Source organism: Mytilus trossulus, chromosome 10 (assembly GCF_036588685.1).
Source record: "Mytilus trossulus isolate FHL-02 chromosome 10, PNRI_Mtr1.1.1.hap1, whole genome shotgun sequence".
NCBI lineage: Eukaryota > Metazoa > Mollusca > Bivalvia > Mytilida > Mytilidae > Mytilus > Mytilus trossulus.
Genome location: NC_086382.1, coordinates 633,713 through 698,734, shown reverse-complemented (window position 1 = coordinate 698,734; position 65,022 = coordinate 633,713). Strand labels below are relative to the sequence as shown.

The window sequence follows — 65,022 nt, the reverse complement described above, 5'->3', positions numbered from 1 at the left end:
ATCGAGTTACAGGCTCCTGACTTTGGAAAGTCACATAAAGAATGTAGTAGAATTACACAATTTTTTTGTTTACCATTACCCGCCCCTTAACCCCGGACAGTAGCGTAATGACACAACAAATGAATAAACTCTTCATTTAGACGAAAACAAAATCGATAATAATACCAAATTAAACAATTTTATTTTAAAAAGATCTAACAATAGTGTAAACTTAGAAGTATATATCAAGGATCGATAAGTTAAAACGGATCATTTCTAAGTTTCCAGGTTCGGTTAACAATATCACCGTTAAATTAAGGATGTACTTTTCTGTTTAAAAAAAGTTTTCTGCATGAACAAACAAACTTCAAAGCCAAATCTTGATATTTACAGAAAAAATAAGTAAAGGTTTTTGAGTATTTTGTGGTAATGAAATCCTTTACTTTATAATTTACGAATAATACGTAGATTACATTGTCTTGTTTTACGTTTGTTTGATCTCATCTTTGCATCGACAATGTCTACTAAATATGTTATAGGGATTCAAAGAGTGATAACATATCGCTTATTTGAATGTTGGGATCAAGATGGTTTTTTGGAAAGAGGTGAATAGTATTGATTTTTTTTTCAAATTTGTGGATATCTCTTTATGAATAACAGGAGATTTTATGAGGTTAACGTAAAAGTGATACCAAGTATTGTTTTCACGTCACTGATACAAAACACACTTCTACTGTACAAAATTGTTCGGCTAGTATATATATTAATTCAGTGAAAAGGAACACACAAAAGTTCAGAACTTTTATTTGGAGTCATGAAACTATTTAAAGATATTTTTGTTTTACTTTTCTTCTTTCATCAATTCAAAGAATAATGAAACAGAAACAAAAATGCTGTTATTTTCAGCAATCGAGTTCTATATCTTTACCATAATATGAATTCATAAGAACAATTCCAAAAATGGAAACTTTATGACAGAAAAATCTTAAAAGATCTTTAAAGAGTTTCCAATGTGAAACTGTAATACCAACATAAATTGTTCCTTCTGTTATTTGAATTTGCAAGGACAAACTAATATTGCCTTTGACATGAAATCAAAGAACATAATATAACCTCATTTATTATTCTTATTTTTGAATAAACCCATGCTCTAAATCCAATAACATTTGTATGCGCATGCAGAGTAATGAACTTGATCAAATTGGCATGCATTTAATATATTTCATTAACTTTAAACACTTCCAAACTCTCCAATGATGCACGTAAGGGGGTTGTACGTAAAGTTTGAGGACAATCTCAATGAAATAGTATGTACTCGTCCGAAATAAATGAAACAAGTATGCAAAAAAATCCATGATTTATTGGTTCAGCTTATGAAAATGTATTTTACGTCGTAACTACAATTCCCTTCCCTTTCATGAAAGTGATCTACCGAATAAGACTATATACCGGATTTGTAATCACATAAGCAACACGACGGGTGCCACATGTGAAGCAGAATCTGCCTACCCTTCCGGAGCACCTGAGATCACCCCTAGTTTTTGGTGAGGTTCATGTTGTTTATTCTTTAGTTTTCTATGTTGTTTCATGTGTACTATTGTTTTTCTGTTTGTTTTTTTTTCATTTTTAGCCATGGCGTTGTCAGTTTGTTTTAGAATTATGAGTTTGACTGTCCCATTGGTATCTTTTGTCCCTCTTTTAGTACCTACTAGAATAATTAATTTCAAAATCTCATCCGGAGCACCAAAACAAATATTTCCGAAGTTCCGTCATTCCGACGTTAGACGACGTCAACATTTTAACTTTTGTCAAAGTAGTCTCCTTTCAAAGCAACACAATTTTTACATCTTTTTACCCAGTCATCAAATATTTTTTCAAACTGTTCTGGTTTCATTTTTAAGAATTTGCTCATACACAGCTACTTTTGCATAGGTACTATTTATAAACTTAAAGAAACCAGTACTGGAAATTTACTTTTAATATTTAGTACTATTTCTTTACTTTAAAACATTTGTAATATTTATGTTTTTGTATTTTACATTACTTGATTATTACTAAATATTTTGGTACAGAAATAAAACTGTGTTCAATGTTTGAAAATCATAACTTCAAGAGATTTGAAATAGAAAAAAAAACCAAAATGCTGAAACTGTAACGGTAGTAACAAAAAATCTGTAGTACATAAATTTCAAGTACAAATAAAGTACTGGAAAATACAGATACCTAAATATTACAGTAATTTAAGAGAAAAATAGTACTGAATATTAAAAGTAGATTTCCAGTAATACAAATTTTTAGTATAGAAATACTACCTGTGCAAAAGTAGCTGTGTAACTACCTGTCTTAGTTTAGGTAAATCGTCTAGCCTTTGTCCACGGAGTAAAGATTTGATATGAAGGGATCCTTCAAAATCCATTGAAGATAAGTCATGCAATTCAAAGAATGTTTCAGACATTCGAACCAAACTAAGGCCGTGTTCACACCAAACGCTGTATACAGTAAACATGTTTACAATTGGTTTAATGTAATGCTCACTAGTTTCACATTAAATTTGTTTACATCTATACACCTTGTTGAGCTACCTGTACATAACTTTTGTTCACACTTGTAAACTATATGTCATTTAAATGTTCATTACGTAGAACATAATTAAAATTTTCTAACAACTTTTCTAGCAGTTAGGGAACGACCATTTGACTTTTTAAAAAAGGGGTTGATTTTACCACAATTTGATATTAAAAAATCGGGTCATACAGATGATGAGAATGAACAAATATTCTGAATCCAAAGTTTGCTCATACATTATAGTGTCAAACATTTAATCGGTACCATAGATGAAATAAATAAATATAATTTTTCGCCCGAGAAAAAAATCTGACTCAAATGTCTTGATTACGCATTAAAAACGTAGGCTGCATCAGCTTGCATTGCTTACAGACCAGACGAAGAAATAGAATTGCGATGTTAAAGATCACTACATTTCTATCTTTTAACTGTATTTTAACTTATCGAAATTGACATATTTGACCTAAATACGACAACCGTTCATGCTGTTTGTTGAAAACTTCTCCTTCTGAAAAATCACATTGCCAGTCATTTCCTTGATTATAAACTAAAACGGGAGGTTCATGGAAGAGCATATATAGACGCGCTACCCTGTTATACATCGGACATAGAAATTACCCTAATTGTCATGATCAGAATCGAAATAATTTATGGAAGCTATACTTTATTGTAGTTTTAACATGGGTAGGCATTATATTCCTGTTATTTTTGCCCTCATTATCCCTCGGGCAAAACAAATCAAGAATTTAATGCCTACCCGTGTCAAAGCTACAATAAAGTATAGCTTGTATCAATTACTTCTTAAGATGAGTAAAAGAATACATCCAGAGGCTAAGCCAAAAACTGATTATCAAATCACAAGTAAAATCACAATGAATTTTGCACTTTTATGCTCTACATTAATTTTCGTAAAAACAATAAGTATTTACAGTTTAAGTATATATAGAGGTACATACTAAATGTAATAAAAATAATACAGATTACATGTGTAACTGCTTCAGCAAATAAAGAAAATTTCAACCAAATACTCTAAAGAAATTGAAAGGTTTTTTTCAAAGTACTTCATAATTGCATTTCTATTGATGACAGGCTCATTCACACTTTACATTGTTTTGTACTTTAAATCATTTTCAATTTCAAATTGTAAGAATAGACAGTGTAACGTTTTGTAGAAAATTCACGAAGTCATTATTTTTACATGTAGTCTAAACTGTAACTTATGATTGTCACGTGTTCTATGATTTACACCTAATTCTTCCTTATTGTTGAAATAACTAAATGTGAAGCTGGAAATCAGTGTAGATAGTATATAACATCGTCAAACCAGTGTTGAAATTCAATCAAAATGGCAGATTTAGAAATGCAGGAGTATGAACAACTCAGCCGGAACGAGGAGACTACTTATGATGAAATTAAAGTGGACAAGATGACAATCGAAATCAATCAACTTTTCAAAACTGGTTTTCTAGTACTTATAGTTTCTTTATTTTCAGCCGGCGTTGTATCGACAGTTGTTTATGTTACGGTTTATGGTAAGTATACACAAAAATATGACATGTTTATACATGTGCATGGACCTGAATAGTATGTACTGGAATATGATACAATGGAATTGTTATCAAAGGTACCAGGATTATAATTTAATACGCCAGACGCGCGTTTCGTCTACATAAGACTCATCAGTGACGCTCAGATCAAAACAGTAAAAATGCCAAACAAATACAAAGTTGAAGAGCATTGAGGACCCAAAAACTAGGTTTTATATTGTAATTTAAATCATTTGTATTTTATTAAAATACTGTGGATTCATTTATTTTCGTGGGTACCAAATTTCGTGGAAACTTGCATTTTCGAGGATATTTAATTTCGTGGCTTTTGTCAATTTCTACCTACAGTTAATTTGTAATTCGTAAAACATTTGAATTCGGTGTTCACTTGTATCCACGAAACCCACGAAAATTGGTATCCAACGAATAATAATAAATCCATGGTACGGTACTCTTCTTGTATGTTAATATTGTTATCGGAAATGTTTTCAGCAATACACTATCGGTTTTACAGAACATTCTACAGATTGAATTTCGTTAATGTGTATATTTCTCGAGTCTTTTTCATATACGTATAATGCAAATTTAGCAAATCCTTTTTTGTTTCTGTATTTTTAAAATTCTTTGAAAAGTTTTACCAATATAGACAGATTGGAAATTTCTAAACTTTCTCTGTTTGAAAGGTGTTCTTTTAAAATCTTTTAAAGGAATTTGCTCATTTAAAATCTTTTACAAATTGTTGAAGTAGTATATTTTTTCACCATACATTTTTTGTCTTGTCATACGTATTTGATAATAACCAATAATAAAATTGACAGACACCAATTATACATGGGAACTTGGAGTAGACATTAAATTGTATTTAATCTCATTTAACTTGCTGTTAAATCTGTTCACATTATGATAACATATTAATATTTCCATTGCTCAAATCCTTATGTTACACGATCATACACTTCTGTTTTCCTATCTATAAGAATGATGTCAATAACATATAAATATGGCAAGTATTTTATACAATATGTAAATATAAATATCAAAAAATATTGAATAATTAAAGAGGCATCAGGGATTTGTATTACAATATTATTTGAGTTAAACATAATAGCATGTGAAACTTGGGATAAAAAAAGTAGGATATGATCTGATAAATGCTTAGAGGTTGCCACATACAGACTTTAACAATATTTAAGTTCTTTTGCAATATGTTAACCTAATTTTTTTACCGATTCAAACAAGTTAAAGATCTATTATCTAAACCAAATAATTATTAAAGAACAATTTAGTTCGTTGTATAAACGGACATATTTATAATTTTCTATAAATTTGTGAGATTACCCAAACTGCACCTAATTTTACAGTTCTTTTCACCTACTTTTTCATGATCCGGACAAAAGTTACCATTCTGAAGTTTTCTCTATACACTTGGAAACTATATTTGAATGTCACTGGGGTAAATGTGATCTCCGTAACTGCAGTTACGTATATCCAAAGATGGCGGACGATGTTTCTGGACAATTTTTCTTTTGTCAATTTTGGAATAATAATGTATTATTATTTGGTATTTCATGTCTATTTTAACGTTATACTAAATTTGAAACTGAAATACTAAGTGTTCTATTCATAATTCAACCGCAAAATGGAGAAAACAGCCATTCAGAATATCATGATGATATGAGTAACTGAGTTAAATACATTGTCAATGGTATACGTAACTGAAAATATTGATATCCGTAACTGAATTTGTTTCTACAGAATTCAATCATGTTTGGAATAAAATAAATGTCTCCGGTTATTTACAGTCCATGCCCTTGAGTGTGTAGGCAAAGGTAATAACTTTGGTGAGCTTGTTTGCTAGCTGTCATTGTCAGACTTCAAGAGTAGACTAGTCCGATAGATAACTAATCTATCTGTCTGTAGGAATAAGCTTTATACAGCAAGCAAGCTTACCCAATATATTACCTTTGTCTACATACTCGATTGAATTGACTGTAAAGTATAATTGATATGAATCAGAATTGTTCTTCGTAGTCTTAAAATATTATGTGAAAAAATATTGATCAGGCTACCAACTCTGAATTTCTATATAGTACGCAATATGCATAGCGAGGTAGAGGATGGATTTTGAAGCTTATTTCAAATGAAATATTAAGTTAAATTTAGAACGGAAAGTCCTTTAGCAATAAAAAAAAATGTAAATCTCAAACACACTACACGAATTGAAAACAACTGTCGTAGTCTTGATTTGGAACAAGCATTTCCCTATGTAGAAACTAGCAGATTAAACCTGGCTTTATAGATAGCTCAGCCTCACACTTGTATGAGAGTCACATATAATTCCATTATCTTAAAAACACTGTTTGAGCAAAGCAAACAGACATGTTAGTCAAAATATCAAAATTTTGGATACAATGAATCACAGTCAACCTTATTTTAAAATCTTAATCGATGTAAAACAAAATTTTAAGCTATTTCAACAGAGAAACATAAAAATAGCAATTAAACACTTTAAAGATAAAGTTCATAAGCTAAATTTGAAAGCAAGCGTACACAATGACCATAGCACCGTAACAGAAAAGCGATATGTATGAATACTGGACACCCCAAACAATGTCCAAACAGTCACAAAGAGTTGGTTAACAATATACAAATACAAAACAAAATAGCACAATATCACGTACGTGAGATGATAAATATAAAGTACCTAAACACTATATTTCATTTTTTTGAAATGATGATTTTTCCATTTTGTAGTCGAACTGTGAAAAGTTTCAAACTTTTTAACACTTTTAATCAGACACGAAATACCGTAGAATAATACGTAATTTTTACAAAATTGACAAAAGAAATATTAACCATAATCATCGTTCGCCATCTTTGGATAAACGTAACTGCAGTTATGAAGATCACATTTACCTCAGTGAATGTTAAAAACCGTGTATCAATTTTGGTTCTGTTTATTTAACAGAATGATTTTCTTTACCTTTTCGTGGCAACCAAACTATTTGAAAATAAACCAATCTCACACTTAGACATCATAACCCTGAAACCTCCTAAACGAGTTTTGACGTTGAACAGAACTTTATTGTTTTTCTTCATTAATCATCTTACAATTTTATGTGATTTAAAAGAGTTTTGTTTATGAAGATATTCTTTGTTAGTTTCTTCGATATACATTCTTTTGATTTTTCATCACTTTGCTTTGAAATATGGGTTACTGTTTATACTAAAGACAATCTATCTTTGAAGATGGACATAAAACCGGATTTTTAAACCAGAATTATGAAAAACCACTTTATTATAAAAAGACTAAGATTTTGAAAGAGTAACTGCCGTTTCCAGCACTTATTACATGTATGTAAGGCAAGAAAGTGCATCGAAAGGAAAAGAAAGAAAGTACTATCGAAAGGGGTTACAAGAAAATCTTTCAAAGACCAATCGTTTAGTCTCTAAATAAAATTCTAAGATTTCTGCTGCTTTCTTTTTGCTTAATGGGTGCAATTTTGATTATTCGTTGTAATTTTGGTACTATGATGTTAGCAATGAAATTATTGTTATTTTTTTAACATCGATGGAATGAAACAATCACAGAATGTGAAAACAATACACAAAGTTCAGATGTTCCGGAAATATTGTTGTCGATTTTTTTCATACATTGTACCTACAAAATTTTACAACAATAGTATAAAATACTTAAACTTTGACATTTGTTTGGTTTAAATAAGTAAGAAATCCACTTGACAGAAAAAAAAATCAAATCGCAAAAAAAAAAAAAAGATAGTACCTACATAATAATATTTTCCAATAAATGACAAAAATAGAATTCAATAATGAAACACTGAAGTCAAGTATTGAGTTTATTGTATTAAATTTAACTATTGTCATAGCAGAAACCAAAGCTTACTTTTGCTGAACTAGTAAAGAGATAGACAATATTGTCATTATAAAATCTTCAGTGATGCTCGTGGCAAAAATGTTTGAAATCCAAAGCTTATATGAAAGATGAAGAGCTACAAACAAGGTATTAAATAAAACTGGAAATCAACATCAAGTTTAGAAAACCTCCATTTCTTCTTACCACTTAATTTCATGGTGTTAGTTCAATTATTTTTTAATTTGACGTAATTACCTTTTTTTTCTGTTTAGTTGATTTTTTTCATATTCAACCTATTAATTATGTTTTACATGCATATTGTGCATTATAACTTACCTTAGGAAATAAATTGCAAAACTTGATAGTATGGCTAAACCTTTTCATGATTTGTAATCATGAAAACTTAGAAACTAAGCTTACTCCATGCATGCATGGACGAAGGTAACTAACGTTAACTTAGTCCATGCATGCATGGACTTACACAACATACTTAGTCCATGCATGCATGCACTAAGGCAAATAACCCTAACTTAGTCCATGCTTGCATGGACTAACACAACAGACTTAGTCCATGCATGCATGGACGAAGGCAACCAAGGCTAACTTAGTCCATGCTTGCATGGACGAAGGCAACTAAAATTAACTTTTTTAAAGTTTAAAAAAATTATAAATGCAAAATATTTCAATAAAATCAAATTTTTCAAAAATTAAAAAAAAATAATTAAATATTTAAAAAAAAAATTCTTTTAAAATTTAATTTTTATAAAATAAATGAAAAAAACATGAAAAATTTACAAAATTATTTTTTTCCAAAATGCTGAAAAAAGTTTAAATTCCATTTTTTTTTCAAAATTACACAAAAAGAAGAAAAAATTGGTTAATTATCACTGTGTATCATCACCACCAGATATAGGTACCCTTGTATATAGGTATAAATGCCACATGAGAATATTCACATCTGCCAAAAGATTAGAATGTGTTCACATTTTATTTAAATAATAAAAACTCTTCACTGAACAGATCAGTTGGAGCTGAAAATTTGTTTAACATAACCTGGACAGTAGCTGCAATTAGTTCCTGAAAGTTCCTAATCATTTAATAGTGGTAAGTGTTATTTTAGTTTATTGTTATTATATCTGTAATAAACATGTTTAATCAGTTTAATTGAGGTCTGGAGCTGGCATGTCAGTTAACTGCTAGTAGTCTGTTGTTATTTATGTATTATTGTCATTTTATTCATTTTCTTTTGTTACATCTTTTGACATCGGACTCGGACTTTTCTTGAACTGAATTTTAATGTGCATATTGTTATTCTTTTACTTTTCTACATTGGCTAGAGGTATAGGGGGAGGGTTGAGATCTCATAAACATGTTTAACCCCGCCGCAATTTTGCGCCTGTCCCAAGTCAGGAGCCTCTGGCCTTTGTTAGTCTTGTATGATTTTAAATTTTAGTTTCTTGTGTATAATTCGGAGTTTAGTATGACATCCATTATCACTGTACTATTATGCATATTTTAGGGGCCAGCTGAAGGACACCTACGGGTGCGGGAATTCTCGCTACATTGAAGACCCATTGGTTGCTTTCGGCTGTTGTTTGCTCTATGGTTGGGTGGTTGTCGCTTTGACATATTCACCATTTCCTTTCTCAATTTTATTTGTTGCACTATGATTTTTGCCTTTGTCTCAATAGCAGCTAACTTTTTGTATATATTGTACATGTACATGCAAGTCGTCAAAACATCAACCCAAAAATGTAAGATCTGTAAGTTTGCTTTCGCAATTTTTTTGTTCTTCCCATGCCGGGATTCTAACCCATGTTACTGAGATATTGTGACACCAAATCTGTACAATTTTTAAACACCAGAGAAGAGCAGATGATTTAAACACTTTTGTGTAATCCAGCATTATATAAGATGTTTTTGTGTCTAATGTTATAGTGCAGTTTGAGCACTCAAAAACATGTTCATTATGTCAACTGGTTGTGTTTGGTTGCTGTCTGCCATATTAAATGGATTTCCTTTTTTTTGTTTTTGCTTAAATTTGTCTATTAGCTTTCTCTTTTGAAATTAAAAGAAAACAGTTCACAAATTCGGTGTGCTGGGCTTATTTTAATTAACCTTCATCAGAAACATACAAACAAAAATTTGACAGTAAATGATGTTGATACCATTATCTTGGGACTTAATAAGCCCATGTATAACGATCTTTAAATTAAGGCTTTTGCTTATTGTTGAAGACTTCAGGTTACCTGTACTTGTTTACATCAGTGCCCTATTATGCAGGGCTAGTAGTTGTCTCAATTGCAATCATTCCATGTATCCTTGCTTTTGTATCATTTAAAGACTTCAATTCTTAAATCATTTAAGTTAACACATTTTAATTTCAAAACATTCAACAGATATTTCCAAATAACAAATTTTGTAAACAACAGATATGATTGGTAACTGGTAATTATTTTACAGTCAATATGTTTTTATATTTATCAAGAGGCATCATAATCATGTTCATTAAATTCTTTCCTTGTCAGACTGTTACTGATCTCAAAACCAGTGAAAATTGCAAGTAGCTTTTAGTTTCTAGTAGTGCTATTTTGATAAGATGTGTAATTTTTCGTCATTTCTTTTGATGTTCTGTCATAATCAGTCAGACTTTTTCACCAAGATGTTTTCAAATTCTCCTAGTACTTCAAAGTGCTCTTTTTTCAATAATAATCTGAAATACACAAAATCAACAGGTTAGTAACTTCATAATGTACAAACTTTAACATGTCAGATTAATATGATTAAGAAAATGATGTGCAGCGCAGCCTTGTTATTTGACTGACCAGTTGGTGCATGTTTGGACACAATATTCAAGCATGATAAACTGTCTGTATTTGGATTTTGATCAGAATTATGAGGAAAAAAAATCCCCCTCCCCCAATTTTTTTCAACCCCCTTTCAGTAATTACCCCAAAACTTAATCCCAGCCTTTGTGGTATGGTACTTTGCAGTACAATTTTAAAGAAATCCATACACTTAAACACAAAATATTGTCTGGAAATTAGAAAAATTATTGTTTTTGACCCCCTATTTCCTGAACGTTTGAGGCAATTACCCCTTTATACAATTCCAGTCTACCCTTTGTGATATGGAACCTTGAAGAACAATTTCAGAGAGATTAGTACACTGGCACACAAGTTAATGTCTGGAAACTACAAAAATGCTTCTTTTTTGCCCCTAATTTCTAAACTGTTGGTACCATCACCCCAAAAATCAACCCAACCTTCCTTTTTGGTATTAAACCTTGTGTAAAATTCCCTTAAACTATATAATTATCCGGAAACCATATGTGTCGACATACATCGCTACCATAATATGACTCAATTTTATTCTTCGAACTTATAAAGATCAGGACGCTGTTAATTACTTTTTAATTGTTTAACATTTTACAATGGGGGGCTTTTATTTATAGCTTATTACAATATATATGGTAATTATTTTTGCTAAAGGCTGAAAGCAAACCACTGAACTGTCATTGTTCATAATTATAGTTTTCATGGGCAATCTTAGCACATCTCTTCATTTTTACATGATGATCATTTTGAAAATCAGTCATTGTTATTTGTGGAAACCCTTCTTGGAATTTAGTGAAACTTGAATATATAAGCATAACCATTTTTATGATAAAAAATTTCAAAATATTTTCATTTCCTGTATCTACATGATCTAATTAATAAAGGATTTTAGTATTTTTGCAGTTAACATAAATCTGTAGCTTCTTTCTAGGGTTTAATATAAAACCAAGAGTGCACACGCTGAAATGTCTCGCCTTCTTTTGTAGTCCTTAAAATAAAGCTTTATTACAATTGAAACATAACCTTAACATTAACCAAAAAAACTAAAAATTGACCACTAAACCATGAAAATGAGGCCAAGGACAGGCAAGGTGAGATGAACCATACAAGGCACACATCTATACAGCTAATAATTCTTCCATACAACTAATATATTTCCATACACCTAATATAGTTATTATAGCAGTAGACTTATTGCATATAGTATTAGATAAAAAGACAAAAACTCAAAAACTTAACTTTGACCACTGACCATGAAAATGAGGTCAAGGGCAGATGACAAATACCAGCTAGAAATGTACACCTAACAATCATTCTGTTATTATTTCCATACACCAAATATATTAGACCTATTGCAAATAGTATATGAAAAACAGAAAAAAACAACACAAAAACTCAACTATAATCACTGAACCATGGAAATGAGGTCAAGGTCAGATGACGCCTGCCAGTTGGACATGTACACCTTACAGTCCTCCATACACCAAATATACTAGACATATTGCTTTTAGTATCTGAGATATGGACTTGACGGTCAAGTTGACCACCAAAACTTAACCTTGTTCACTGATCCATGAAAAGAGGTCGAGGTCAAGTGAAAACTGTATGACAGCTATGAGGACCTTGCAAGGTACTCACATACCAAATATAGTTATCCTATTACTTATAATAAGAGAGAATTTCACTTTACAAACCAGATGCTCCGCAGGCCACAGCTTTATAGGACCACAGAGGTTGAACCCTGAACAGTTGGGGCAAGTATGGACACAACATTTAAGCTTGATACAGCTCTGAATTTGGATTGTGATTAAATAGTTGACACAAGATAGGTTTCTGACACAGAATGAATGTGGTCTAAGAACTTACACTTAATAAACTGTTATCACAGAGATATGTATCCCTTTTTTGTAATTTTAATTATGCAATGTTGAAATAAAATAGCAATATTTTAACATGTAAGTTATGCAAATATTCATGTAATTTTGATTATGCAAAGTTGAAATTAAATAGCAATATTTTAACATGTAAGTTATGCAAATATTCATGTAATTTTGATAATGCAATGTTGAAATTAAATAGCAATATTTTAACATGTAAGTTATGCAAATATTCAAAGTCTATGAACAATGACTGAAGGTACATGGCTAAACAATCTCCATGGAATGAGATGTGCCAATGATAAATATAATACAACTGCATACCAATTACCATTGACTCATAATAAGTAGCTCCCTTTAAACGAACCTAAACACAAACATTAACTTTTAAACTATGTAAAAGTTTCAAAGTCAATGAACCATGATCAGGGGTGGGGCTATATAATCTCCATGAAAACAACACTTTCAAATGACAATAAATTTGCATACCAAATATCATTGACTTAACATTAGCAGTTCATCTTAAACTGATATTATCACACACTAATACATGTAAACTAAGCAAAAGTTTTAAAGTCAATAGACCATGACTGAGGGGGCAGGGTCAAATATTCTCCATGGAAATGAGATGTGCTAATGTTTATAAAACTGAACACCAATTAACATTGGCCTACCACTAATGGTTCCCCTTGAACTGACCTATCACAAACTTATACATATGATTCTAATGATATCTAGTTTTATACAAGTATCTTCATTAACATTAACACCACTAAGGGTCAATTATAGATGGTCCCTCAAAATATGACGTCATAGAAAAAAACTGTTGATTGCACCCTAAATACACGGTTAGATTTGACATATATACAAGAACCCAAATAATTCATTTTTTGATGAAATCAAACAAAGTTTAATTTTGAACCCTTTGGCTTTGGACCCTCATTCCTTAACTGTTTGGGACCAAAACTCCCAAAATCAATAACAACCTTCCTTTTGTGGTCATAAACTTTGTGTTAAAATTTCATAGATTTCTATTCACTTATACTATTAAAGTTATTGTGCAAAAACCAAGAAAAATGCTTATTTGGGCCCTTTTTTTCATAGATTTCTATTTACTTCTACTAGTTATAGTGTGAAACCAAATGTCTTCGGATGACAACGACAACGACGACAACCTCATACCAATATACGACCAAAATTTTGAATTTTTTGCAGTCGTATAAAAATCTTAACTTTTTTTCAAGTAGACACTCAACCATGAAAATTAGGTCAAGGACATTAGACATGTGACGGAGAGAAACGTGGTAAACTGAGGCATTTTGGTATATATTCAAAGTATGAAGCATACAGGTCTTCATTCTTCTAAAATATAAAGCTTTTAAGAATTCAGCTAACTCCGCTGCTGGCCCCCAGAACATTATATATATGTCGAGCTTTCTGCAACAAAAGTTGCAGGCTCGACAATAAGATGATGTGGTATAATAGTCTATTTTCACATTATCAACTTTTGACTCGGATTCTATGTTTTTTCAACAGGTTTTAATACCTTCTCTGTGGTAAGACATCTTGGTACTCTGTCACTTCAAACACCCGAAAGAAATAAATTCAAAAATATAAATGGTGCAATTTTGGCGGAAGGTTTACTGTTTTCTGATGATTTAGTCATGTATAGAAAACATAATGGCATATGCATTAAACAGTTAACTTCCCTCAAATTTGTTCCGATTAAAGTGGGTACATGTAAATAGGAAATTTGTCTATTGCCAATGACACAATATCCACCTTGAATGACATGGACATCAAATAACTGATACCATGGATACTGTGTCATACTTTCACAGATTTCTATGAAACTTTGCAGATGCTTTTATGATTGCATTTTTAGTTGTGCTAATGTTGATGGTATGTTTTAATATACATGTACTGCCCACTTTAAACAAATTTTATTGTTTCACATACAGTTATTACCATCTTACCCAATACATCGTTGATGCATACTCGAGGTACATGTATTAATACATATATAAACATTACTTTAAATTTATGTTTACCTTCATTTGATATCCTTAATCTTCAGTCAAACTTTCCGACTCCTCAACCATTTTTTTGTCAACAGAGGAAATTTACCTCCTTTATCTACAATAAAATCCTAATTAAAACTAGACCGTACAAAAAACTCTGTGGCTAATTTATTAAATAATTAGGAGTTGACTGACAATTTCAACCATTCATGATACTTATTTGATGATCTTTTCTTGTTGATCAGTTTTGCGACTTAAACTAAAATTTCTCTCCATCTATATGTTATTTGTTTAGATGACATCAAGTGATGGCTATAATCATTCATTTATAGGTCTAGGTTAGCTTTTAAGGGCATACAATACAGTTACAGAGGAGGTAATGACGTTGCTAATGCAAAATGTAATTTTCGCGACATCAAACTTTAACATACCAGAAAAAAACACATTTTTCGACTGATTTTTATCATTCAAACTGAATTTATTTGAAAACGAGTTCATGGAACCCCATTTTTCAAAACAGCAATTTGTTTGACCTTCAATTTGCAGGGAGATTATGTGACCCAAATTTTATAAAACTGTAAATAAAGGATTTTTTTTAATTTTGATAAACATAAAGCCAAAATTGACATATTTTTCCTCAATTCATGAACATTTGACAAATACGAGTTATTTCGGAATAAAAAATGCATAATTTTTTAGGATACTTATAAAATACAGAAATTACCAATTATTTAAAGTCATAAGAAACCTCAATTAAAAAAAAATATGCATATTTTTTTTTATAACTAAATGGTTAGTTTTCATTAAACAACTTATGTACATATACTTTTTTCTGATGAAAATTCTTTAATTTGTCCACATTTAGAAGAAGAGTACTTTTTTTTAATTGCTTGCTGCCAGCAAGCAATTTGCCGACATATTTTCAGTATGCATAGTGACCCGAGCGTAACCCTCCTCGTAAAAATCTGGTGACCACAATACGCATGGATCTGTCATTGAAATAAACAAATATCTGATTATACATGTTAAACACGTGCTCAATACCCATGCTTTTTGTGATTTGTTTACTATAAGGTGACAATCGGTTAAACTCGGCTTCAAATCACGGCTTCAAATCACGGCATTTAATGAGCAGCCATATTTGTTCAATCATAACAAACAGGGAGAGAAAAAAATTGGCGATTCTATGATATATTTGCAAAAATAATGATAAAATCCTGCACATAGGACTAAGTTTATGAATGTATACATCCATTGGTTCAAGAATTGGACAAACATTATTTTTCACCACTCACTCGTTTCATATGACTTTAACAAAAAACAATTTGTGTTTATCTTTTATAACAAAAAAAATATGTCTTTTTTTAGAAAGAAGAAAATACGGCCACATATCTGAATTTTGAGCAAATATACAAAATTTCGACCTCATTTTTCTCAAAAAGTAGCACATGAAAGTATATTTTTTATTACATATTTGATTTAATCAGGTAAAAAATAGCCTATATGCAAATTTTCACGAACTTGTAAATACAGGATCAAAACTGTACGGTATGCCCTTAAGAGAAATTCAGGCCATTGTGTAAGGACAAGGATAAAATATTGATTATTAGAACATGCTTTCAGTAACTGCTATAAATCTCAGATGTGTATTTCATGTGTTTTTGTTTTAGGATTTTTTATTGTGCTTTGACTTTGTATTGATCTTAGAATTAAGCCCTTTTCAAATGATTTTTATAGTTTGCTAGTTGAAATGTTGCACCACTGTCATAGGTTAGAAGGAGGGTTTCATGCCAGCAACCATTTTTAATGTTTAACAAACTCCATGTGTCTGTCTCAATTCAGGAGCTTGTAATTCAGTAGTTTGTTGCTGTATATCATAACAGTTTATCGTTCAATGTTTTGTTAATAAATCAGGCCCTAAGTTGTTCATTGGTAATTTCAAGTCCTTGACGTTGTATAGCTCATTGTTGAAGGATGTACAGTTACCTATGGTTGTTAATTTTTGTCTCACTGGTCTCTCATGGAGAGTTGTTTCATTTACAATCATACCACATCTTCTTATTTTTACAAAACATTTAAATAAGTATACTTCACCTTAGAAGCTGCAAACAAACTGGTACAGTCCAAGTTCCTTTTCTCTTTGTTTCTTCAACATCATTTGTATGAATGTATCTGCAACATCTACAAGGAAAAATTGTTTCTGTAAAAATGATAAACGTACTTAAATCTTGTACTTAAGGTAGATTGATGGTATACCACCATCTTGGATTGTACAATCACAGTACAAAATCGGTCTAGTTATTTGCCTAAATCTGCAAATTTGAAGACAGGTTTGCAATTCACTGGTTAGACTGTTTTTTTCTATTTGAAGAAAACTTGTTAATTAATCGTATTATACAAAATATTTTAACATATATCATTTTGTTTGGTTTAAAAATATTTTTTTCCAAATGAGCCATTTAAGGGGAGATAACTCTTTTAGTACAAAATTTACACTGGGCTAATAGGGATTTTTTTTATTTTTACTTGTAGCTAGAAAACAAGTGCGGTGACGCCATGTTTTCTTCTTATTTTCTTAAAACATATTATGAAATCTTTCTTCTCACAATTTATTTCAAAATTCTATCTCATAGAATTTTTTTATGCACACTAGTGTGTTTTTTCATGAACAAAGTAACCAAATTTTGGCAATTTTCAACGACTCATAGCTTGAAAAATAGCACGGTGACCCATACTTTTTATTAAATTTTTGAAAAGAGCATAATAAATTCTTCATTTTGGCAAATAATAAAAAAATTCTGTCTCAAAAAATATATACTTGTGATCTACCTTAATAAAAAAAAATGGGGTCACCGTTCACAACCTGCCTTCGAAAGAAGCATACATTTTTGTAAAGGTACCTTTTTTCTGTTGAACTAATAGCAGAAATAGAGGTAATACCGAAATAAGAGAACTTAATTACAGAAATCGCTCAAATTTTACAATAGTTAAGTTTAAGAACAGCTTAATTGAAAATAATAATAAAAAATAAAGGTCACAGATGAGTTCCAAAAATGGCATTTTTATACCAAAGGGAGATAATTTTGAGCAATTTTAATGATGATCTACATTTTACAATTCATCTGAGGCCATAAAAAAATGATTTTTTTAAATTATTTTTGTACCATATGATAAAGTAACAACTAACCATATGATAAAGTAACAACTACTTAAGGTAACAAATAAAAGGAGTATAGGTAAGGTTCCGATTTTGGCCTCAAATTTCAAATTCATCTAACGAAAGATTTTGGACACTTTTTAAACTCTTAACTGTCTATTTCAATTGATTGAATTAGTTAATGTGAAAGATTTTGACTGACTTAGTCATTAAAAACGCTCAGATTCAAGCTTTCGTATGAAAAATCTATTGAATTTGCCAAAATATGTAACTTTTCTGATGGTTTTTGTCAAAAAATGAAAGTGGCCGCATCTGTGTTCATCCTCAACCTTTACATGTATATATATATTATGTATTATCATTAAATACAATTAAAAAACCTTAGTGAGCACACTCACATACCCCACGTCCCCACATTGTCATTGGAGAAATTAAATTAGTGTAAGAAAAAAAAATTGTATAAGAAAAATTAATTTCCTGCCAATATGCACATCTAAATAGTATGTCCTTATTATCTACAAAATTTCATGAAATTCTGTTGTGTGGTTTCAGAGGAGTTGAGATGACAAACTGTTGCAGAAGTACATTGAAGCAAATAAGTACAAAGGGGCGTAACTCCTAGAAAAAAAATTGAATCACAATTTCCCGTCGATATGCAGAACTACATTGTATGTCCTTATTATCTGAAAAGGTTTCGTGAAATTCTGTTGTGTGGTTTGAGAGGAGTTGCCATAACAAACTGTTGCAGTAGAACATTGAAGTATATAAGTTCAAAGGGGCGTAACTCCTAGGAAAAAAATTGAATCGCAATTTCCCGTTGATATGCACAACTACATAGTATGTCCTTATTTTCTGAAAAGGTTTCATGAAATTTTGTTGTGTGGTTTGAGAGTAGATGAGATGACAAACTGTTGCAGTAGTACATTAAAGTAAATAAGTTCAAAGGGGCGTAACTCCTAGAGAATAAATTGAATCGCAATTTCCCGTCGATATGCACAACTACATAGTATGTCCTTATTATCTGAAAAGGTTTCGTGAAATTCTGTTGTGTGGTTTGAGAGGAGTTGCGATGACAAACTGTTGCAGTAGTACATTAAAGTAAATAAGTTCAAAGGGGCGTAACTCCTAGATAAAAAATTGAATCGCAATTTCCCGTCAATATGCACAACTACATAGTATGTCCTTATTATCTGAAAAGGTTTCATGAAAAACTGATGCATGGTTTGAAAGGAGTTGTGATGACAAGAAACAGGACTGACGGACGGACGAACAGGTCAAAAACATTATACCCTCCGCAACTAGTTGCATGGGGTATAATTAACATTTTGAAGATTTCAGTAATTTAGCATAACTTAATGATGCTAGTACCTGATATATGCATTGTATTGTCAAAAACATCCTATATTTATTTAGCAGAAGCATGCTACTTTCCAATAAATAGCTTAAGGATTACATTTTCACAATTTTGTAAAACTGCTATATTTTGGGGCCAAATAGGGGTCTTACTGAATCTACTCCTTTGTAATGAAAAAATAAATGTTTATTTTTCTCTTAAATTTTTATACATGTACCCTCGAGCCTCCTTATTGTAACTTATAGTAGTTTCTGGTTTTATCATTGTTGAAGGCCATACAGTGACCTACAGTTGTTAATTTCTAATGTAATTGTGTCTATTGCAATGTATTGTGTGCATTTTAAATGCATAAATTGTTTTATATACGTATATTATTTTTAAACTTATCTGTAACCTTTGTACTTGCATGGTTTTATGAGAATAAACTATCTTATCTTATCTAGAGACTAGATTTGTCTCATTGGCAATCATACAGTATACCATATTTTCTTTTTAATTTGTTGACTTAATATTCTGAATATTTCAACACCTATTCACATATTTTTAAACTAGAAATCAATGGTGGATCTAGAAATTTTCATAAGAGGGGGCCCTTTTACTGCCTAAGAGGGAGTCCCTACTCGAGTCATCCCTATACAATCAACTAAATTTTTCTAACAAAAGGTGTTGTCAGACCGGGCCCCCTGATTCTGCCTATCTAGAAACATAATAGTGAGTTGTCTCATTGGCAATCATACAGTGTACCACATTTTCTTTTTAATTTGTTGACTTAATATATTTCTTAATATTTTCAACACCTATTCACATATTTTTAAACTAGAAAACAATGGCGGATCTAGAAATTTTCATAAGAGGGGGCCCAAAGACTGCCTAAGAGGGGGTCCCCACTTCAGTCTTTTCCCCTAACATTATGCATATTGTAAAGTCAATTGTAAAATACTGGTATAGATTTAAAAATCTTACAACTGAATTCAGTCTATTGAAAGATGCTTATAAATGCAGCCAAGAGCTTCACAAATCTAACATAACTTCTTCTGCCAGTTCTCATTTGCTAGTAGAAAAAGTTTTTGAAATTAAACAAGAAGTAAAACATTTCGGACAATATAAATTTTGAATTATCTAGCAAATTAATTCACACTAAATATATTAGAAATTGGTATGCTAGCCAAAATAAAGCTTCTGATAGAAAACTGTATAATAATGTGAAATTTAAGCTACAGTCATGCTTCAATGATTCCCTATATATTAACAGTGGCGGATCCAAAAATTTTCATAAGTGGGGCCCACTGACTGACCTAAGAGGGGGCCGCTCCAGTCACGCTTCAGTGATTTCCTGTATAAGCAACCAAATTTTTCCAAAAACTAGAGGCTCTAATATAAAGAGCCTGTGTCGCTCACCTTGGTCTATGTGAATATTAAACAAAGGACGCAGATTGATTCATGACAATTGTGTTTTGGTGATGCTGATGTGTTTGAACATCTTACTTTACTGAACATTCTAGCTGCTTACAATTATCTCTATCTATAATTAACTTGGCCCAGTAGTTTCAGAGGAGAAGATTTTTGTAAAACATTACTAAGTTTTACGAAAAAATGGTTAAAAATTGACTATAAAGGGCAATTACTCCTAAATCAGTAAATGGGTCAACTGACCATTTCAGTCATGTTGACTTATTTGTAAATCTTACTTTGCTGAACATTATTGCTGTTTACAGTTTATCTCTATCTATAATAATATTCAAGATAATAACCAACTAGAGGCTCTAAAGAGCCTGTGTCGCTCACCTTGGTCTATGTGCATATTAAACAAAGGACACAAATGGATTCATGACAAAATTGTATTTTGGTGATGGTGATGTGTTTGAAGTTCTTACTTTACTGAACGATTTTGCTTCTTACAATTATATCTATCATGAACTTTGCCCATTAGTAACAGAGAACTATATTTGGTAAAAATTTACATAAATTTACCAAATTAATGAAAATTGTTAAAAATTGACTATAAAGGGCAATAACTCCTTAAGGGGTCAATTGACCATTTAGGTCATGTTGACTTATTTGTAGATCTTACTTTGCTGAACATTATTGCTGTTTACAGTTTATCGCTATCTATAATAGTATTCAAGATAACCAAAAACGGCAAAATTTCTTTAAAAATTACCAATTGGAGGGCAGCAACCCAACAACCAGTTGTCCAATTCATCTGAAAAATTCAGGGCAGATAGATATTGACTTGATTAACAATTTAACTTCTTGTCAGATTTGCTCTAGATGCTTTGGTTTCATAGTTATAAGCAAAAAACTGCATTTTACCCCTATGTTCTATTTTTAGCCGTGGCGGCCATCTTGGTTGAATGGCCAGGTCATCGGACACATTTTTCAAACTAGATACCCCAAAGATGATTGTGGCCTAGTAGTTTCAGTGGAGATTTTGTAAAAGATTACTTAGATTTATGAAAAATGGTTAAAGATTGACTATAAAGGGCAATAACTCCTAAAGGGGTCAACTGACCATTTCGGTCATGTTGACTTATTTGTAAATCTAACTCTCCTGAACATTATTGATGTTTACAGTTTATCTCTGTCTATAATAATATTCAAGATAATAACCAAAAACAGCAAAATTTCCTCAAATTTACCAATTCAGGGGCAACAACCCAACAACTGATTGACCCATTCATCTGAAAATTTCAGGGCAGATAGTTCTTGACCTGATAAACACTTTTATCCCATGTCTGATTGCCTCAAAATGCTTTGGTTTTTGAGTTATAAGCCAAAAACTGCACTTTACCCCTTTGTTCTATTTTTAGCCGTGGCGGCCATCTTGGTTGGTTGACCAGGTCACGCCACACATTTTTAAAACTAGATACCCCAAAGATGATTGTGTTACTGTATTTACTGATGTCGGTCATCTTGGTTGGTAGGTGGGGTCATTAGACACTTTTTTTTAATAGATACCATAGTGATGATTGTGGCCACGTTTAGTTTAATATATATGGCCCATAGTTTTAGAAAAGAAGATTTTTGTACAAGTTACAAAAATGACGAAAATTTGTTCAAAATTGACTATAAAGGGCAATAACTCCTTAAGGGGTTGACTGACAATTTTGGTCATGTTGACTTATTTGTAGGTTTTACTTTGCTGAACATTATTGCTGTTTACAGTTTATCTCTATCTATAATAGTATTCAAGATAATAACCAAAAACTGCAAAATTTCCTTAAAATTACCAATTTTAGGGCAGCAACCCAATAACAAGTTGTCAGATTCATCTGAAAATTTGCGAGGGGATAGCTCTTATTCTGATGGACATTTAAATCTTGAAAGATTTGCCCTAAATGTCTTAGTTTTAAAGATATAAATCAAAAACTGCATTTGACCACTATGTTCTAATTTTAGCCATGTCGGCCATTTTGTTTGGAAGGCGGTGTCATCAGACAAATTTTTCAAACTATATATCACAATGATAATTATTGCCAAGTTTGGTTTAATTTGGCCATGTAGTTTCAGAGAAGAAGATTTTTGTACAAGTTACAAAAACTGACGAAAATTTGTTAAAAATTGACTATAAAGGGCAATAACTCCTAAAGGGGTTGACTGACAATTTTGGTCATGTTGACTTATTTGTAGGTTTTACTTTGCTGAACATTATTGCTGTTTACAGTTTATCTCTATCTATAATAATATTCAAGATAATAACCAACTAGAGGCTCTAAAGAGCCTGTGTCGCTCACCTGTGATGAGAAAAGCTCACTTGACCTTTCAGGTCAGGTGAGCTAATAATATTCAAGATAATAACCAAAAACAGCAAAATTTCTTCAAAATTACCAATTCAGGGGCAGCAACCCAACAACCGATTGACCGATTCATCTGAAAATTTCAGGGCAGATAGATCTTGACCTGATAAACATTTTTACCGCAGATTGATTCATGACAATTGTGTTTTGGTGATGCTGATGTGTTTGAACATCTTACTTTACTGAACATTCTAGCTGCTTACAATTATCTCTATCTATAATTAACTTGGCGCAGTAGTTTCAGAGGAGAAGATTTTTGTAAAACATTACTAAGTTTTACGAAAAAATGGTTAAAAATTGACTATAAAGGGCAATTACTCCTAAACGGGTCAACTGACCATTTCAGTCATGTTGACTTACTTGTAAATCTTACTTTGCTGAACATTATTGCTCTTTACAGTTTATCTCTATCTATAATAATATTCAAGATAATAACCAAAAAACAGCAAAATATCCTTAAAATTAATAATTCAGGGGCAGCAACCCAACAATGGGATGTCTGATTTATCTGAAAATTTCCAGGCAGATAGATCTTGACCTGATTAACAATTTTACCCGTGTCAGATTTGCTCTAAATGCTTTGGTTTTTGAGTTATAAGCCAAAAACTGCATTTTACCCCTATGTTCTATTATTAGCCATGGCGGCCATCTTGGTTGGTTGGGCGGGTCACCGGACACAATTTTTTAACTAGATACCCCAACGATGATTGTGGCCAAGTTTGGTTTAATTTGGCCCAGCAGTTTCAGAGGAGAAGATTTTTGTAAAAGTTAATGACGCCGGACGCCAAGTGATGAGAAAAAGGGGGGAACCCTGATAAACCAATTTTTCCCACGAAAAGGGGGGGGGGCAAGGATCCGACTATGCATTGGGAACATGTGTACATGTATTAAATATACTGTTCCCAGCTGACACCTTATATGTATAGGAAGTGCCCCCTCCCGAGATTCCTGTTTATTCAATTCAATTCAATATTTTATTGGAAAGAGCTCAATAGAGGAATGATCCAAATACAGATAATTAATAATATTAAAACAACACACAAATGAAATTAAGATTCATGGAACAAGTCAAGCCAATTCTATGTATACAAATACATTATAAACTGATATTGATACCATAGACTTATATTTCAGTATTATTCTAGATTTTCATATATTTACTTAATGAAACGGTATGGTGGTCTCTCAAATCAAGAGCTTCTTCACTATACATACAAATAGACTTTAATTCCTTTTCCGACATAGGATTTAACATTTTGGTAAAATTTTCATCCAAATTATTTAAATTTAGATCATTAATTTTATATTTAGATCTAATTTTGTTATATTGCAGACATTCAATCAAGAAATGAATCTCATTTTCAATTTTTCCTATGCAAAATTTACAAAATCTCTCATTAGATGGTATTTTTGGTCTTGCATACTTCCCAGTTTCTATTGCTAATGAGTGTGCATTATTCTTATTATTAATTAAGTGAGTTTTTTTCAATTAACCCTTTCCTCCATTGAATTTTTTTTTTTTGCATACTTGATTCGCATAGGATTTTTTTGATAAAATGCTGAACATATGCTTTAAAGTATTAAGGCATTGCGAAAAACAACTATTTCATCAAATAAATTTGAGTCGGATATATATATATTCCTATGATATTCCTTTTCATAATGGATACCAATTTTATTAAGTCAACTGCAGACACTTTGTAGTCAAAGTGTTTCAACTGAGGTACTACAAAGGTGTCAAAAGGCGTCATTATTGAGTAAGGGGGGTGGCGTCAAAAGGCGTCATTATGGAGGACAGGGTTAAAGGTATTTAGGAATATTAAAATTTAAATATTCTTGTTGTTTAAATTTTACTAAAAAATAAAAGTTTACCACAGTGTCCATCTTTTATTTTAGAAAGTTAAAATATAATTTTATTTTTGTAGAAATCTTCTAGTTTCTGTTTGAAATTACTATTACAATGTTTTTTAAAGGGTATTGCAATATATTTCATTAATTCAGATAGTTTATAAGACCATGAATTTTCTCTATTTGTGAGAGTTTTGTCCACTTCAAAAGGCTTAAGCAGCCTTGAAAATTTCATGCGGACCACCAGACTGTTCACCAATATTATTGAGACGCTCATAATATTTACACATAAGTTGATAACATTTAATGCGAATGGGTAAAGTGCCTAATTCACACCGCACTGCTAGATTGGAAGACTTTCCATGAACCACAAGTATGTTTTTAAATATGGAGTTTTGTGTTTTGTCTAATGTACTTTTGTCTATAAATGCTTCAAAATTTGGTTTGAATTCTGATTACCATACTTCTGATCCATAAGTTAAAATAGGAGTTATCATTGAATTAAAAAGCTGGAGCCAAGTCTTAACAGACAAATTTTCACTATATATGTATGGTAGTTTTGACTTCAATGCAAAATATGCTGTTTTAGCTTTATCTGAGAGGCTTGACACTACTTGTATAAATTTTCCAGAGCTATGAAAATCAACTCCTAAGTATTTATAACAATCAACAATTTCAATTGCATTAGAACTGTAATAAAAGTAAACGTTTTTTTAATTTACTTTTAGTTTTAGAGAAAATTATAATTTTTGTTTTCTTAAGGTTCAAGTCCAGTTTCCATTCAGTACTATGTTTTTGTAAAGAATCAAGAGAGTTCTGGAGACCATCTGCATATTCCGATATCAATAATAAATCATCAGCATACAATAAATGGTTCACTTTTTGACCATTTAAATTTACTGCACTAGTTAAGTTTGTAACTAAGTATTTTTCTATGTCATCAACAAATATATTACTGTAAATTCAGAAATTAATTATTGCGTGCATTTATTATTGCGATTTTGTCATTTTAGACTTAAATGCGATTTTAATTAAAATGATTTTGAGAAAAATCCTGTTTAATTCATATCAATGATTTTAAAATGTGAGTTAAAATTATTGCGTTTACAAGTCTGTCGCATTTTTCGCAATAATCAAAACCTCGCAATAATTTCTGAATTTACAGTAAATAAAGTTGGACTTAAACTGTCACCTTGTTTGACACCCTGATTATCAAGAAAAGGCTTGGTAAACATATTTTGATATTTACATGAATATAAGGTATTAGAGTACATGTCATGCAGTATATTATAAAATTTGCCTTGTATTTCTTTATTTTGTAATTTTAAGAACAGAGCTGATCTCCAGACACTGTCAAAAGCCCTTTTAAAATCTACAAAACACACATATAGTTTCTTTTTACATTTAAACAAATATTTGTTTATTATTGTTTTTAAAATAAAGACATGATCTACAGTTCTGTAATTTTTTTCTAAAACCACCTTGATTTGAAAAAAATAAATTATGTGTTTCAAGAAAATCACTAAGTCGTTTTTGTAAAATGGATGTAAAGACTTTACCAAGACAGCTTGTTATGCTTATTAGCATGATTAGATAGTAAGGAAAAACTCCTTAAAAAGTTTAGCAAAGATCCAATTGTTAGGACATCTTATTTTTCACTATTAAAATTGTACAGAAAAACTAGAAAACAGAAATTAAAGGAATTTAGACGAAGTATAATGGATGAACTTGACAACCTTCATGAAAATAACCCTAATAAATACTGGAGTTTACTAAAGGATTTATCAAAAGATACAAAGAAATCTACATCTCCAGACATTCCATGTAATACATGGTTTGACTATTTTAAAGAGCTAAATAAAAGCAAAATTAATGCAACAGATAACAATTTTATTAATCAATTTAAGCAATTGGAAAAGGAAAAAATATTCTCAGAACTTGACTTCCAAATTAGTGATAAAGAAATAATTACAGCTATATACACATTAAAAAATAAGAAGTCAAGTGGCTTTGACATGATCCTAAATGAAATGCTAAAATGTAGCCAGTCATTTCTATTAACAAGTTTTAAAAAATTATTTAATCATATTCTTTTAACTGGCTCCTTCCCTACTATGTGGGCAAAAGGATTTATAGTGCCAATATTCAAAAGTGGTTCTACTGATGACCCCTCAAATTATAGGGGTATAACCATTGGAAGTGCACTAGGAAAACTATTTGCAAAAATATTAAACATAAGGCTAGAGAATTTTTTATCAAAGAGAAATATAATATGTAAAGAACAGATTGGTTTTTGCAAGAAAAAAAGAACAAGTGACCATATGTTTGTTCTCAAAACATTAATAGAAAAATATACTCAAATGGGCCCTAAACTTCTCTTTTCTTGTTTTGTTGATTTCAAAAAGGCATTTGATACAGTTTGGCATATATGGGTCTCTTCTATAAACTAAGACAATATGGCATCAGTGATTTATATTATAATGTTATTAAAAGCATGTATAAAAAGACTAAGTTGAATGTGAGAATGAGCAAATCTCACATGACAGACTCCTTCTCATCTAATATAGGGGTTCGCCAAGGGGATAATCTCAGCCCTAATCTTTTTAAATTATTCATTAATGACCTCCCTGAAATATTTGATAAAACTTGTGACCCAGTTCAACTTGATTCAATTCAGTTGAACTGCTTATTATATGCTGATGATGTAGTTTTGATGTCTGAAACTGCAGAAGGCTTACAAAATAGTTTAGATAAGTTGTGTCTGTACTGTAATAAACGGGGATTAAAAATTAACCTTAAAAAAACAAAAAGTTTGGTTTTCAACTGTACAGGAAAAATAAATCATTCATCTTTTAAATTAAATAATTGTCCTATTGACAAAGCTAGACAGTATACATATTTAGGAATAAACTTTAGTGCCTCTGGAAGCTTTACAGAGGCTAAACATGATCTATATAAAAGAGGACTAAAAGCTCTTTTTAAAATTTATAAAATATTTAAAGGTCATAAACCCAAAATTAAAACTTTACTTCATATATTTGACCACACAGTTAAACCAATTTTAACTTATGGAAGTGAAATTTGGGGTGCTTTAGATTCAAAAAAGTTAACTGAAAAAGGAGATTGTTATTTTGAAAAATTATGTAAAGAACTGCAAATTGAATCAATTCATTCTAAAATATGTAAATTTTCACTGGGAGTAGGAAAGAGAAGCACAAATATGGCAGTGATAGGTGAGCTTGGGAGATATCCTTTTCGTACTTATAACGTTTAACAAGTACAGAGGACCAATTATTGTCTGAAGCTCTCCTTGTATCAAAATCCTTATCAAACCATTTATAGTAAGAAAAGTTGGTTTAATTCTATAAATTCATTAGCAAAATATTAAGACATAGATTTATCACAAGTTTTTAATATGAAATCAAACTTGAAAAGATTTATTTTAAACAAACTTAAATTAAAGTATAATAAGTTGTGGTATTCATCTTTAAACGACGACAGAAAAAATATGTCATTTGGAAATAAACTTTGAACATACAGACTTTTTAAGAGAAATATATATTTTGAACCTTATTTGGCTATAGGTAATAGGAATCTGAGAATTCAGATGACAAAATTCAGAATTAGTAATCATGATTTAGAAATAGAGAGAGGCAGATACAGGGGACTTCAGGCAATGGATAGAATTTGTAATCTTTGTAAAAAAGAAGTGGAAGATGAACTCCATTTTTTACTTAAATGTTCATCTTTGGAAAATGAGAGAGTTTCCATTATTTCCAACAAAGTTAAAAGTTATTATTTCCAACATAGTTAAAAGTTACAAAAACTTTCACAATTTAGACTATCAATCACAATTTATTTGGCTAATGTCCAATGAAGATAGTCACATTTTTAATCAAGTAAGCAATTTAATTAATAATTTAAATGCTGTTCGAAAACAACTATTAGAAACTTAGTGTACTCATATATTTTACTGTAAAAAGACAGAGGCATAATTTAGAAATTTAGATATTTATAAAGCTTCTCATTTTAAATGTAGGATCATAAAAACACCAGGGGAAAACCCAGAATATCTAAATTTAGTTTCCTATATTCATTTTTTTTTTAAGGATCACTGTATTTGTCAAGTTGAAACATGATACATTTTATGAATGCACATTAGTGATCATTAGTGTGTCTTTCTTGTCTTTTCATTGTAATCATTGATTTAATTGTATTCAAATAATTGTAATCATTTTGTAATCATTGTACCAAATTTAACTTGTGATTATTCTGCCTGTAATGGGCGTCTTTAATTGACAATAAAATAATATTTGATTTTGATTTATACCTCTATAGTTCCCACAATCAGATGCCATCATGGGTCACCAGATTTATAAATTGATGTCAATAAATAGAGAAATGTTCCAAATTTTGGGGAATTTTTCTGAGTTAAGTATCTTATTAAAAAGTTTGGTCAAAAGTAAAACTATTTTAGGATGAAATTTGAAAAAAAAGGCAGGACAAAATTTTTCATCCTAGCCTCCCCATAAAAATCAAATGGTAGCTCCATTTAGCTACCATTTGATTTTTATGGGGGGGGGGGGGGGGGGGGGGCTAGGATGTAAATTTTGTCCTGCCTTTTTTTTTAGCTGTAATCTCTGCCTTTTTATTTTTCACTGTGTTCGGTCTTTTTTTTTTTTAAGTTTATCCTGACTTTTTTACCAAAATTGTCTTATTTTTTTTTGCAAGGGTGTCATCCTGCCTTTTTTTTACTCAAAACTCCTGCCCTGCCTATTTTTTCAAATTTTATACTAGCCCCCCTCCCCCTAAAATCAAATGGATAGCTCCGTTAAAAGAAACTGTTTGTTTTTGCATCTCAAAAGTTTATTAGGCCTAGTCACAAATCAATGGAAAAAAATTATCTGGCCATAATCGGCGAACATTTCAACAAACTTTCCCATATTAATTCAAATAATTTACATTCTTAACATGACGGCTAAATATTATATATCAGGCCGAACGTTCCCGGAATCTTCCGTTGAGACCCCCCCCCCCCCCCCCTTTTTTTCCAAACGGGTATTTTAATGCGTGTTTCCTTAATGGCAGTTTTGAAAGAGAAATAATAGTAAGTGACTTTTTACCGAGAAAATTTAAGTTTTATGCATTTTACGTTTCAGATCTTATCAACACATCTTCATCTTCATCCTCAAGTTTCGTTTGCTCTGCCTTTACGGTCTCCTTCGTACAGAAAAGTTAGGGCATATTACTACACGAATATTTATTATTAAAGTCGCAACATCCCTAGAAAGATCAATAAAATATAAATGTGTATTGATATCATGGTTTGTTCTACAAAGAACGATGAAATGTCTTGTCATTCTAAATCAAATTAAAACTCGACAGCGGACTATATTTATGGGGTGCGTCTAAACACTGCTAAGGAGTCCTTAGTGCACTAAGGACTGATAACATGCCACTAAGGACTAGATGGAGAGCTGTTAGATGTAATTTCTTTTCATATTACGGTAGAAATTGATATCTAATGCATAAATTTCAAATTTTATAGAAAAATAATAATAAATAAAGGAGATATTCAACATTATTTAGACACGTGCCTGTTTTTCTTTGATATGCCGGAAATCAATGAACCGTTTGACACGTGTCAAATTACATAACCGATTACACGGGAATCCTTTTGGTAAAGTTGGATACTAATAAATGAATTATTGTTGAAATTTTATTAACAAAAAATTCAGAATGAAGAAGTATTTTCTCAAGTGTATATTTCTTGTAAATAATAAATTTGTCACTAGAGAGATATATATAATGTCGGATTTGTATTTGATGTTCATATTGATAAGTGACTGAAATATATCTTTTTATAGATATTTAATTCACATGTATATATATTTTTTTTTTAAAGTATGTGTTGAAGTTTGGATAACCGGCAGATGCTTGTTGCTTTTTCATTAAACTCATCTTGTTATTTATAATTTGTTTTGTACCCGTATCTCTATACTGTTTATAATTTCTTGCAAGCGTGCTTTAATGTGGTGACAGGCGACGACGGACATGCGTTTGAACAATATACTTGTTTGGAGCTTGAACACTTTAGTTTGTTTCTTTTGGTGCACTGTTCAAAATTTATTTTCATATATGAATACATTAAGAAATGAATAACTGGACAAAACGAAACCAATAAGATAATGCATTTTTACTACATGTAACCACACTAAGTTCATATATGACCCGTTTGAGTAATATATTTCGGGCCTTCAACAGTGAGTAAAGCACATACCACACAAGTCATTATTTCATAAATTATTTCGTACAATATGTTAAGTAGACAATTTGTTAATCGGATTTCCTTCTGATATACCCATTTAGGAAATTTTTTATCTGAGACAAGTGCCTGTGATACTTATTCTTCTTCAAAAAAAGTAGATTTAAAGAAATTATAGTTGAAAATATTTCTGTCGGCTGATTCTTTTTCTCGCGCGATATATTTAGGTTTGAATATTCCAATCATATTGTATTACAAAAAAATATTTATTTACACATCATGTGGTAAAGGCATATTTTCAAGGCATTCATACGAAGCATTCTCTTTCTCTGTCAGAATTATATCTTTAGCTCTAAATTTACACAAACTGAAAAAAATTCGTGAATACTGTACTTAAAACTGTGGAACATTTTTAAAACATTTTTCTCTTTTATATATTTGAAAATGAAACTTAATCTGACTAAAAATCGGGAAACGATTTTTTCAACTTCTTTTACTTTTAGAAGAATAATAAAATGTCGAAATATACAAACAAATACCGTATGAAGCCTTTGTAAACAAATATCAAGCTGGTTAACAACTAGTGGTTTGGAAAAAACCCAAGAACGCCACATAATTTTCTCTCTCTCAATTCCATCGTATTTTTTAGTGAAACCATTTGTATATATACACGCATCTTTGTCGAAATTAAAATAAAAACAAAACACTTATCAATATATATATTTATTTTGTCTCTCACATAACAAGCTGACCACACTCTTACTTATAAGTCATTTAGTTGGCGCACATCGAAGTTGTGTACCTGTGGCAAATAACTTTGTCGGAAAAGAAGTAAAACAAAAACAAAATTATTTGTTCTTTTAATCATTTTTCATAAGAACAACACATTTAATTATAAATATTAAGCATAAATATTTTAGATACAATTGTTTATTACCTAAAATAAAAAGATTATGATTGTTAATCAATTGTTATGTCAATTGGCACGTGTCAAACGGTTCATTGATTTTCGGCATATCAAAGAAAAACGGGCACGTGCCTAAATAATGTTGAATATCTTGTTTATTTATGATTATTTTTCTATAAAATTTAAAATTTATGCATTAAATATCAATCTCTAACATAATATGTAAAAATAATTCACACAACAGCACTCCTTCTAGTCCTTAGTGGCATTGTATAGTCCTTAGTGCACTAAGGAGTCCTTAGCAGTGTTTAGACGTACCGATATTTATGTGCATTTAGAACTTTGTTGACAGATTGCGATTCGTGCTCGCGTCGTCTGTCAAAGATGATTTGCAAATTTTTCATACTAGAAGCAAGGAGATTGAAAATTATTCACAGGAAAAACAGTTTGTTTTGAGGCAAACAAAATCAACATTCAATTAAATAAAAAAGAGAGTTATGGAATTTACGTGGTAAGATTTTAATAGAACAAGCGAAAAAAGGATCTGAAAATGCAGTTGACTGGTTATTTGATCTACCCATTTTATTTTATTTTAATTTACCGGAAAAAAGAGAGATATTTTATTTCTTCATATTTTATTTTTTTCTCCAACTTCTCCTTTCTCCTACCCCTTTCTCCCACCCCTTTCTCCTACCTCCTTTCTCCCTGTCTCCCTGAGAAAATCAGTCTATTGCTAGTAATTTATGTTTGTAACTTGTTTTCCTAGGAAAATATGTCACAAGACTTGTTTTTCTAATAGTTTTTTTGTATCATAAAATATATTTAAAATAGAAGATTTTTTTTTTATAGATAAGATTGGATAATAGAAGAAATTTTTTTCCAATAAAAATGAAGAATATTTCCTTAATAACCTAATTATTAAAAACCTAAATATTCAGTTTCCTTTGCTTATAACATTTTTTATAATAAAAGACATGGACATTTTTAGTCCAAATAATTATGACGTCTTGATAGGCTATTAAATTTTTTTTCTTTGACGCCTTATTTCGTCAAATTATGACGTCTTGTAAGTTGAAAGGCTTTTATATTTTTATCCTTGACACCTTACTTAGTTCGACGAAGTAAGGCGTCAAAGAAAAAAAATATAATAGCCTTTCAAGCTGTCATAATTATTTGAACTAGGACATTTTTACCTAGGAATTCAATACTTAAATGACATGGACATGATTTTCTAGGAAAATATGACATGGACATGATTTCCTAGGAAAATTAGTCTTGAGACAAATTTTATTTACAGCTAATTTCCTAATGCATGTAATGCAAAACTTTGGTTGGATTGCCTTCTTTGTTTGTATAATTGTTTATACAAGCTTTGTTAATATGATTGACATGATGGTCATCTTTATATAATATATAGGTATAGTTTAACCTGTATATTTAATATTTGAATTTAATTGGATATTATCCTAATGAGTGTACAGTTTAAATACAAAGCAAGCAAGCTAACTTAAGTCTTGCTCTACATGCTTTAGGAAATTAGCTGTAACAGTCTGGGGACATAAATTTTATCAAAATTTTAACTATGTGACTCTTAAAAATTACTAAAACATAAGATTTAAATTTGCAAATGCAAGTAATTGAATCTTTTATAGGATTTTATAGGACATGATTACCTAGGAAAATTTGGTTGGGGACATATATAACTAATATCGGACTAAATATATACTAGTAAATTTTGTAACCATGGACTTTTTATACTATATAGTAATATTTGTCTGCCCTGACATATTTTACCAGGACAAATTTATCACTAACACTTGTACTTGTTCGCCCTGGATCAATTTGCGCTGATTTTTTTTTTATACTCCAGTGGCATAATGTTAATTATTTGAACATTACATGTTAAAGTTTGTTGAAAAATTTGCTGAATTTTTTTATTGCCACAACCAATTTAATATTTCCCCTATTTGCTTAGTCACTGTCATGATAGTAGAACACTGGAGTACAATGTATTAATTTATCTTCATTGCTATTTTTTAACAAAATAATTTGTTTTTTAATACAAGTCTCAGAATATACAAAATGTAATTTTAAACGAACTTGTAAATCCTTGTATTAAATTCCTGTTTTCGTGATTTACAGTTCATACATCCATGACATCATTGTTTTTATTAATTCCAAGCTGACTACTAGCTTATAAATCAAAACAAAAAGTTTGTTTTTTTATTATTGATCCATCAAAAGACAATTACATGTATCACAAAAATCAGTGAGAATAATTTACATGTTATTGAACAATTAACTTTCCTAAAAACTTTTAAATATTTATGTTTTTTTTATAAATTTTAAGCTATACAATTCTTACTTGTATCTCTGAAATGTGCTTCTATGTGGTTTTGTTAGCAATTTCTGTACAGGTCTGCTAAAGGCTCAAATTGACATTTCACCCAATTTCACCATTTTCCCTCCAAAATTTGGGTTTTAAGGCAAAAATTTTATTTTTCCTTATTGGTGACCCTTGTATTTGCCAGGGACGCATACATGTATATATAAGTCCTTGTATTTGCTTAATATTTGAAGCTATATTTCAGCTTTGTACATTACAGATTTGGACCAGGTCACACCTGAGGTATCACAGACAGTTTTTATTAAATAATTTGATATCCCATAAAAATATGTCAGCACCTCTATTTTCCCTATCATTTCATTGAAAATGGTCCCTTTAACATGCTTGTACCTATTTAAAGTAAAATTTTGAGCTTAAATGGTCTGGAACCCCTATTTTTTTCGACAAATTTGAGGTACTCTTTGTAAAGATTAAAATAATACGGCATTCTGATAGAGACTTTGAATAAGTCTGAGCCATCTTAACTGTGTAAAATCAAAAGTAGCAGCACGAAATAAAGTTAAAATGTATATGAGTCCCCTGTATTATATTTTAAACACCGCTTTTTTGATGATCAAGTAATTCCTAAATGAATACTGGAAAATAAATAGCTGTAGAATGCTCTCAGAACATAAAATTTGCATCAAATAATAAAAAGCTTCATTTTAATCAACATAGAAATATGTTTAGAATTTGATGATTTATTGGGTATATATATATGATATTGCCTTCACTCAGTTATAAACTAGAAAAAAAGTAATGTTTAGCTCATCTAGCCCAAAGGGCCTACTGAGCTTTTCCCATCACTTTGCATCCGGCGTTGTTACTTTTACAAAAATCTTCTAGAACTCTGAAACTACTGGGCCAAATTAAACCAAACTTGGCCACAATCATCATTGTGGTATCTTGTTAAAAAAAATATGTCAGATGACCCGGCCAACCAGCCAAGATGGCCACCATGGCTAAAAATAGAACATAGGGGTAAAATACAGTTTTTGGCTTATAACTCAAAAACCAAAGCATTTAGAGCATATATCTGACAAGGGTATAATTGGTATAATTGTTTAACAGGTGAAGATCTATCTGACCTGAAATTTTCAGATGAATCAGACAACCCATTGTTGGGTTGCTGCCCCTGATTTAGTAATGTTAAGGAAATTTTGCTGTTTTTGGTTTTTATCTTTAATATTATTATAGATAGAGATAAAGTTAAACTGTAAACAGCATTAATGTTCAGCAAAGAAAGATTTACAAATAAGTCAACATGACCGAAATGGTCAACAAGGTCAATTAATCCCCTATGGAGTTATTGTCCTTTATAGTCAATTTTTAACAATTTTCATAAAATTTGTAAATTTTTACTAACATTTTCCTCTAAAACTACTGGGTCAAGTTCATTATTTATAGAGATAATTTTAAGCAGCAAGAATGTTCAGTAAAGTACGATGTACAAACACATCACCATCACCAAAACACAATTTTGTCATGAATCCATCTGCTTCCTTTGTTTAATATTCACATACATGTAGACCAAGGTGAGCGACACAGGTTCTTTAGAGCCTCTAGTTTAAAGTCTAGAATACCTTTTTATACAACCATAAAATTTTTGCAATCATATAATTATATTGGTATCACATCGTCTTTGTGGTCAGCTGAGCATCTTTCGAAGACGGATGGTTTCCAGATAATAACTTTAGTATAAGTTAACCATGTTAATAGAAATGAATAGAATTTTAACACAATGTTTAAAACAACAAAAGGAAGCTTGGGATTGATATTGGGGGTTATGGTCCCTAAGGTTTAGGATAAGGGGACCAAAACAAGCATTTATCTAGTTTCAGGACAATAAGTTGTGTATAAGTATTTCAATTCCTCTGAAATTGTACCACAATGTTAAATATTATAAGAAGAAGGTTGGAATTAATTTTTAGGGTTATGGGGCAAACAGTCATGAATGATGGGCCAAACACAAGCATTTTTGTAGTTTTAAGTTAATGACTTGTGTAAAAGTGTACATGTATGATCTTTCTAAAATTATACCCCAATGTTCTATACTACTATGGGATGGTTAGGATTGGCTGAGGGTATAGATAAAACCATTTATTAATAAGGGGCAAAAAAGATGAAAAACAATCATTTTTCTGGTTAAAGGATAGTCAAGACAATTTGAAAGCTGTGTAAGGGAGGTAATCCAAAAGTTATATTTGAATTATTTCACACAACTTTTAAGGTGGTACCTAACACCACAGGGAGATAACTCTGTAAAGTCAGCTAAACGTTGTAATTACGTTGTGTTGTTAAAGGGATATTAAGCTTTTCAATGATCAAAATGAGTGTTTGTCAAACTGCTATATAACCAGTGTAATTTTTCTGATAAAACAGTTGGTTCAAAAAAAATATATTTTTGTCAAAGAGTCAAAGTAAATACTTTGTCAAAATTTTAAGAAAATTAAACAAGCCAAATTAATTTTAGTTCAAGTGTTGGGTACCACCTTAAAGATGTGATTTTGAAATTTACCAACATATATAACTTCAGTAAAAATCAGTTATTAGAAGTTATATATGATAACTTAAGTTTAATTAAAAAAAATGCCAATAGTTTTAGCATAAGTAAATATAAATCTTTAAAGTTTGAAACCACAAAAAGGAAGGTTTGGATTGATTTGGGGGTTAATTTATGGTCCCTTTGGTGTAGGAAAAAGGGGTATAAAAGGGGCCCAAATAATCAATTTTCTATTGTCCAGACAATAATTTGTAGTACAGTTTATAGAATTGCCTGAAGTTTCCACACCACAAAGGATAGTAAGGGTTGGAATATTGGAGTTATGACTCAATCTGTTTATGAATTAGGAGCAACAAAAGGGGAAAACAAGGGTTTCCTGGTTAATGGACAATTACTTTAGATTTGTTTATTTTTGTTGGTGCCTTTTTTTGCTAGTTCTTTTATGAATTTTTATGCTCTACCTACAATAGTAGAGAAGCATTATGTTTTCTAGTCTGTGCGTCCTTTCATCTGTTTGTTTGTCTGTCCATCCATTCTTCCCACTTCAGTTTAATGTTTTTGGTCAAGATAGTTTTTGATGAAGCTGGAGTCCAATCAACTTGAAACTTAGTACAAATGTTCCTAATGATATGATCTTTCTTATTTTAAAACAAAATTAAAGACTTTTGACCCCATTTTTATGGTTCACTGAACATAGAAATTAAAAGTGTTCCCACAGTTTCAGGTTAAAGTTTTTTAAGTCAAGGTAGTTTTTGATGAAGTTAAAGTCCAATCAATTTGAAACTTAGTACACATTTATCATTAAAAAAGCTGATTGTGTTGTTTCATATTAATTAAAATTTATTTACCTAATTTATAATTTCAGCTTTTCCATGCATTGTAAGATTTCCAGAATATAGAACATGTAGTTCCTGATAAAAAAAACACCAAAAGATTGCTAAGATAAAACTGTTGAGTAACTATTTGTAATACAGAATGCATCAAGATGGTGGTATGCTACATATATTATATTGATACTATGACAGATGAGAAAAGAAACTGAAGACATAACCAAATGCTGAAGTCAGCAAAGGTATGATTATAACTGTTATTGATGTTTGAAGAAGTGTGTCATTATAGCGTCTACAAATATTTCAATCAAACATGGTTCAGTACTTAAGACTAGTTTTAATTTTAAAAGAATTAAATGGCTACTAACATCCATTGCTAATAACAGCTTATTAACCTCCTGTTAAAATAAAGAGTGGTGAAATATAACATAGCAACATCCAAACTCATAAATCGAAAATAAACTGACAACGCCATGGCTAAAAATGAAAAAGACAAACAGACAATTAATAGTACACTAGAAACAACATTAAAAACTAAAAACTGAGCCACACAAACCCCACCAAAACTGTGGGTGATCTCAGGGTCTCCAGAAGGGTAAGCAGATCCTGCACCACATGTGGCACCCTTTGTGTTGCACATGTTATTACAAACTTGGTATATATATATATATAGTCTATTTCGGTAGGTCACATTCATGAAAAGGAAAGGGGATTGTAGGTACGAAGTAAGAAACATCCGATATCATCTGTGAAATGGTTTATCCATAATGGTCAACCAACTGTGATGATTGGGTAACCTGTGTTATATTCAGGGGTGAATTCAGACATTCCTAAAGGGGGGATTCAAACTAAATGTCTCCATTCAAGTGCATTGATCGTCTCAAAAAAAGGAAGGTTCCAACCACCGGAACCCTCCCCTTGGATCCACCACTGATATTTGAGAAATTGCCACAATACATTTTGTTGATATCAAATTAAAGTTGAGAAGCTACGGTAATCTATAAATGTTTATCTATTTTTCATTGTCTACTCTCACCTTGATTAGTAAATAAATAAAAATCATGTTGGAAGAAAAATTAAGTCATGTGTATATGTTTTAGGAACTAATTGTGGTATATTCTTCAGATTGAAACATGCAACAGAAAGTTCAATCATGACCATAAAGCAGGCAAGACATTTCAGTATGTACAATCTTGTAAAAATATGTCAAACTATGTCAAAGCATATTTTTTGTTTTGTTTTTTCAGATTAAGATATAAAGAGTAGATATTTTCCTGAAGATCTCATTTATGTCTCGAATGTGAAGGGAACAGAAGCTATCATGATGATTCTTTAAAGAAAAGATACAGAAACACAAGCTCCTGTAGACACTGACTTATGAAAAAGAAGATGTTTTTGCAATGAATATGTGTGAATGTGATAAATTATGGCAAATCAACATGGTCAATTAACAACAATATGTTCTACACATTTCCTAGATTTATAAGTTTCATAACATTTAGTTGAGGCAAACTAAAGTTAGATAACGGAAAACGAAAAAAAATTGCAAATATAAATATTGTTATTAAATACTCAGTTTTAGTTATTTTTATTTTGATATTAAAAAATATACTGTATTAGATAAATACTAGTTATACATTTAAAAAATTAGTAACCCTCATGTCTCCCTGCATTAGAAGTTGCATAATTTAGCATTTACAGATGAAATATAATTGTGAGTAAAGTTCAACATGTGAAATAGTCTGACTGGATATGACAGAACATCAAAAGAAATGACGAAAAATTACACATCTTATCAAAATAGCACTACTAGAAACTAAAAGCTACTTGCAATTTTCACTGGTTTTGAGATCAGTAACAGTCTGACAAGGAAAGAATTTAATGAACATGATTATGATGCCTCTTGATAAATATAAAAACATATTGACTGTAAAATAATTACCAGTTACCAATCATATCTGTTGTTTACAAAATTTGTTATTTGGAAATATCTGTTGAATGTTTTGAAATTAAAATGTGTTAACTGCAATGATTTAAAGAATTGAAGTCTTTAAATGATACAAAAGCAAGGATACATTGAATGATTGCAATTGAGACAACTACTAGCCCTGCATAGTAGGGCATTGATGTAAACAAGTACAGGTCACCTGAAGTCTTCAACAATGAGCAAAAGCCTGAATTTAAAGATCGTTATACATGGGCTTATTAAGTCCCAAGATAATGCTATCTACATCATTTGCTTTCAAATTTATGTTAGTATGTTTCTGATGAAGGTTAATTAAAATAAGCCCAGCACACTTAATTTGTGAACTGTTTTTATTAAATTTCAAAAGAGAAAGCTAATAGACAAATTTAAGCAAATAACAAAAAAAGGAAATCCATTTAATATGGCAGACAGCAACCAAACACAACCAATGGACATAATGAACATGTTTTTAAATGCTCAAACGGCCATTATAACATTAGATACAAAAACATCTTATATAATGCTGGATTACACAAAAGTGTTTAAATCATCTGCTCTTCTCTGGTGTTTAAAAATTGTACAGATTTGGTGTCACAATATCTCAGTAGCATGGATTAGAATCCCGGCATGGGAAGAACAAAAAAATTTTGAAAGCAAATTTACAGATCTTACATTGTTGGGTTGATGATTTGACGACTAAATGCATGCACATGTACAATATATACAAAAAGTTGGCTGCTATTGAGACAAAGGCAAAAATCATAGTGCAACAAAACATGTTTATTACAGATATAATAACAACAAACTAAAATAACACTTACCACTACTAAATGAATAGGAACTTTCAGGAACTAATTGCAGCTACTGTCCAGGTTATGTTAAACAAATCACCTCCAACTGATCTGTTCAGTGAAGAGTTTTTACCATTGAAATGGAAATGTGAACACATTCCAATCTTTTGGCAGACGTGAATATTCTCATGTGGCATTTATACCTATATCCAAGGGTACCTATATCTGGTGGTGATAACTAACCATTTTTTTCTTCTTTTTGTTTAATTTTGAAAAAAAATGGAATTTAAACTTTTTTCAGCATTTTGGAAAAATATAATTTTGTAAATTTTTCATGTTTTTTTCATTTATTTTTATAAGAATTAAATTTTAAAAGAAATTTTTTTTAAATATTTTTTTTTTTTTTTTTAATTTTGAAAAATTTGATTTTTTTTAAATATTTTGCATTTATAAATTTTTCAAACTTTAAAAAAGTTAATTTTAGTTGCCTTCGTCCATGCAAGCATGGGCTAAGTTAGCCTTGGTTGCCTTCGTCCATGCATGCATGGACTAAGTCTGTTGTGTTAGTCCATGCAAGCATGGACTAAGTTAGGGTTAGTTGCCTTAGTGCATGCATGCATGGAGTAAGCTTAGTTTCTAAATTTTCATGTTTACAAATCATGAAAAGGTTAAGCCTTACTATCAAGTTTTGCAATTTATTTCCTAAGGTAAGTTATAATGCACAATATGTATGTAAAACATAATTAATAGGTTGAATATGAAAAAAATAATTGAACTAACACCATGAAATTAAGAGGTAAGAAGAAATGGAGGTTTTCTAAACTTGATGTTGATTTCCAGTTTTATTTAATACCTTGTTTACAGTCCAAAAGGTCCAAAAAGTATAGTCAAATCCGTGAAAGGAATCAGAGCTTTGCATGAGGGAGATATATTTCTCAATTTATAATAATTTCAAATATTTTGTAACAGCAAATTTTAATAACACAAAACAAATCCGTATTTTCATGCCAGTACCGATGTACTGGCTACTGGGCTGGTGATACCATCGGAGACTAATATTCCACCAGCAGAGGCATCGACCCAGTGGTAGTAATAAAATCAACGGTACCAATTTCCTTGCGACAGATGACTTTTTTTTTTATTTCCGCTTTTGGTTAAAAGAGTCATTACGTTTTTTTGCTTGTGCGTCCAGTGTCAGGTTTAGGTTTTAAGTTCTGGTAGCGTAAAATCAAGACCTAGTAATATCAAATATAAATTAACGATAATTCTTTACTATGAAATTTTATATCATATGGCAAATATGAGGTTTTTTCTCCGATTTCACAATTATCTAAAAATGGATATGTTCTTGTTTTATATTAATACACTCTCATGTTTACATTTTTGGTTAATATCGGCACAGAAACAACAGCAATTTGTACCAATTCTGATATTTTATCTGAATCAGTACTATTTTCAGCTCTGTGAGACGCTTACTGATTGGGGAAAAATTACATGTGTTATTCATTTATTTCTAATAGTTTTACAATGCAATAAAGGTAAACAACAAAATTTTAAAAAAGTTCTAAAGGAGTATAGACTAGTGGAGTTCAATATTCTTGTTAACGAACTATTTTCAATAAGGTTTCTCTATACATTTTGAAACTATATTTGAATGTGATAAACCGTGTATCGAGTTTAGTTCTGTTTATTTAACAGAATGTTTTTCTTTACCTTTTCGTGGCATTCCAACCATTTGAAAATAAACCATTCTCACACTTAGACATCATTACCCTGAAACCTCTTAAACGAGTTTCGACGTTAGACAAAACTTTATACTTTTTCTTCATTAATCATTTCACAATTCTGTGCAATTTATTAAGGTTTTGTTGATGGCAATATTATTTTATAGTTTCTTCGATATACATGTACATTCTTTTGATTTTTCATCAATTTGATGTAAAATGGGGGTTACTCTTTATACTAAAGACATTTGAAGATGGACGGACAGAAAGCCGAATTTTGAAACCAGCATTATGAAATACCACTTTACAGATTTATTTTCCTGTTTTTAGTTTAAAAAGGCTTAATTTTTAAAGAGTGACTGCCGTTTCCATCTCGTATGTATGAAAGTACATCGAAAGGAATTGCAAGAAAGAACATCGAAAGGAATTGGAAGAAAACATTTTTGAAAGGGATTGCTAGAAATTACTATCGAAAGGGATTGCAAGAAAGTACTATCGAAAGGGATTGGAAGAAAGTACTATCGAAAGGGATTGCAAGAAAGTATGCAGTTTGTAGATCAACTACGGATGTCCACAGTTCCTTTATTTTTTTGTGCGGTTTTGATAAGCAAGTTTTTTCTTTTTTGAAATGGATAGAAACACCACATCCTTTTTTATCTAGTTAAATCATCAGAAGAATTAGGGGTATTCAATACGGTTTTGAAAGACATTTAAGACCAACAAAAAATCCAATTCTACAAAGTGATTAAAGTTATCGATTTTGGCTTCATAAAACAGATAAATCAAGATAGTTATTCCGTTGATTTTTAATACAATGATTGTCTTTGATGAAAGAATGATTAACCACAACCAAAATTTTAACAAAAAAACTGAAAATTGAGTTAACCGGTGATAATGCAGGAATGATAAATGCATAAAAGAGGGACAAAAGATACCTGAAGGATAGTTAAACTAATAAATCAAAAAACAACTGACAACGCCATGACTAAACATTAAGAAGACACAGACAAACAATAGTACACATGACACAACATAGAAAACTAAAGAATTAGTAACACGAATCCCACCTAGGACAAGGGGTGATCTCAGGTGCTCCAGAAGGGTAAGCAGATCCTGCTCCACAGTGGCACCCGTCGTGTTGCTCATGTGATAACAAATTCGGTAAATAGTCTAATTTGGTCAGTCACATTCATGAAAGGGAAAGGGATTGTAGTTACGACGTAAGAAACATATCCGATATCATCTATGACACTGTTATTCCATAACGATCAACCAACTCGTGATGACGTCCGTAAAATTTACGAAGGGATGATTTCAACTTCACCATTTAAAAAATCTTGGTTTAAAAGCTTCCTTGTGATCAGCAACCCCCTGTTCCTTTTTTTAAAATGTTTGTACCAAGTCAGGAATATGACAGTTGTTGTCCATTCGTTTTATCCGTTTTATAATTTGATTTTGCCATTTGATTAGGGACTTTCCGCTTTGAATTTTCCACGGAGTTCATTTTGTGATTTTACTTTTTACCTTGTTTGATTATTTTTTTTATTACAGGTCAACTGCAGCAGAAATTCGATTTGATTAATATCAAATTGGAAAATATTGATAGAAAGTTGGCAAACATTAATACGAAATTGACAACTATTGAAAGGATAAATAAAATGATACTTCAGGACGCTGATATCCAAATGCATACTCTTCTGGGTAAATATGAATCATCATAATAAACAAACAGATATACTTCAACTTTCTGAATCTATTGTTTTCTCTAATTAGTCTCTCAAGTCTATGTTGCTGAACAGAGTTTATTATATCTCGGGCAAAGCTAATTATCAAAGCTAATTTGCATCAAATAACATCTAATAATTAAATATTATTATGCAGTGTATCTAAGGAAGGAAGATAGCAGTTGTTATCAATTCATCCTTTACTTTGTATCTTTTGTGTGTTTCTTATGGTTGTTTCCTTGGAGTTGGTGTCTGACCCTCGGTTTTATTTTGTGACCCAGTTGTGTTTTTTCTCTCTATCGATGTATTAATTTTGAACAGCTGTATACTACATTTTGCTTATTTTTCATAGTTTTCAAGTTTTAATATCGTTCGTATTTTTTTAACATTTAAAATACCGTTTTTCTATAACTGACTGGAAAAAAATGTATATGAATGTACTCCATTATCTATGAAGCAATTAGATTGTAGCGTTATCATTTGCTGGTGTATTAATCTGTATTTAGATATAGGAAGATGTGGTATGAGTGTCAATGATACAATTCTCCATCCAAGTCACAATTTTTAAAAGTAAACTATTACAGGTCAGGGCCAGTCTTCAACACCATGAACACGGAGTCTTGGCTCACACCGAACAGCAAGCTGTTGAAGGCCGTTAAAAAATACTAGTGTAAGACCATTCAAACGGGAAAACCAACGGTCTAATATGTATAAAAAAAAAGAAACACTTATGAACAACATAAACTAAAAACAACTACTGAACATCAGATTCCTAACTTAGGACAATTGCAAACAAAATTGCATCGGGATTAAACGTTTTAATGGTGCCAAACTGTCTTTGAAGCAATAGTGCAACATCACAACATAGAAAGCCACACTATAGAATATCAATTGGAATGGCTTATCTATTTAGAACAAAGTATTGAATAACACTGGAAATCAACATCAAGTTTAGACATCATACCGCTAAATTTTATGATGTATGTTAAATTATATTTTAACATGATGTTACTATCATTTTTTCTTTGAACATGTATATAAACATGAAAACATGAGAACTAAGCTTACTCCATGTAAACATCGACGTATGCAACTAACGTTGACTTAGTCCATGCTTGTATGGACTAACACAATAGACTCAGTCCATGCATGCACTTAACTAACTTTACATAGATATTTGAAGTTATTCAATAATTCAAGCAGACTTAGTCTATGCAAATTCCTCTCATCGACGTCCAAATGTGACGTCACATTAAAGATTCAAATTAGACGGCACATTTTACACCCCTCTTATAGACGTCTGTTTGTTTTGAAAATTCGAAAAAATGAACGAATCTCGAAATTAATATTCCACAAAAATGTAAGTTTTCCTTAACCCGCGGTATATATTTATGTGATGTAATTGAAGTATGTGTACCAAAAACGGCTGTTATATCAACTTGTAGTCAACTTATATATCTTTCAAAATATTAACCCCCTCCAGTACATCAACTTAAGTCGGTGCTACCAATTTACATGACATTTTGTTATAAATAGGTTTTTTTAACACTTCTAGAGAAAAATGTTACTTAGTTTTTTTTCTTTATTAAGCATGCATGTCGACTTCAAATCACATTAACAGTAGTATTTATAACGCTGAAACAATTTTTTTTATTGACGCCTTTCAATTCAGTGCTTTTGAAAAGTCAAACATATAATTAATCTATTGCAGACAATAATACAATATGCCACAGTGGAGAAACCGGGAGGAGGTTGAATGAAAGTAACAAATGCTTATGTGCCGCTGGATTTCTTGGTAAACAATGTAAATATTCAGGTAAGATATAAAATAAAAAATAATTCTTCATAAATGTTGTGCCTCTTAAACGCTTTTCTAGATTTGCCTTCAGTAAGAACGACCAAACCTTAAATTGTAAAGCCAATAATGTATAATTACTTCTTGAAAACCCATCGGTGACCATATGCTGTTTTTTGCTCTTTGGTCGGGATGTTGTTTCTTTGAAACATTCTGAATTTTATATAATACACTTCTGCATCAACATGATGACCGAATGACTTTTATCAATTTAGATAAAGTGTTCTTTTGAACACCGGCATACTACTTTCATTATCCAAGTGATGTTCATCAGGCTCGCGATAAGTTAACCCGTTTTATACTTGTTTGTTGCTAACGATCTCATGTTCCCCAGTTATAACATAATCAGCTGGCCTATATATTTTAGTGGGGATAGGGATAAGAAAATTCGAGAAATTTTGGGTTTGAATCATTGAAAGTGAAGATCTTGAATCGCTTCTTTAAGTTTGAAAATCGTCGAGGCTGGATCATATAATGACAGTTACAGTTTGATGCTGGATGTTATCAGGAATTAATTTGTTGTGGCATAGATATCTTATAATAGTCCACCAGTCGTTATGTAGTAAGTAACACTTTCACCGAGATGACTTCACCCTTATCATTTGAAACAATTGGTTCAATAGCTTCCTTGTAAACAGAAACTCTCTGTTAAAGAAATAAAATATCGTAGTTTGAAGCTTGTTTTTCAAAATCGATTGCCAAAGTTATGTTGTATCAGTTAAATAAGAAATATAACCTCGATCTACAATATATCCCTAAAAATCAACCTAAACGACTATAAAAATTTATATATTGCACAAACCCGTGGTTAATAACTGATATTTAATAATGCTTAGAAATTTACAACAAGACGCTCTGTCTGTATTTTGTGTGCTTTTTAACGAGTAAAAACTGTAAACATAAAGTTTGCAGTTTGCTTTTTTATGGATAGTGAATTATTTCATTTTATTTGATGTATTTAAACAGATGGAAAGGACACAAGTTTCATGGTACTTTTTCACGAAGGATATCAAGATGTGCCTCTTATACCGATGATATTGGTGGCATCAGCAAATACGGCACGTCTTTCAGTACTCTATTTCAGCAACAATACAAATCATTCCACAATTATTGACAAAACTAACACAGCATATAATCTGAGTAACAGTGTTTTGCCGTCTGATGGAATACATTTGGCTGGGGTAGAACTTCACTCAGATGTCGGAATAAATGTTTACGGATTTTTATATGGGGGTCGGGTATCTGAGGGATATTTGTTAATGCCTGTTAAATTCGCGTCTACAAAATACATTATATCAACGTTTCCTGCATTCGCTATTCGTTATGGCTTCAGGAATTTGCTGGTCCTTTCACAAATTTATCAAAATACCGTTGTTAGTATAAATTTAAAATTGGAAAACGGTTCTGTAGCGTATAAAAGCAAGCAATATAGTAACAACGACACAATACGAATTGTGATTAACAAATACAACACGTTTCAGCTTTCACATACGTCTGATTTATCAGGAACATTGGTCACAGCATCAAAACCGATAATTGTTGTCAGTGGTAATCGGTGTAATTTTGCAGTAGCAGACAATATTCGCGTAGGTTATTGTCAACCATTCATTGAATCAGTACTACCCACAAATCAACTGGATTATATATTCATAACTCCACATTTATCGAAAAGGTTGAACAATACTGTACGCATTCAAGCGGTAAATAGCACGAAATTGACCATACAAATTGAAAATCGGAAAATTTCAAAAACACTAAACGCAAGAGATTACTGGGATTTTTATTACAACACAACCGCTTTTATTTTTGCATCTGAGGACATAATTGTCATGTCATACCCTCATGGTTTGAACGAACATGAAGGGGATCCCTTTATGATGACGATTCCAGGTATAAATCAATATCTTTATGAATATGATTTCGTAGTACCAACAGGGTTTGACAGCTTCATAAGCATAACTGTACAGAGCGATGCTGTAGACGGATTTATGCTGGATGGAAATTCTTCTAACATTAAAAGCTTATTTTGCCTTTCGGAAGGAATGAATCATTTTAGCACTTTCAGTCTGCCTATGTCGGCAGGGTATCATCATATAGAACATAAAAACAAGGTTCGATTTGGTTTGTGGGTTTACGGAAACGTATATCCTGATGATGGATACGGATACCCTGCTGGAATGGCTTCTAAAACTTAAAAGTTAATTGTCACAGTATCATATATCGCAAAAACAATAATTGTTTTTTCAAACCACCCAAAAATAAAAGATCTATATGAAATACCATCATCATAAATAATAAAGCGGCACTCCCATCTTATAACAGCTTAATCTTAATAAAAGATAAAATTATTCGTTCAGTTTATATTCAATTATTCTTTGAGTTTATATGTCATTTGATTGAGTAAAGCCATTTTAATTGATATTGTATAGTGTGTCTTTCTATGTTGTAATGTTACACTATTGTTTCAGATAGTTTGGTGCCTATTGAAACGTTTAATTCCGCTGCATTTGTTTCCACATATCCTTAGTCCGAAATCTGATGTCCAATAGTTGTCGTTTGTTGGTTAAGAAGTGTTTCTCGTTTCACGTTTTTTTAAATAGATTAGATCGTTGTTTTTTCCCGTTTGAACGGTTTTACACAAGTCATGTTTGTGGCCCTTTATAGCTTGCTGTTCGGTGTGAGCCAATGTTCCTTGTTGAATATCGTACTTTGACCTATAGTGGTTTGCTTTTTCAAATTGAGACTTGGATGGCGAGTTGTCTCATTGGCACTTATCCACATGTTCTTGTAATCAGACCTCCAATAAATAGTCGACTAATGAATTCGACTCTGTTGACTTTTTTGTAGATCTGATATTTCTGATAATTTTCTTAAACAGTAGTCGTCTGGAATTTAGGAGGCAAACACTAAACATATGTTGAAAGTGTGATAAGCTAAGTGGTTGTCGTGCGTCGCTGTATATTATATTTGCCTTCTATTATCAATTTGTAAATAGATGTGTTCGTTATTTTTTTTATTTTTTTTTTATTTTCGAAAAGTTTCACGTTTGTCATTTCAGGGCTTTTTACAGCTTTCTTTGTGGAAAGGATTTTGCTCATTGTTAAAGTCTGTTCGGTGATCTTTAGTTGTTAACTTGTATGTCGTCTGGTCTCTAGGGGAGAGTTGCCTCATCTCATTACCTTTACATTCCAGTTTACCCTGTTAACTCGCGACATTTCAATTTCAGCAGATAAAACACTTTTTTTTATAAAATTGTACATGTATACCCTTTTTTCTGATGGCATGTATTAATCAACAATCAACAGCACAATGCGAAAATAATGAATAAAATTGAGAATCGAAATTAGAATATGTAAAAAAAACAATTATCCGCTCAAAGAGCAGAAACACACAAACGTCAGCATTACTGGAAAATATACCATTGAGGATCTGTGAATTAACCTGCGTGACAATTCAACCTATTTCATATATAAACAAAATTAAATAAAACAATCACTTTCTATAAATAAATGATGTTGGTTAGGGAATTTAGAAATTACATAATTTCGAACAAGATGTCTTGCATCTGTATTAAGTTCTGTTTTTTATTGCTCTCTCCTTTTCATTTACCTTTATTCACTCAGTCTTGTCATTCATATCTCACAATTTTGTTTCGATGAGAATAATACACATTTCTACATGTTTTAAAAGTGGAGACAATTGTATTCAAAATGTGTCAATGACATGAATACGATACCTTCTATAACCCGAAAACTCGCAAAAATTAAGACGAATGAATTACTTCTAGTTGACAAAATAATTTAAAATAACATATACACGCACATTAACTAATATCAGAATTAAGTTAATTGCATCGAAACCGGCAATCATTTCACGAATAGAAACTGCGAATAGCTTATAAAATCTTAAATGACAAAAAGTCAAGAAACTTACAAATTGTATGAACAAATGTGTTCCCTATTTCAAACGATTCATAAACAGAAACACATCTTTCTGCCGATTGCATTGAGTGTGTCGTTAAAGGTAATGTCTTTGGTTAGTGTGCTTGCTAGCTGAATCGTGAAGTCATTATTAGGTTATGTAAACTACCCTACTTTAAGAGTAGACTAGTCCGACAGATAACAAATCTATCTGTCTGCAAGACTAGGCTAATTCGAAAGAAGGGTAATATACCTTACCTAATAATGACTTAACGATTCAGCTAGCAAGCACGCTAACCAAAGATATTACCTTAAACTACACACTCAATGCAATTGGCTGTAAGATGTGTTGTAAAAGATCTCCAAACAAAAGAGCTCAAGTGCATTTTGATTGTAACTGACAAATCAAAGAATCTAACCAGAATTTGATGCAAATAAGTTGATTATTGAAATTCAGATATGCCTTATTTTCCATTTTTGATAAATTTTTATGCATACAGGGTAATCATAAAAAAAGATGTGCATTGAAATGTTTTTCAAAAGTCATACAAGCGGATATCGTTTATATCAAATATTACATTTTAAATGTACAACTAAGAATAATTTAGTATGCATCATGTCCTTCTTCAAACGTGTGTTGAAGTTTCAGTTCAATTTCTTCCAATTCTTCAATCTCCTTTTTATAATGTCGCAATACATTTTTAAAACATTTTAATTTCTGTAATGTTTCTGTAATGAAACATGGTTCTTCCTGTCCTGATCTCTCCACACGGCATTTTATGTAGCTAGCACAAGCTCTGCAATTTGAAATTTTTAAATGTTTTTTTACGTCTTTGACTTCAACTTCAAAAGTTGGAAGCAAATCTTGAAAACATTTATCGGCCGCAATAAAATCACCAATGGCAAAATAAAGTTCTCCGATAGAGTAAACAATACCATGTTTACTTTGATTAGGAATTCTCATGTTTTCAATACTTTTTTTATAGCGATATAACATATAGTTATCATCTTGTCATATACATTTTTCGCGTGACAATCATTAGAGCCCAAAACCTTCAAAACACCAAATTCCAAGTAGTCGGTCTTTTCATTAAATCTCTCTTTGCAAGTGCATATGAACCCTTTTAGGGTAAATTTCTTCAACTATTTTCCACTTTAATACATAAAAAGATAAAAACAGCCTGCATTTCGCTTCTCTCTGTCAACCATGAATACAGACGATTGAATTTCACATGTTCCCTTATTTGTTTGTGTGTGCAATGCTCGATGGATTCTTCAATATGCACTTGGGTTTCGTTCAAGTGAGTCATTTTTGAAATTTTGCTTGAAATTACCAAATAAGGAAACAATGCCGTACCTAACGACCAACCAATGTCGTCTGGTTGATAAAATAATCTTTTCCCAAAGGTGTGAAGAATAGAGATAAGTAAACCGACAAAAATTCACTTCTTGCATCTCTTCCTGAACTACGTATCCTTTTCTTAATAGTTCGTCGTATTCGTCTTGCACAAGGTATTAAGGACTACATTCCTACAGAGAGGCTATAATGTAAACATGTTCACTCTCTATCTTTGTTACTTATTCAATACACTTATCGACCTTACAAATATTTGCCGATTCGCAATTCAAAGTATCCAAAAACAAAAAGTATTCACAGATGTTGACACATCTAAAATTGCACATAGAACTCATTACGGTTTCGCACTGAGTTAGTGAGTCCGAATTCAATATGTAGGTACATGCGATCGACTCCAATCTTAATTAAATAGGATTGTGAATATTTCTCACCGAAGGTGTGTACTTTGTAGTTTTCTCTAAGCATTTCGGCTTCCTATGCCAATATAAAGTGAACGTAACGATATAGCACATTAGTTTTAAACACCAATCAATCAATCAATCAGTCAGTCAGGTTTTTTTAAGTTTTCGAAAAAAGGAATTATTAACAGTTTTTAAAACATCCAAATTTTCATACAAAATTTATTATAGTATATTGCTGACCAAATATGAAGTCATTCTGTTCAGCAGCATAAGAGATGGAAGTCATGAAAATTTTGATGCATTTAATATACTTAAATATCAGCAAATAGGAAACAGATATATGACGCATACGAAAAGTGTTCAGACATTACAGTTCATCACTTAGATATTACCAGACAGCTCACCAAATAGGAACACATCCTTGAAAAAATGGTAATGAAAAGATTCGTTGAAAAATGATAGATGGACAAACAAACTCGTTTGATATGTTTTGTCATTTGATTTTGCCATGTGATTAGGGACTTTCCGATTGCATTTTCCTCGGAGTTTAGTATTTTTGTGATTTTACTTTTTATACAATAAATATAAAAATAATGGGATGTGAGATGTGGTATACGTATGGTTGGTTGCCAATGAAAAAATTCTCAAACAGAGGCAAATTAATAAAGCAACTAGTGTAGTCTAAAATGCATAACTTTTTAGCACACTTTGCCCAAAGGGTCAAGTGAGCTTTTCTCATCTCTTGGTGTCCGTCGTCCGTCGTCGTTAACTTTTACAAAAATCTTCTCCTCTGAAACTACGTGGCAAAATTTAACCAAACTTGGCCACAATCATCATTTGGGTATCTAGTTTGAATATGTGTCCGGTGACCCGGTCAACCTACCAAGATGGCCGCCATGGCTAAAAATACAACAATGGGGAAAAATGTAGATTATGGCTTAAAACTCTGAAACCAAAGCATTTAGGGCAAATCTGACAAGAGCTTAAATTGTTTATCAAGTCAATATCTATCTGCCCTGAAAATTTCAGATGAATTGGACAACTGGTTGTTGGGTTGCTGCCCCCCAATTGGTAATTTTTAAAGAAAGTTTGCCGTTTTTGGTTATTATCTTGAATACTATTATAGATAGAGTTAAAACATTTTGGTGACGTCAACCTATGTATTGCCGTAGATTCTTTTTCTAGAATCAACGCTTCCTAAATCCGTCGCTGAAATTGACTCACCAAATTAAATTCAATTGTTTTCTTTGTGTGTCTAATTTCATTAAGTTTGAATTGGCCAATTTACTGATTTCTGTTCACTAATGGATTCATTTTAAAAACTTACTTAATTTTTTGTAATGTCTATATGCCTTCACTGGGAATCGAACCCGTCCATGAATTCTGTTACGTGTTACTAATATCAACATATCGACGAAACCTCTCGGCTACCAATAGGTAACGAATTAAATGTCTGATTTATAAATATATAAATGAATATATAATATACATCGGTACAATGAATACACAGGGGTTTTTCGTTTATATATACAATAAAAGGCAATCGTATAGTACAATGTATGAGTTGGTAGCCGCGAGGTGTCATAGTTAAGCTCAACCAGTTAGAATTTGTCGGTTTAAGTTCGAATCCTTGTTGTCCATATTCTCTAGTTTTTCTATTTTTGTTTCTTGTTTTGTAAGTTATTGTGGATATTTTGTTTAATAAAAGCGAGTTTGATCGTTTATTATCGGATCATTGTTGCTATTCCACATGTTTAAAACAATAATGTTAACATTCTAGGTGTCCATTGTTGTTTTATAAATTAATATAGTATGATGTCATCTGTTTATCCGCAACTTGTTATGCTAGAAAATCGTGATGTGCCTAAAATAAGGCTTCTTGTTAGAAATTTCGGACAAATGCTTTATATATATTTACTATAATATATGTTCTTTGTCAAGTTGTTGTCCCCGGCTTTGACACATTCCCCATTTTCATTCTCAATCTTTTAGAAATCATTTGTCAAAAAAGATAGTATTTAGATGCATGATAAATAAAGATATTTAAGGGCAGACGTGTTGTTTTATATTCGTATTGTTTTGACTATTTAATTGGGATATATAATTTATTGTAATGCATCGTTTGTCACGATAACATGGTTTTTACCTGCTAATTAAGAATAGGCTTTAATTTTGAAAAGACATTAACACAATAGTTTAAGTTATAGATACAATGGATAAGCGTTGATTCATAAAAAAAAAAAAAACTATTCGCCCTCCGAGCTCATGGTTTCTTTTTCAAGAATCAACACTTATCCATTTTATCTATATCACATAAACTGCAAAAAAGCAATAATGATCATCAAAATAAGATCTACAAATACGTCAACATGACCAAAATGGTCAGTTGACCCCTTTAGGAGTTATTGCCCTTTATAATCACTTTTTAACAATTTTCATTAATTTGGTAAATTTTTGTAAATTTTTTTCAAAATAATTTCCTTTGTTACTAATGGGCAAATAAAATTGAGAATGGAAATGGGGAATGTGCCAAAGAGACAACAACCCGACCATAGAAAAAAACAACAGCAGAAGGTCACCAACAGGTCTTCAATGTAGCGAGAAATTCCAGCACCCGGAGGCGTCCTTCAACTGGCCCCTAAACAAATATATACTAGTTCAGTGATAATGAATGCCATACTAATTTCCAAATTGTACACAAGAAACTAAAATTAAAATAATACAAGACTAACAAAGGCCAGAGGCTCCTGACTTGGGACAGGCGCAAAAATGCGGCGGGGCTAAACATGTTTGTGAGATCTCAACCCTCCCCCTATACCTCTAGCCAATGTAGAAAAGTAAACGCATAACAATACGCACATTAAAATTCAGTTCAAGAGAAGTCCGAGTCTGATGCCAGAAGATGTAACCAAAGAAAATAAACAAATTGACAATAATACATATATAAACACAGACTACTAGCAGTTAACTGACATGCCAGCTCCATTATAGATAGAGATAATTGTAAGTAGCAAGAACGTTCAGTTAAGTAAGAACTTCAAACACATCACCATCACCAAAACACAATTTTGTCATGAATCCATCTGTGTCCTTTGTTTCATATGCACATAGACCAAGGTGAGCGACACAGGCTCTTAAGAGCCTCTAGTTTTATTAGTTGTTAGTGACTTTGAACTACACTGTAAATCTAAGTGTTAACAAATAGAACACTGCTTGAACGCTTTTTTGTAACACTTTTTGACATAGGTGTTCAAAGTGATGGTGTTCAAATGTGGAACATGTTCTTTTTCCAAGCGTACATAATTTTCCATAAGTATTAAACTCAATTAAACTGTTATAAACACTATATTCAATCAGGCAAAATATGACAATAGAACATATTTTAACAAGTAATTCTTTATGTAATTAAATGAGCATGTATGTAAGAAAAGTACACAAGAATACCGTATGATATCACAAGTAACAGTCAATGAAATCACACACATAATGTTTTTAAGCTGATTTAAAAATATCACATAATATGACTAATAAAATTGCTACATCATTTGTATCCCTACCATAAAAACATGTCAATGTGATAAGTAGATAGTTTATGCTACAGATATTTGTCACAATGAAAGTTTCAAATTTGCAAATTCCAACAGTTCTTGTACGATCACATAGAATGTAAGCTCCACTTTTCAGTGCATCTTCAACTGGGTGGCATTTTATTTGTTGTTATCAACTTCCAAAAGTCAAAATCCTCCACAACAAGGAAAGTCTTTGAGCCTTTATATCCTTCAAAATAAAATTTAGAATTAATAGAAGAGAGTTTTTCATAAAGCATCAAATTGAGCAATGGTTGTTATGCATTAATTTCGATATATTCTAGAGTACAAATTGATATTCTATGGTAATGAAATACAAGTTTGACACGATTTATTGCCTTATGGTGAACAGATAGAAATGATACAGCCACATAAGCTATTAATATACATATATTGTCATACCTTTTTTGATATCTTTCTTTTTTCCAACACTTTATGGCATTCAGAAATGATCTTCGTGGGATTATTGGCTACCAGTTCCTAGTTCAAACATTTCCATTATCAATTTTATTTCAATCTAATGATTCCTGCAAATAAAAAAAACGAATGCATTTTCTAAGTCAAAAATGGTGTTCCAAATGTTTACACTAGTGTTCATCAATTAAATGTGTGGTGTTCAGTTTTTAATGCTTCGTGTTTCATTTTTGAACACTTGAAGTTAGTTATTTAACACTTAGTGTTCATCGATTGAACGTGTGGTGTTCAGTTTTTAATGCCCTTGTGTTTAATTTTTGAACACTTGATGTTACAGTTCTTAACACTTAGTGTTCAGTTTTTAATGCCTTTGTGTTTAATTTTTGAACACTTGATGTTAGAGTTCTTAAAACTTAGTGTTCAGCTAATATATATGGATGTAAAAATCATCATTTATTAATTTCTATATTATATAGAAGACAGACTGGTTATTCATCATGCAGTTTAGGAAATTGTCAGAACAAAGCTGACAGTTATTTACGTTTAATTTAAAGCCCGTTCTTTCATTCGTCTTTTTTGTTGAATATTGAAAATTTTGATTTAACAGTTATGAATATTTGACATATATATTGATATCTCTGACATGAAAAAATAACAAGGAAGCCATCGAACTACCTATGGAGATTATCCTAAGTTGTTACTTACTTCTTTCGTGTTCATGTGTGATAGAAGTCCCGTCTCCAGTTTAACACAAGGTGTTCAAAATTTCGAGCGATTTGAACATTGATTGAACATGTAATGACGGATCATGAAATAAGATAAAATCGACATATATTTATTGCGATATTATCATAAAAGGCCTCATTGGTATGCATATTTATATCACTTAGTTATAAGTAAAACTTGTAATTACAAAATAAGTTCACAAACTATACATATGCCAGCTAAGAAGTTTAATATTTCACATTTACTAAAATATACGCTTAAAATTCACAAGATCATCATCTTGCGTATACATTCATATTTTTTAATGAATTTCTTTTGAATTTTTCATTTAGAAGGATAGAAAATCGGACAAACCACTATTTTCTTTTTAGATCAGAATTTGAACACCGGTGTTCACTGTGTCTGAACACACATGTTAGTATTTGGAACACAAACGTTAAAACGTTGAACACGTCTCTAAGCATGAACATATGGCGTTAAAATATTGAACATTCGGTGTAAAAATTTTGAACGCGTCCGGACGCGTCAGGCGTCAGGCAGATTTACAGTGTAGCTGTCAGTAATTGCGAGTACTCTCAATTCAGTTCTTAGTGCATTTTTGTTGTTTGGATATACAAGTACCCGGCCACCTCCACTCTGTGTTTTGTTAGATGTATTTTGTTTTGTATACATCTGATGAGTTTTTAGACTTATTTTTATAGTTCGTTCTTATGTTGTTCTGATTCACCACTGTCCCATGTTAAGGTAGGATTGGGATCCCGCTTACATTTTTAACCTCGCCACACTATGTATGTATGTGCCTGTCCCAAGTCAGGAGCCTGTAATTCAGTGGTTGTCGTTTGTAAATGTGTTATACATTTGATTTCCGTTCATATCTTGACATAAATCAGGCCATTAGTTCTCTCTTTTGAATTGTTTTGTATTTTTCAATTCGGGACCTTTTGTAGCTAACTATGCGGTATGGGCTCTGCTCATTTTTGAAGGCAGTAAGGTGACCTACCGTTGTTAATTTCTGTGTCATTTGGTCTTGTGGAGAGTTGTTTCACTGTCAATCATACCACATCTTCTTTGTTATTTATAAAAGGAAAAATATGTATCTAAGACTACATTTCTACCAGAGGGTATAATGTGTGGGTTTTTTTTTTTTTTTATTTTATTACTTATTCAATCCACTTATTATCCTGAACATGTATGAAATATTTGCCACTAACAGGATCACAAATCTCAAATAACAAATCATTTTCCCTGAAGGTGACCTATCAAATTAAACTTATAACATAGTTTGTACTTAAATGAGCAATACGACGGGTGAAACTGTAATGTGGAGCAGGATCACCGAAGATCATCCACTGTTTATGTGGGGTTTGTGTTTCTTAGTCTAAGTTTTTCTATGTTGTCAATAAGACAACTCTCTAACCAAGGCATACTGTGTAGTATATAAATAACAAATAATGGGTAAAGTACGGCCTTCAACACGGAGCCTTGGCCACCATTCTTAAATCTTTTTTTCTCTATCTGTTTTTTTTCTTAGGGGGTGAGGGTGCTTATTCTGCGAAACAAATATACCAATTTATCAATCAAACATATTTTTTTATATTTCTTTACTGGAGAACGAATCAAGAGACCTTAGACGAGGAAATTGACAAAGTCAAACTTGCTTTTATATAAGATATTAATTTGTCAATTTCCTCGTGTTGGGTATATGTACTGGTTGCTTTATTCAAAACTATTGACTTTTTGTCGTGTAGGTTCTTCAGTTAATATAAATCAGACTAGGTTTTTTGTGGGGTTTTGTTGGGGTTTTTTTTTGTTGTTTTTTTTTTTGGGGGGGGGGGGGGGGGGGTTTGCGGAGTCTGATTTTTGGGTATTTTTTTTCCATTTTATTTTATCGTGTAAAACCGCAGTCCCACAAAGGCCACGATCGCACTACGATCTGTGAAAAAATTAAAATTATGACGATCGTAGTGCGATCGTGTAGATCGCAGTAAGGTCGCATCAAGGTAGTGGTGAGGTCTTCAAGACCGTAATGAGCGTGGCCAACTTTGAACATGATTAAAACAATCGTGGTGTGGTCGTTGCGAAATCAGGTCGTAGTAGAAGCGTAGTTAGAGTGCAGTTAAGCTGGGTCACACATTCACGATTTGTATTGCCATTCCCGATTAAAATTTGTCAAAAGTCTGATCAAGATCCTATGAATCGTGGTTGGAAATTCAAACTTTAATTCAAATTTGTAAAACAAATAATTTAATCACGACAACAATCAGATATTGTTCAGCGTCGATATTTTACCGTTTCCAAGCGAATTTATCCCGATAATCCCGTTCTCAATCTGCTTCTTAAGCTGGGGTCACACATTCACGATTTTTACTGCCGTCCTTGACAGGACCATTCCCGATTAACATTTGTCAAAAGTCTGATCAAGATCCTGTGAATCGTAGATGGAAATCCGATTTGTATCTTTCGCCAGGTAAAATTCGACCGAGTCTGTCACGACTGCGTCCCGATTCTACCGAATGTAATCCGACAGAGATCAGATAGTGACAAGACAGTGAACCGACGCTGACGGAAGTTATCCGTTCGAAAACTGTCGGCATACTCGGAAAGATCAGGTACTGTCGGAACGTAATCCTATCACGGTCCGCTCTATCGCATTGCAAACGACTTTGTCTGATCTCAGTCGTATTGTATTCTGTTATTGTCGGGACTTCTCCAGATTATTCCCGTTCCACAGGACACCGTCCCGAATACACAGAACATTGTTAGGAATTCGATCAGATACAGCAGAATCTGTCATGTCATAGGCACGATTGTAATCCGATTAGACAAAATCGGCTGAGTTTCCCCGAATGTTACGGGACGCACCTAACTGTCGGGGTGCTTTGCCGAACTATTCGGACCCTTCCCGACCAGTAGGAATCTGTTACGAACTAAAACGACTGCGTTCAGACAATAATAGGACATTCCAGATAATTGAGGATACTAATCCGACTTTTTTCACTTTTCGTGTCGTATCGCTGTCTGATCTCAAACGTGAGCAATAATCGGCAATGTGTGAAACCCGCATTATCCAATTTGTACATTTTGCCTGGTAAAATTCGACCGATTCTGTCACGACTGCGTCCCGATTCTACCGAATGTAATCCGACAGATATCAGACAATGACCAGACAGTTAACCGACGCTGACGGAAGTTATCCGTTCGAAAACTGTCGGCAATTTCGGGATTATCAGGTACTGTCGGTATGTAATCCTATCACGGTCCGCTCTATCGCATTGCAAACAGCTTTGTCTGGTCTCATTCGTATTGTATTCTGTAATTGTCGGGACTTTGACGTGGGTATCATTGACGAATTTCGTATAAATAACGGGACGGTTTCGGCAAAAACGGTTCGCAATCGACAAGATCTCGATGCAATTTGGACTCAATCGGCAGAAAAACAGCAATGAAAAATTTCTCTCATTCCCGTTCCACATGACACCGTCCAGAATTCATAGAACATTGTTAGGATTTTGATCCGATATAGCAGAATCTGTCACGACATAGGCACAATTGTAATCCGACTAGACAAAATCGGCTGATTCAAACGGGAGTTATAATCGGCATGTGTGAATGTGTGAACCCCGCATTAGGTCGTGGTAATATATGGCAAAGGTCGCAATACCATCGTAGCGAGAGCGTAGCAAAAGCGTGATACGATCTCTCAGCGACGTTATCACGACCTCACTACGACACTCACGTTCTCTACGCTTCCACTTTGCTTCCACTACGACTGAACCACGTTAACACCACGCTGTTCAAGACCATAGTACGATTCAACCACGCCCATGCCGTCCTTATCACGATCTTACTACGTTTACAATACGACCATCATGCTCATTGTCATGTTCACATAAAATATATAAAAGCTCTCAAGGTTTAGTTTGTTTGTTTGTTATTCGGACCTCTTGTCTTTTTTTCTCTAACGGCGCCACAACCATGCTTGACATATCTATGTCATTCCTGATATTGTTCACTCAAACATCGTCATTTGAGCTTGATGGACCAGCAAAAGATTGTGATTCAGGTTTGATGGTTCGGTCCGACATCTCTACTGGATCAGGATTCGTTCCTATCAGAGCTCCCTCCGCCTCAACATCTACCCCTACCACCACGCCCAAACGTTCTGGTAAATTTTGATGGCATTACTGTTTTTTCCGAGAAATCACGTATTAATCAGAAAATAGAAGGAATGGAACAGTATTGATACAGAGCACGGACGTTATTGATAAGAACGTAGTGAGATCGCGGTATGAACGTAGTATAATCGTGGTAAGAATTCGCAGTAGAAGCGTGGTTAGATCGTGTTGCAATCGGATAACTCGTGGTATGGTCGTAGTGAAAACGTGATGAGAGTAGTGACGGTACGCACAGTATTGGTGAACCCTACTAGTTCCGCGTTTTTTCTTCCTAATTTGAGCATGTCTTTTTAGAATAAATGAAAACTGGTATGATATGTAATGTCTAAAGACTATAGTTTTATAGTAATATCTTTGAAATAATAAAATTATAACATTGAATTAAATCAAATAACCCTAAAGGGAAAAAAAACGTCAAAAAATATGAGCGTAACTTGTAACATGGAAATTGAGTTTTTTTAGTAATTTGAATCAGAATATTTATTTTTGCACGCAAATTAGTAAAAATGCTATGCGAAATTTTAGCACAATTCGCTACGACGTCGCATCCGACGTTTTGGGCATTTTTTTCAAATATGCGAGTAAGAAGATGCATTGAAATGTTCAAATGACACATGTAAAAAGACATATGAAATAGGGGATACAAATTACAATGGATTCTACGGTAAGAAATTTTATAGAATGCCATTTTATGTAAACGAAAAAAAAACATATATTCTTAATGTGCTTTTAATACCATTTACAAATGGTACAAAAATATGGTTTGGAAGTGGAATTTTCTAATCGAATTTTAACTTTTTGCTTGTCTTGTCCATTTTTTTACCGTGTGCTAAATGCACAAATTATGTACGTTTTCGTAAAGATGTTGTACATTCGAACTTAAATTTAAATAAATTGTGTATCTTATTCTTTAATTTATGTATTGTTTTCGTAATGTGTTTTTAGAAGTCTTTCTTATATAAAAAGAATTCTGAATAAATGATGAAAGACAAAAGAATAATAAGAAAATCGAAATGTCTAGTCTGCTTGGTTACCGTTCAATCTTGTAACGTTTTTCCGTGATTTTCAACGTAACGTTTATTTTGTCATCTTATTTTTTTTTTTGCATAAACTACGTTCTTGTAGGCCAAAACAAATTTAACCACCACTGAAAGAATAAGATTAAAAAAAGAAAGAAAGGAAGAAAGAAAGAAAGGAAAAAAGAAAAAGAGAACAAAAAGCGGGATGCTAAGATTTAGATGCAAACGTTAACACAGGCTTCAATAACGTTCTCTCAACGTTCCGTCGATGAACATTTCTGACGTTACAAACGTAGCATCAATACTGTGCGTAACGTCAGTAAGATCATGATAATCGTAGAAAGAGCGTGTTGAGAACGTGGTATAATCGTAGCGTGCTCATTATAGCCGTAGTGTCATCTTGAAAACAACGAAAATTAACATTTTCATGCCGCATACATGTATACCGCGACCTCATGATCACCACGATCTGAATTTATTTTAGAACGCGGTGAGCGTGGTGCGAACGTGGTCTAGTGGGACTGGGTCTTAAGAGTGATAACCTGAATCGAATAGTTTTTTTTCTTCTTCTAAGTGTTAAAATCCGATGATTTCGTTGTGCATTTTAAAAAAATACAAAATATTCATTTTTTTACATAATTGCATGCATATGGTTTTTTTTCAAACCCAAATATGTATAATATCTTGCGCACATGAAAAGCTCTATGGCTAAAAACAAAATACCGAGAAGAAAAAAAAATATTTTATTCATTTGGTGCATACAAAGTGATTAAATGGATTTTTTTTCTCGGGAACGTCCAGACTCAAAAATGTCAAATGCAAGGAGATGTATAAGTATGGGACCATATAATTAAAAGAACTATTGACCAAATTTTACCTGAATGGCACAATTCATCGAAGGTACTGAAACTAATAAGCTAATATAAATTATTAAAGTCGTTTTGTTATTGTTGTTTCAATACAGTTTAACTACACTATAGACATTTTTCTTTTCACAACCATTAGGATGTTAACACCAACGGTCTTCAACGAGGAATAAAACCCATACCGTATAGTCAGCAATAAGGGCATCATTCATAACATTGAAGTTCAAGTATTAGTTTTGTGTTATAATCATGAGATTAATTTTGTCCAGACGAAGGTGATTACAGAATACATGTATGTGTAATAATTTATAGAAGAGAAATTGAGGCGTGGAGGTATAAGTAACGCTATGCATACCTATTTTTTAAGTTAAGACAAACAAAAATAACCGGAAATTATGGTTACTATGCCTTTTGATCGTCGATTCCTTTTTTTCGTGACCTTTTTTCAATAATGTTCATCTTGTTTGTTGCAGCAGTTAACCACAAAATAAATGTTTTCCTTGCATTTTTTGTTTTATAAATCAAAAGACGATTTTTGAGGCTGAGTATTGAAAACTTAAAGTAACACCACTCCCCTAAAAGGAGAAAATGTACTTTGATATCTGATTTAACAAATTAACATGATGTGAACTGGCTTTATAGAGAAAATAATAAAATATTGAAACAAATTGATAGTGATTTATCTAGTGTGGCTATTTTATTGCTAGGAAGAGTTGATTGTTGCTAAACAATGTGTATGATGTTGGCCAAGCAAGAGAGAAAAACAAGTGAATAATGATTTGACATTCGAGATCATCAGAGGGATTGTTATTCATAACCTGACCATCAATGCATTAGTTGCAGATTAAAAAACAAACGTAATGTCCGCTGAGACGTCGGATGCTGTAAAGTGAGCTGCCGGTGTTTTTTACTAAATCATCTATATATGGTTTCCTTTTATGTAACATTGTACGTTAAAAAGGGGCACTAGCTGTCAAATTCATTGTAACCGATTTGACTCAAATTCTCATATTTGGTTTATAACAATGTAAAACATTTATCCAAACTATCAAAAGTCTAAAATAAACAGTTTACAGAGCATGGGGTAGATAATATATAGGTTCGTTTCGTGTGTATTTTAGTCCAGACGCCATCTAATTAACTATCGATTTGACCTCAGATGACCATATAAGCGATGTAAACAAAAATAAAGATACGAATAGATTAAAACAACACGTGCAATTGCATTTTTATAGGTCTGTTTGATTTTATTTTATAGATTAAAAATAGATGTTTCTAATTGTTTTTAACCATATAAGAATGATTTTATGTGCATCGAATTAGTAATCAAATGATTTACCGTAGTTTCACTTTCATTGTTGACATTCTTTTTATTTAAATAACCAGGGCCCAGTTTCACGAAGCTGTCTTAGGACTAAGACATGTCTTAGGATGGTCTTACGACATATCTTAGTCCTAAGTGGGTTTCACAAAGTGGTCCTAAATTAGGACATCTCTTAAAGTTGGTCATAAAGTTAGGACAACGCGAGAGGTGTCTTATGATGGTCTTAGGGTAGTTATACGTTTATTTATACAAATTACAATTATATATTTTTTATATTAATTCTGAAAAAAATATCTTATTAACATCTAATTATCTATTCTCCTGTTCCTGCTTTTAACGCAATTTTTCTAGATTGACGGATTATCATGATTTGTCAATAATGTAAATTCGATGTATAATTGATATCAAGATTGCACGATTTTATCCCTTAACCTTTTATAACCAATAAAGTCGAAATTGAATTCAACTCACTTGTACCAAAATAATTATCATTTTATATTCTTGTTTTCTTAATTTTTCATTAAAAATTTCATATTTATATTGATGTATTGTTTGAAGATAATTTATAAATAAATGACTTTTACTTTTTTTATATTTATTTTGCAAATTATGTCATTTATATTGATCAATACGTTTAGAATAATTTATGGTAAGACATACTACATTTACATGATTTTTTTCCGTAAATCATATTTATATTTGAAAATTTAAAGAACTTGAGACAGGTTTAGGATGTCTTAGCTAAGATCATCCTAAGACAGCTTCGAGACGAGGTCTGAGATATGTCCTAGGATAGTCGTAAGAGGACCATAAGACATGTCCTAAGATATGTCTTATGACATGTCTTAGGATAGCTTCGTGAAACCGGCCCCAGTACACGTACAATGCATGCGTTGTCAATCTCTAGCTAGGGGTTAACTTGAAGTTCACATGAATACCGGTTAGAATGATGATGACGTTTTCACTTGCAAGCGAATCAGTCAAAAATTATGTTTAATCGCTTATTTCAACAAAATTAAAGGAAATTGATTGCTAAAAGCAAATTATTATTTCATTATTCCAATTTGAGTAATGATTGATCTAAAAAAAATCATACTTTATTTTTTTTTATATATATCGTAGCTAGTGCCCCTTTAAGTACAATGTCATTCGTCTAGGTGAAAAGCCATAAGCCCATCTGCTTTCACCTACTAACAGTAACGACACAGTAACCAAACGAATAAAAAGACCAATTGCAAAAAATATGCAATAAAACGAAGCATAAAAAGCAGTGTCAAATGAAAAAAACATTTAGCTCGAAGTACTTAACATGATGATTTTAAATCCTGCGTCATAGATTCTAATATCAGTTGATGTAATTTGTTAATGATTTTTTACAGCAGCATCAAAGAAAGTATAGAAACCCAAAACCCAAAACACACACCAA

General features: G+C 31.7%; 1 protein-coding gene and 2 long non-coding RNA genes across 3 annotated transcripts; 2 read left to right on the top strand and 1 right to left on the bottom strand.

Moving 5' to 3' along the window:
* Positions 1 to 10,385: 10,385 nt before the first annotated feature.
* Positions 10,386 to 30,079, bottom strand: LOC134685983 (uncharacterized). Its single transcript, XR_010101491.1, has 4 exons — positions 29,980 to 30,079; positions 16,795 to 16,881; positions 14,731 to 14,815; positions 10,386 to 10,678 (listed from the first exon to the last, which is right to left on the bottom strand). It is a non-coding gene; the product is annotated as an uncharacterized LOC134685983 (long non-coding RNA).
* Positions 30,080 to 32,366: 2,287 nt separating this feature from the next.
* LOC134685982 (uncharacterized) lies at positions 32,367 to 39,285 on the top strand. Its single transcript, XR_010101490.1, has 3 exons — positions 32,367 to 32,539; positions 37,783 to 37,989; positions 38,995 to 39,285. It is a non-coding gene; the product is annotated as an uncharacterized LOC134685982 (long non-coding RNA).
* Positions 39,286 to 41,287: 2,002 nt separating this feature from the next.
* On the top strand, positions 41,288 to 48,002 carry LOC134686462 (uncharacterized). Its single transcript, XM_063546129.1, has 4 exons — positions 41,288 to 41,300; positions 43,780 to 43,929; positions 45,664 to 45,768; positions 46,774 to 48,002. The coding sequence occupies exons 1-4, from the start codon at positions 41,288 to 41,290 to the stop codon at positions 48,000 to 48,002; spliced, it is 1,497 nt and encodes a 498-aa protein (XP_063402199.1).
* Positions 48,003 to 65,022: the final 17,020 nt, after the last annotated feature.

Coding starts and splice junctions, on each gene's coding strand:
- LOC134686462 (XM_063546129.1), top strand. Junction 43,930..45,663: donor CCAAATGCATACTCTTCTGG/GTAAATATGAAT, acceptor AATCTATTGCAG/ACAATAATACAATATGCCAC. Junction 45,769..46,773: donor TAAACAATGTAAATATTCAG/GTAAGATATAAA, acceptor GTATTTAAACAG/ATGGAAAGGACACAAGTTTC.